Source organism: Camellia sinensis, chromosome 9 (assembly GCF_055761805.1).
Source record: "Camellia sinensis isolate YWXY chromosome 9, ASM5576180v1, whole genome shotgun sequence".
Lineage (NCBI taxonomy): Eukaryota > Viridiplantae > Streptophyta > Magnoliopsida > Ericales > Theaceae > Camellia > Camellia sinensis.
Window position 1 is genome coordinate 6013115 of NC_138969.1, and position 72089 is coordinate 6085203.

At 35.9% G+C, this 72089-nt stretch overlaps 4 protein-coding genes across 4 annotated transcripts; 1 reads left to right on the forward strand and 3 right to left on the reverse strand.

Annotated features, from left to right (window-relative positions):
• Positions 1 to 279: 279 nt before the first annotated feature.
• On the forward strand, positions 280 to 3566 carry LOC145798470 (small RNA-binding protein 11, chloroplastic-like). The gene is made up of 4 exons (XM_082886056.1): positions 280 to 636; positions 2790 to 2858; positions 2973 to 3079; positions 3173 to 3566. The coding sequence occupies exons 1-4, from the start codon at positions 483 to 485 to the stop codon at positions 3383 to 3385; spliced, it is 543 nt and encodes a 180-aa protein (XP_082742182.1). The 5' UTR covers positions 280 to 482; the 3' UTR covers positions 3386 to 3566.
• Positions 3567 to 4357: 791 nt separating this feature from the next.
• On the reverse strand, positions 4358 to 36032 carry LOC145799220 (polygalacturonase QRT3-like). Its single transcript, XM_082888754.1, has 4 exons — positions 35913 to 36032; positions 27795 to 28022; positions 9977 to 10204; positions 4358 to 5413 (listed from the first exon to the last, which is right to left on the reverse strand). The coding sequence occupies exons 1-4, from the start codon at positions 36030 to 36032 to the stop codon at positions 4358 to 4360; spliced, it is 1632 nt and encodes a 543-aa protein (XP_082744880.1).
• Positions 36033 to 39074: 3042 nt separating this feature from the next.
• Positions 39075 to 41326, reverse strand: LOC145799221 (protein FAR1-RELATED SEQUENCE 5-like). The gene is made up of 4 exons (XM_082888755.1): positions 40967 to 41326; positions 39538 to 40530; positions 39269 to 39409; positions 39075 to 39176 (listed from the first exon to the last, which is right to left on the reverse strand). The coding sequence occupies exons 1-4, from the start codon at positions 41324 to 41326 to the stop codon at positions 39075 to 39077; spliced, it is 1596 nt and encodes a 531-aa protein (XP_082744881.1).
• A 6593-nt stretch (positions 41327 to 47919) lies between these two features.
• Positions 47920 to 51478, reverse strand: QRT3 (Pectin lyase-like superfamily protein). The gene is made up of 3 exons (XM_028237574.2): positions 50958 to 51478; positions 50194 to 50430; positions 47920 to 49134 (listed from the first exon to the last, which is right to left on the reverse strand). Exons 1-3 carry the CDS (start codon positions 51174 to 51176, stop codon positions 48127 to 48129), a joined length of 1464 nt encoding a protein of 487 aa, XP_028093375.2. The 5' UTR covers positions 51177 to 51478; the 3' UTR covers positions 47920 to 48126.
• Positions 51479 to 72089: the final 20611 nt, after the last annotated feature.

Here is a 72089-nt window from a genome sequence, read left to right on the forward strand (position 1 = left end):
TATATGTACAACTACTCTTTTGCAAGTATTATGCAAAACCAAACAAATACAATTTCACAATGTCCTCAGATTTAATTTATAGGATAGAAAGATTACATATGTGTCTACAGGCTACTAGATTTCCCCTAATTCTACTAGAAAGAAGACTCAGAAATGGAGAAGTTTGGCTCTTTGACCATTAAGACTTTTCTATACCCAATAAAATCACAAATAACAATCCAATAATACAGCTTGACCAAAAAAAAAATTTAAAATCCCTGGGTGGATCCATACTTCTACAACCCAAATCTAGCAAAATTGAAAGTAACAAAACCACCCTTAACTACCCCCATTGCGGTTCTGTGTGCTTTTGACACTCATATCATATCATACCCCCATTGCAGCTAACCAAACGCGGCCTTAGGTTCTGTCTGCTTTTGACACTCATATAATACCCCCAAAAGCAGAACACACCGAGATAATTCACACATCAAAATTTCCTTATGTCTGTTACAGGAGTTTGGTTCGGTTCCTCTGTAACTCCCCAACCCAATATTGTCGCGTCTCTTAAATTTCGAACTAAACCCAAATCTTTAAAGCTTCATGCCTCCTCCTCACTCTTCGATTTCCCTCTCGCAAGCAAGATCATGGTTAAAAGTATGTTTTCTTCTTCCTTTTCTGCTTTATATATGTTTCTGTTATTTAGCTGGGTTGATTTATATTTTCTTCTTGGAATAATTGAGTTTCTGATTATCTTTCCAGTTTATAATTTAGTTATGTGAACACTAGCTGTTTGCTTGATGTGAAAAATTAAAACTTAGGAAATGGGTTCTGTTAAGAAGAAGAGTCATTTTGTCAATTCAATATTGTTTAGGTTAAATTGGATGTCTCTAATGTAGTTTTTGGTTTTCACAGAAAATAAATAAATAAAACCCTAATCAATTAAGTTGAATTATGGACTAGGCATGACTGCCTAAGATGTTTTGGAATAGAGCATTTCAAGCCTTTCTTATCATTTTCCTGTATAATAATGTCAAATAAAAAATTAAAAGATCTTTCCTTTATCCATAAATGATCATTCTGATTTTATTTTTTTCAATAAAGTTTAGAAATTTTACTTTAGTAAGCACTTCATGAACATACTTAACATCAAATTTTGGTCGCAATCAAACGCAATTAATTGGATTGATACGTTTGGATGTAGTATTGAGTAATTGGGTGGATTATTATTATTATTTTTTGCCTAATGCATTTGCATTAGGTTGCGCGGATTAGATGAGGAGAGAGAATGCCTAAGAAGGTACGGTTTTGTATTTAATAAAATGGAGAAAGATTCAAAAGAATAATGGACTCAAATCTAACTCCATTCACAAAGACTTCAAAATCTTCAAATCACTCAGGATTTCCATGGCAAAGGACCCAACCTGACAGTTGATTCAACAGCTAGGCACCAGTATTTTCTTTTTTTCACTTTATCGTTCATCTAATATCAACGTCGCAAGATTAATTTCCTGCAATATATGACTGATATATTTTCATGTTAGATGTTCATGATTGAGAAGTTGCATTGTAATGCATAATGTGGTACCATTAGCTTAGCTAAATGCATTAGGACATGGATGTCTAGTTCATAATATTCTAAGAAGGGGCAAGGCTCCAATTTTACATGGATTGCACTAGGACTTCTGTAATTAAGTGTGGGATCAACATGAGTGTTCATTTCATGTTTTTAATTAGTTCATGACTGTTTGACATGTTTATTTAGGCTTTATTTGGTTTAGTAGTTAAGAGCATCCACAGTAGAGCTGCTAACGTTAGTGTTAGTGTCAGTTGTTAAGATTTAGCTAGCAGTGTTTGTTGTTAGGTCGTGCAATGGAGCTGTTAAGGGTAGTATTAGTCCACTTTGTTAGTGTCAGTTGTTAGTGTTTTTGTTATCTGCAGCGAGTGTTCTAGCGAGGGAGGGGAAGTGAGTTTTTTGTCTTCTGGGTTGACCGGTCAACGGCAAATTTTTTTTTTAAAAACTTTTTGGGATTTTTTTTTTGGACTTGAAATTTAATTTTGGGCTTGAAATTTTTGATTAAACTAAATTATTTATTTATTTTATTTATTATATACACACATATATATATATATATATATCTATATATAACACACATCTTAACACACCTTAACACACCCCTTAACACATCCATTGCACCATCACTTACTCTCTAAAATTAACAAACTCTTAACACATCTTAACAAACATTTTTGGGCCCCACTTTTATCACTTTTTGTCATATAACACACTTTAATAAACAATTTTGGCTATCCCATTGTGGATGCCCTAAGGGTGGTTTTGTTACTTTCAATTTTGCTAGATTTGGGTTGTTGAAGTATGGATCCATCCAGGGATTTAAAATTTTTTTTTTTGGTCAAGCTGTATTATTGGATTGTTATTTGTGATTTTATTGGGTATAGAAAAGTCTTAATGGTCAAAGAGCCAAACTTCTCTATTTATGAGTCTTCTTTCTAGTAGAATTAGGGGAAATCTAGTAGCTTGTAGACACATATGTAATCTCTCTATCCTATAAATTAAATATGAGGACATTGTGAAATTGTATTTGTTTGGTTTTGCATAACACTTGCAAAAGAGTAGTTGTACATATATTCAAATGCTTTCAAAAGATGCAATGCACTCATCTCAACTTCTAAGTGAAGGACAATGGACTATTTAAGTATCTGTTGAATGCCCAAATTCTCTATTTCTCTTCAAGATGACATCAATTGTTGCCCGGACATAAGTTCTTCCCTTGCATCATGAATGACAGATTTATCATATTCCACCACTGAGACCTGTTTAAGGAAGGAATTTTCAAAATTTTGCCAGATAGCTGAAGGTACATTTCATATATTTTTTCCCTTGGCTCATTGAAAAAAAAAAAGTGTCCTGTCTACCTATTTGTTCCATTACATGCTTCAAGTTTGCTAATTCTATCTAGTTTCACTGACAGTTAAGCTTGTTATGGATGAAAAGGCGAAGAGGTCAAAGGGGTATGCTTTTATTCAGTACACTAGTCAAGACGATGCCCTGCTAGCTCTAGAAAGCATGGATCACAAGGTTTTACTAGCTATTCTTGTCTTGTTCTTGATTTTTGTCTATTTTTTTTCTTAAACTTTAAAAACTAATATAATGCCCTTTTTCTTGTATCAGTATTTTGATGGCAGGGTGATGTTTGTGAAACTTGCAAAGCCAGGGCACAATGCGTTTGGTGTATACTCAAAAACCACCGGACCACCACAAGAGCAGAACATTGCAAATCAAGATGAGGCAATGGAGGGAGCAGGAGTATCACTTTTCAGATTTCTGTTTGGCTTGCAAAGTCTGCAACAGGTTAGGCTTAGCCTAGTGTTTGTGCATTGCTGATTCAATCTTATATGAAAGATCCTTCAAAAAATGATTTTTTTGTCTATGTGATAGGCACGACATTGAATGTTTACTTGGAAGTAAATGAGTTGTTGAATTGCTAGCCATTTTTTGTTAAATGAATATACTGAATTACTGATAAGGTATTTTGTACAATAGAAGAAATCAATTGTGTGAACAAGGCATTGAATTTTTGTGTTTGTAGTAAAACTAGCAATCATAAACACGTGATAGCCCCCAAAAGGAAAACCAATGTGCCTACAAGAAGAATTGTGTGCATGATGAGTAGAATGTGGGAATTTGCAACATTTGTTTGCTTTTGCTAAGAACAAACAGACTTTGGACCTTTTGGCTTATTTTAGCCAAAAAAATAGTTTTTTTTAGCTTTACCCAAACAGGATGATCTGGGGAAGTTTGTTAGAAGATTTCTGTCAAACTAGTTAAATTTTAATATATTTTAGTTAAGAAATTACTTTTTCTATTTTGGCTCTATACACTTTTGACCAACAGAGGCAGTAGTGAAGAGATGCAATGTTGTAACGGTAGATGGAAGTGTTAGGGGACGGGGTAGGCCTAGATTAACGTTGACTAGCGTTATAAATAGAGATATGAATCTACTTAATTTGACTAATGAAATGGCCTTCGATAGGGCCGCGTGGAGAAGAAGGATTCATGTAGCCGACCCCATTTGATGGGACTTAAGGCTTGGTTTGGTTTGGGTACACTTTTTAAAAAAATAATAAAATAAAATATCTCCAAGAAACTCTCTATTCTTCTTCTATACTATTTAAATATTATTTCTATAGTGTATGAGTATGACAACACTCAAGTGTATTCCATTTTGTATAATCTTGAAAGCATTTGCTTCCTCTTCTTAAAACATTTACTTTCACTATGAAATTTGATGGAATTGTACATTTTCTTTTAACTTTCACTATGAAATTTGATGAAATTGTACATTTTCTATATGCATTACATGAGAAAATTTCTCTCTCCAACCATATTATTTTGATCAACCACCATAGAAACCACCCCAGTCACTGCCCTGTCACTCTCCACCACCACAACATTACTCGAAACATTGGTCATTGCATGTAATGGAAACCCTACAACATTAACCCCTGGAGCGTAGAATGAGTAATGAACATGATTAATCTTATTAGGAAACACTAACACAGATGAAAAATCGATCACCCACTTCTTCCCATTTCCTGACACCGCCAATTTCCCAACTGTTGATTTAAGGCTCATTCCATCTACATTGTTGTGATCGATCACCACTTGATCAACACTCGTGAATTGCCCGTCTAGCTTGACGATTGGCACCATATTTTTTAGTTCCCCACTAAGCATGTTATTAATTATGTTTAGCCCTGAGATTTTACCTTTAATAGACTTTAGCACAATGTTACCATCTTCAAGGAAAAACCCATTAGCAACCTGAACTTGAAATGGGTCTTCAATCACTATAGCATTATAATCCATGTAACAATTGTGTATTCTATTTTGTGCAGATTTAACTAGAAACCCGACACCACCAAAAACTGTTGCCTTATTGTAACAATGTACCCCTGTGAGCAAGTTAGCCTGACCCCTTAAGATGATTCCCGTGGCCGCTGAGAAAATGACAACGTCTGTTACTGCATTGTCATTGCTAGCAAGATCAATGGCAGTGCCCGAGAAATCTCTCTCCCCTTTATCACCACCGACTGTTGAGCGTTGTCCGAGGAAGCTGGTTGAGATGAAGGTCTCGTGTCCTTTCTGCACTAGTATTCCTTCGGAGGTGAAGTGGATGAAGAAGCAATCATGTATGCGGATCCTAGCTGAATCAATCACAAAAATTCCTCCACCACGATAGCTCGAGTCGAAGAGGATGTCGCGGAACGCGATGTCCTCATAGTAGATCGGGCTTTTTTGATCAAAGTAACCTTCAGAGTTCGTCAGTGGCTGAGAATTTGGTGCCCATAATTCAATAAGATGTCTATCACTAGGAAATGTGTCTGATGCTCTAAAACTACCTCCTTGTACCTAGAAAGCCCGGCCAACATTGCTTATTTTAGAATGAAAATGAATAGAGAGATGGAAAAACACTTGCAAATCGGTATTAGTTGCGGTGCAGTAGTTCAAGGATATCAACTGACATATATAATATATTTTTAAGACGAATATAATGTATCATGTGATTTCAATTAATAAATAAAAAAAATCCGTAATCTACACACTATGAGGTATTAAGAGATGAATAATGTAAATTATTGAAATGAGTGTGGTGGGCAAATTGCATGGATTCAATCCTCCCTTCAAAGAGAAGTCGGACAATATGAGCCTTATAATTAACCTTGTATCTAGCAAAAGTTATTCAAGTTTTCAGGTTTCACATGGCGTAGATTGTGTGTATCAAAGTATTGTGTTAGTAGATTCTGCCAATTTTATGATCGTATATGGAGTCATGAATGGTATGAAATATCATGTAACGTATGACATGTAATGCGACAAGAGGACTTTAATAATTTCTTTCCGTCTCTAAAATTGCTCAATTTAATATTAGGTGTTAAAGGTTGAGAATAAAGAGACATTAATGATGTGAATTAAAGAACTGTCTTTGGTTAATGCATTCATTCTCATGCATGAAACGCAGGACACATGCTGGCATGGCCACCTGGCAAAAACTCATATGTGCGATGTGAAAAAAAAACTTTAAAGGTCAGTCTTGATTTTCAGATTTTTTTTTGTATTTTTTTTTTTTAATTTGGTGGAAAAAATTGAAAAAATAACTTATTATTTTCAGATGATTTCACCCATTTGAGAACGGCAATAATTTTTAAACATTTCAAAATATCTATTTTATATTTGTTTTTATAAAAGTGTTTTATATTTTTTAGTAAATTATATTTACACCGTTAAGGTTTGGATTTAATACATGTTAGAATTTACCTTCACCTACTCCACTACACACTCCACTTCACCTACCTCCACTTCACCTAACCCACTATCACCTCCACTACACCTACTACCACATTTTCTTCTATATATAGATTGTATAGGAATTGTAATTAATCAATCTTGTAATACATCAATCAATAATAATACATCAGTTATTTTAACATGGTATCAGAGCAAGGTTAAGAACCTGGTCATTCTGCTTCCCCGGCGGGCGGCAGCCTCGCCTTGGCCGCCCGCCGGACCTTTACACATACCTGACTCCGCTGTAACTTCATCTTCCTCTCCTCACTATTGAAGAACTCTGTTATTAGCCCTCTTCTTTCTTTCTCCGTTCTCCTCGGCGACTCCATCTCCATGGTCATCGGCCTTCCTCCTCTGTTGATCTGCACATCCTCAGTTTTTTTTTTTTTTTTTGATTATATCTCAACAACAACCCCACATTCCAAGCAATCTTCACAAGAAACCCACACCTTTTTTTTTTTTGTTTTTCTCTTCTCTTCCCACAAACCCTAGCTCTGAACTTTCCCGGAAAATCAAACAACTCCGAGAAAGAAACATGTTGGAGCTGAGGCTTGTTCAGGGCAGTCTGCTGAAGAAGGTCATGGAGGCGATCAAGGATCTGGTCAACGACGCCAACTTCGACTGCTCCGCCACTGGATTCTCTCTCCAGGCCATGGATTCGAGCCACGTGGCCCTGGTGGCGCTACTCCTCAACTCTCCCTGATTTCATCCTCACTGCTCTCTCTCTTTTCCTCCTTGTTTCTTCCTCCAAACCCAACACCAATCTCCTTGTTTCTTCCTCCAAATCCACCGCTTCGCCACACCTCAGTCCCTCTCCGACTGGCTCAAGCCCCGATTGCCCTCCGACTCCTTCGCTTCTTGGGGTGTCAAGCCCGGCACCCAGCACGTCCACAATCTCTGGAGAAATGTTGGCAACCACAGGATTTTCTGCCCGATCCTGCTTCTGAGGGATTTGATGAGCAAGTCCGGGAACTAAGGGAAAGGGCAAAGGAGATTCCAGATGATTACTTTGTTATTTTGGTGGAGACAGAGAGCATCTGGGCTACAACACACTTAGCACACACACCCGACACACACGCACGGTTTTCCAAACAAAAAAAAAAAAAAAAAACAAAAAAAAAAACAAAAAAATAAAAAAAATAAAAAATAAAAAAAAGGCTCTCTCTCTCGGGTTGCATTTTGAAGGGGGGGCAGCTGGGCACCCATACACGAGGCGCACACACATCTCATCATCACATTTCACACTTTACACACCACCCTTCTCCACTCATATTTTTTTATATTTATTTTTATTCCATCTTTTGACCCGGACACACACTGTTTTGCACCCCCATCATCATCTTTTTCTCTGTTTTCTTTCTCTATTTTATTGTATTATTATTAAAAAAAAAAAAAAAAAAAACAGAAGAAGAAGAACTGCTACCATACTCATTTTATTCATGTTGGGGCTCACCCCGATCACCATTTTACAAAAAAAAAAAAAAAAAAAAAAAAAAAACAACAACAACAAAACACAAACCAAAACAAAACACCCACACTCACAGTGGGATTTTTCTTCTTTACTCTGCTGCCGGTCTCTTTTTTTTGCCTCCGTCCTGGGCGGTCCTTGACGGTGCTGCCTCGGAACTTCCTTGTCCACCAAGTACGTTCACTCCCCCATACTCTTCCCCTGCAGCATATGGCGGACCTCCAAATCGGAACATCACGGTGGCCTTCCGCTTCAGCTCCTTATTTTCTGCTTTCAGCACACTGATCTCTGCTCGCGCATCCTTATACATGCGTTGGAGCAGAGCCAGCTGGGAATTTAAATGCTGCACCTCATTTGTCCTACTCTGCAGCCGGTTCGACAAATTTGTGACCGCCGTCATGCTTTCCACACATGTCTTTAAAGTATACTGGTTGGCCTCCACATCTGACTGCACTGCCATTCTTTGCTCCACAGACCGCATCGGAAAGTTCAACGGAGCAAACTCCGGGGCGCTTGGTTGAGATTCCAGTGCCACCGCACCAGTTCTCTCTCTTGTTGACTCGTTGAGGTCGGGAAAGAGGGTGAGCAGTCCACGGGAAGACGAGGACGAGGCCATTTTCTGGGCAACAAAGTGTTACAGACTATTTTCTGGGCAACAGAGTATTACAGACTCTCTCTCAGCAAACGGAACTATCTTTCTCAGCAACACGAAGGATTTTTCAGAGGTTTCTCTCAGTTTTTTCTCTGCCTCAGCCTCAGCCTTCGTCTTGGTTATATAGCCAAGGCAGCCACGCGCATCGCGCGCCTCTTACCACCAGCCGACAAACGGGCACGCAAGCCAAGGCGCCCACGTGCCTCGCCATCATGTTCGGCACACCTTTTGATGAATTGGGCACGCCTTTTGATGGCATGCCTTTTGAAAAATTGGGCACACCTTTTGAGGGTGCAGCTTCTACAAGGGTCCGACAAGACTCTGTAAACTGTCCCGACATAGATTCCGGTTAGTTTCTACAAGGGTCCGACAAGACTCTGTAAACTGTCCCGACATTGATTCCGGTTAGCTCCTTTATGGGTCCGACAAGACTCTGTAAACTGTCCCGACATTGATTCCGGTTAGTTTCTACAAGGGTCCAGCAAGACTCCGTAAACTGTCACAACATTGTCTTCTACAACGGTCCGACATGACCCCATAAACTGTCTTCTACAACGGTCCGACATGACCCCATAAACTGTCTTCTACAACGGTCCGACATGACCCCATAAACTGTCTTCTACATCGGTCTGACACCACCATACAGTGTCCTCTACAACGTTATGACACCCCATACAGTGTCTTCACCAACGGTCTGACACGACCATACAGTGTCTCCTATCCTTTTTTATTTTTATGTATTTTCTTGTTTTGTAACTCTCTCCAAACTCAAGTTGGTTAGTTTCTATCCTCCTTGAGTTTGCGGGGGGCTGTTAGAATTTACCTTCACCTACTCCACTACACACTCCACTTCACCTACCTCCACTTCACCACACACTCCACTTCACCTAACCCACTATCACCTCCACTACACCTACTACCACATTTTCTTCTATATATAGATTGTATAGGAATTGTAATTAATCAATCTTGTAATACATCAATCAATAATAATACATCAGTTATTTTAACAATACATATCACCCCTGATGTTTGGAAAATTTTACTGACCCCCCTGTCATTGTAATTATTTAGACAAAATTAACGTTAGTATAAAAAAGACATTGAATTTATACACTTTATTTTTTCTTGTTTTGCTTTACTTTACTTCTTCTATTTTTTTATTTTTTTTCTTTTCTTTGCTTTACTTTTTTTTTTCCAATGTAATTTCCCCTATTTTTTTACTAGTTGTTTTTTTTTTTTTTAAGTAGGGATTTATGAAATGAGACTATTAATTATAATGGTGATAATGGGTTGAGACTTAATAGGACAAACCTTAGGGGTTTCAGTGTAATTTATCCTATACTTTTTCAACAATCAGAAATAAAATCAAACAGATCACCAAAACTCTTTAGATCAATCAGTGCAAAAATAAAATTAAAAAAGGTTTGAAACAAAAGCAAAACGTTTGCGCCATGCGACTCCCAGAGAGAGAGAGAGAGAGAGAGAGAGAGAGAGAGAGGGGTACCAAGAAATTGCCAATACCAGAAGGGAACCTTATGGGTTTAGAGATCAAGTAATTGCCACCTTGCAAATCAATGACAACACCACCCAAATCTTTGATTCCAGGCAACAATTCAATCCCATTTTGCACTTGTAAAGCATCCTCCAATACACTCTGTATTGCATCACTGCTATCTTGCGCCCCTGTTGGGTCTGCCCCATACACAATTGGATAGAATACTCTCTCCCTACTCTGTAAAAACAAAAAATGAATATTCTCTAATGAGCCATAAATGTAACCACCGTAAAATAAGGATTAAACAATCCTCTAAAGAGTTAGGCACAGTTTGGTCCATTTTTTGACATGTTTGAAAGGAAAACATTAAAATCATATTTAGGTCTAATGTAGAAATTTTGTTATTTTAGTTAATTTTTTTAATTATTTTAATCTGATTAAAAAAATTGTATTAAAAATGATAATTATTTATTTATTTTTGTAGTTAATTTGATAATTGTGAAAGAAAAAATAAAATAATTATTATTTGAATATGACATTTTATTTTTTTAACTGTTTTGTCTGTCAATTTAATGTTTCTAAAATTATTAAACAAAAATGCTAGAGATTCTAAAAATTTTGCCAAATGTTTCACATGGGATTCACATTGTGTGGGTCTCACACCTATGTGAGATATTTGATAAAAATTTTAATTAATTTTTTTAAATCTCTAACATTACTTAGTCTCAAAATGATGTTCCTTCTATAAATTGAATAAGTGTAAATGAGCTGGGTCCTCTCTCTAGTCCAGAGATTGCCTGAGGATAGTGAGGCTCACCACCATTCCTTCTATAAATTGAATAAGTGTAAATGAGCTGGGTCCTCTCTCTAGTCCAGAGATTGCCTGAGGATAGTGAGGCTCACCACCATTCCTTCTATAAATTGAATAAGTGTAAATGAGCTATAGCGATCCCAGTTTTCCCTTCATTGTTTAATTGTATTTCAGACTCGGTTCCGTGGATGTGTTGTTGTCTTTTTCTAGTTTCCATCCTTTACTCTTTGTATATGAGTCTTGGGTCGTGTTGGGTAGGTTTAAAACACGTTGGTTGTGTTTGGAAACCAAGGGTTAGTGTCCATTAAATTTTCATAATGGTTCATTTAATATCCTTATTAGTGGTTACAAACTTGTTCATTTAATATCCTTATTAGTAGTTTAGTTACTACCCTTATTAGTGGTCCATTCATATTCAAACTTGTCCATTCATATTTCTAACTAGTGTTCATTTAATTCTAGTTAGTGTTCATTTAATGCTAGTTAGTGTTCATTTAATTCTAACTTGTCCTTTCATTTTCCAATTAATGGGCTTTAATAACAACCTTTCAATATCACTTGTTCATCTCCCTTTTGATTTCAAAACCCTAGAACCATCTTCTCTCTCTCCCTACACACCTTCTCTCTAGGTTTTCATCTCCCTCTAGTGTAAATCTAGACTAAGTCCTTTGTAAGAAAGGTAGAGTGGGTTGAGGGCTTCATTTTAATCTTGAAGTTTGGCGATTTGGAGCACTTTGGTTTTTGGCCTTCATCTTCTCCATTTGAGGTAGGGATTTCTTTGTTCTTTTTCAATACTCCGTCTATAGATAGACATGTGGTAATTTTGTATTGCATGAAAATCAGATCCATGTTGGATTTGTTTGAAAATCATGAGGGGAACCTAGGGTTGGTTGTTTGAGAATGGTTTTGTTATCACTGACTGTGGTTTGGACTAATTAGAGAGTAAAATTAGTATGTTATTGTTGAAAGAAGAGAAAGCCCTAAATTATATTTTGATTTGATAAAATAAAAAGGATTTACAGTTGAACAATGTTAGTAAATTTCTATTGTTAATATGAGTTGTGTAGGAGGTGTTAACAGTTAAGGGATTAATTATGGTATTGGGGTTATTTTGAAATGAACATATTGAATCAAGTTGGGTTATGGCTTATTATCCATGGAATTGATTTTGTAAAATGAAGAGAATGTAATCGGTTTTGTGAAAAGGGAAAAGTGTTTTTGGAATAAGTGATGGAACATGTTGACTTAAGAAAATTATGAAGTTGATCTTGAAAATGGTAAATGAAATGTTAACTCTATGTGAGTCTCGGAAAATAAATTTGAGAATTAAACTATTGTATCATGAGTGTCGAATACACACATTTGGGGGTTTTATCCTTACCCATCGTACTAGTGTCGTTGTTGGGTTTAAGGTTTGCTTGAGAGTTGAGTCTCTTTTATTAGGTGTACTGAATACATGCATCTAGAGGTTTTGTCCTTGGTCATCGGTGGAGGATGACATTGGTGTGTTGAATTGTGATGTATGCGTTACACTTGTGTTGGTTAAACATTATTGAATAGTTTATGTGTATGTATTACACTTGTTATTGATGCTTTGTTGTATTGAGGAATTTGTATATGATAATTGTTTACATACATTGTTTTGTGTGGGAGGAGATAGGGGATGTACTCCACGGTTTAGGGAAAGATAGGGGATGGACCTCTAAACCGGAAACTGTTTGACATTGATACAGCACTACAATGTGTATCATTTGTGAAGTATAGAAGTGTTTTTGTTTGATATTGATACAACACCAAAATGTGTATTATTTGTGAAGTATGGAAGTGTTTTTGTCTGAGATTGATACAGGACTAAAATGTGTATCTATTATGAGGTATGAAATGTTTGAAATGAGTTATTATCTCGCTTATCACCTTGGCATATCCTTAGCTTACTGTGCATATAGCCGGCAAAGCAGAGTTTTAATTGTTATCGTTAGTGTGTCTAAGTATGTTATGGGTTGCAGTGGTTACAGTTTTGAAAGTCCGAGCTGCCTCATTTGTGGATTATATACATGTTGATGATTTGTTATTTCCCTTTTATTTAAGGCATGCATGTATTGATATGAATGTATTGGGAACAAACCAAAATGCCATTTTGAGATTTTGGAAAGTGTGAAGGAAAATGGGGTATTTGTGAACATGTTTTCAAAAAAGGTCATTTTGTTGTAAGTACGGAAAATGGGGGAAGAGTAATGGGCTTGGTGAAATTGTTTTTCTAAAACGGTTATAGTCATGAAAGTTTGGAAAAATAGGTAATAAAAAGGAAAGGGAAAAAGGTAAACCGCTTATAGCGTCGAATGAAATGGCTGTTTTCAAGAAAAGTTCATACTTATGTATATTTTGTATAAACTGCCACATTACTATTCTAGTATGAGAAAGAACATTCATGATCATAGCTATCTGTAAGTTGTTATTGTTGGAGATCATGTTGAGATCCCTACTGGACTATATGTTCATCCCACGTTGTTGAATCTTTTTCAGGTGATAGCCAGGATGTTCTACAAGGTTTTGGATCTTCTTATTTGTTGGCCACGGGGCCTCTTTTGTGTTGGCGGAATGTCATTTATGTAAAATGGTTATACCCTTCTTCTTGACTTTTAATGATGTAAGCCCAAGGGCAATTTATTTAGTGTTCTCATGTTGTATTTACTTGCATACGAATGAGAGCAATGTTATTCACTTCTACAAGTTGAATATACGAGTTTATTTCCGCATGTTATCTCTGAAATGGAATTAAGTAAATGAAATTAGTAATACTTCGAGTAATAAAAAGTGGGGCGTGACATGAGCTGGGTCCTCTCTCTAGTCCAGAGATTGCCTGAGGACGGTGAGGCTCACCACCCATGGTTGTATTTTGATAATTAATATTTCATTATTCGTTTCTTCTAGTGTGAAATAGAGTGGCTAGTCGATATCTTAACATAGGGGCATATCAATATATTACCAAAAAAAGAAAAAAAAAAAAAGAAGAAGAAGAAAAAAAAGAGAAGGGTTTATCAGATAATTGTAGTTTATATAATATATCATATTTGACTCAAAAAAGAAAAAAGAAAAAAAAAGAATATAAGTATGTTTTTAAAAATAGGTCATTCATTTTTTTTTTACGACAAACACAATAAATTAAATAGTCTACGAATATTAGATCAACCTAATTTTTTGTGTGGATTATATACACAAAGGACTCTACAAAATAAACGATTTGAATTATTGAAATAACAGTTGTGGTGAGCTTCACTAGTCTGGACAATACCCTTGAATCCAAATTATGCATTATTAAAAAATAAACAGTTTGAATTATCGAAATAAGATTCTTGGTGAATCTCACGAGCGTGAACAACACCCTTGAATTTGGATCATCTATCTTCTATATTAAGTGAAAGTTGGACTTGGTGTCAACCTTCACGTCATGCCACGTGACAGCTTTATCTAGTCTAAAATAAAAAAATAAATTAAATTGACACCCCCTGAGGTTTTTGTTTAATATGAATCTCTCCCTTACATTTGAAAAATTATACTTACCCCTTATTAGATTAAAATAACTATTTGCCCCTTCACCTTTATACATATAAAATAATGAAATAATACAGATATTTCGTTCATTTTAAGAAAAATAACAATCGTCTTTTTTGCTTTAACTCACACGAAAAAATTGAGTTTTTTATTTTTTATTTATTTTTACTAAATCATTTTTAATAGGGACACCTTTTCATAAATCTCTTTTCACCAACTTATGTTCCATTTAGTTCACATTATTTTCTTATATTCCAATAAGCCCTATGAGTGGCATAATTACTAAAATACCTTTAATAATATTCACATTTACAGTGTGAATATTCCGTGATGTGAATATTCATACCATTAATGTGAATGTTCACACCGTCAATGTGAATGTTAACATGTCAATGTGAATATTCACACTATTAATGTGAATATTCACATTGTAAAATATGAATGTTCACATTATCAAATTACTAACTGTTGAAAAAATATTTGTAAGGGTAGAAATGCTTATAAAAATACCTTAAATGTGAGAATTAGGATTTGATAGATCAAATGTTCAAATAATAGAACTTATTAGAATACAAGAATATCTTATGGACTAATCAGAATACAAATACTTGAAAAATGATTTTCTAATAAATATCATTTTTTAATATTTTAAGCAATTTTTTTTTTAGATACACTAAATTTAGATATACTTGAGAAATATAATATTTTGTATTTTTTTTAAAAAAAAATTCACCAAATACAAAAAAATATAAAAATTTAATACCTTATCTTATTTTGTTATATTCAATGGATTTTTTTTTTTAAAAAAAATTGTACAAATTTTATACTTTTTAAATATATATATAGATTAAATTGATCTAATCTAGATATAATGGTGGAAATAAAAATGAAAAATTATATTCAAATATAAAAATTTGTACAACAAATATCACCAAAATATTGTGATAGTGATATTATTGTAAATATAAATTATGTTTATAGGTGTTTTGTTTTAAAGTGAAAGGTCACTATTAAGTTATATTATCATTGTGTTTGAAAATTCAATATAAAATTTATAGTTGTATGTTATCACTTGATAAGAATATGTTCAGGTAGAATTTAATGATGGGGAGTTATAGAATATAGTCATGATGATAAGAAGAAGAAATGGTAGAAAAAAATGGCAAGATTGTCATTTAGAAAATTTTAGGACATGACATCAGCAATCTATGAAGCAATTTGTAATGAGATTACAAATCTCAGGGAGGGAAATGTAATTTTTCAAATGTGAGGAGGATCTGTATTAATAGAAATATCAGGAGGTGTCAATATAATTTACCCAATAAAAAATTATTATTAAAAAACGTGAACAAAATTTGAATCAAATATTTTGAGTTTCATTAAGAACACTCTTACTATTTAAGTAACATACATATTATTATGATATTAATTTATTTATTATTTATTCTTATTTTTACTTATGTAAATTGTATGCTCATCTCACTAATCCATTGGTACTTTGGTTGTGGATCCATTTATGTGGGTTAACTTAAATTAGGCTAGTAACCGATTACTTCAGAACTTGAGCTCACGAATGTAGTGATAATACTTGAGAACATCTTTTTTTTTTTTTTTTTGTTAAAAAAAAAAAAACCTACAAGGGAGGCCAATCCTAATGTAAATAACCCCATTTAGGTTTGCAAACCTTGTACAATCTCGGGGCACTGCGTTAGGGTCTATATGACCCGACCCAAGTGACCTTATCCAGATATGTCATACTCAGCAAATAACTTCACAATGTTTCTTTATGAGCTGGTGAACTTTGGTTTCATTTGGGCTTTATTTATGTTGAGGCCTTTGGGCCAATTAAACCGCTCCGTGGTAAGCATATATATTCGTGGTCCAAATTCAAATTTGCTGCTATGTGGGTCTCTTTTTTTTTTTTTCTTTCTTTTTTAGATAGGGTGTATCTGGGTCTCTTGTTAACATTGTTAATTTTAATAACAATTAGGACCCAGCAGAATAATAATAATAATAATAATAATAATAATAATAATAGTAACAATTAGGAAATAGGTTTTTGTTTTTGTAAACAGAAAATTTAATTGGTGGTGTACAAAATGTTTTTAAAAAAAATGAAAATAAAATAAAAAACCATATTTTGGTGAATTGATGGCGGTAGGAGTTGACAGTGGAGACTGGACGGATGTGATAACTATCGGTGGGAGGTGGCTACCAAAGTTGGTTGCTAAAAGTGAGTGGTGGTGGTTGATGGCCCATGGTGATGGTGGATAGAATATAGTCATGATGATAAAAGAATTACACAAGTATACTCTCAATTACCTAGCGAATCCACGCCTAATTGAACCAACCTTTATGTGCCTCTTCCAACCCCGTCTTCACCTCGAAATTGTCTTTAAAATGAGCCACTCCAGAATCCACCGAAGCTTCAGGCTCGAATTTTTCAGAATCCACCGAAGAACAACTCTCTCTTTCTTGTGTATAACAAACAAAACCTTTGATGTACTCTCTTTAAACCATGAGTTGAATACTCAATAAAACATCAAAGAAAACAAAATATCCCCAAATATAAACCTTAATATCCACAAAGAAGATCTGGAGGAATTAATCTAGTTTTGGAAGAAAACCAACTACTTATAGAAAACCAAAAGTAATCCTGGTGTTGGAAGAAAACCAACTTCTTAAAGAACTCCAAAGTAATCCTGGTTTTGGAAGAAAACCAACTTCTTATAGAAATCCTTCTCAAACGGGATTGCCAAGAATAAAACTTAACAATCTCCCCCTTTGGCAATGCCGTGACAAAACACACCTAACAAATAAAATCCAAAACACCCCAACCCATTACAGCAAACAAAAGCCAACTTCTTTCTCAAGGTCATGATCTGCAAAACAATTATTAGTGCCACAATCTCCAAAACAACTATTAGTCCCACAAGAGTATATGAAAAAGTAATAATCATATGACAAGATTATCTTGAAATATGAGACGGAAAACATGAATAGATGCGACTTGGAGATTTTAAGAACATGTAGCATGAAAACATGAATTAATAACCTGCGAGATGTAAGCAAAAAAACAAGTAGTGGATAGCAACACACAAACCAACTAATGCCAAACTCCCTTATAAAACAAATCAAAGTGATTATGCTAACAAACTCTTGTAATGATACACCAAACTCCCCCTCACTAAAAACAAAGAACAAGAAGAAAACGGCACACAATAATATGGTGGAGCAAGCAGGAAATTTCAGATTTGTACCTTAAAACACACAAGATTATCCAAGAAGCACAATTACTTGAAAACACAATGTGCACAGCCTCTAGAAAATTCTCATGAAAGAAAGTGATGCATTATGTGAAAAGCATAGATCCCATGATAAAAGTGTATGTGTGACTCTTGGAGTTTGACAAACACAAGATTCAAATCCTAGTAGTGATATAAAAGTTGGACCTCTGACAAGAGAATCTAAGCACAACTAAGGAAAGTCAAACCACTAGGAATCAAGGGGTATTTGGTGAGTAAAAGCGGAGGCTCCCCCTCAATCAATGAATCCTTTATCTTTTCCTCTATTTTTTTTTTCACATCTTTTTCTTTTCTTTCTTTTGCACATTTTTTTCTTTCTTTTGCACTTTTTTCTTTCTTTTGCGCATTTTTTCTTTCTTTTGCACACTCATTGGCGGCTGACACGCCCAAGAGTATGGAAACCGAACCAGAGAAGTATGGATATAATAAGGATGGCCTGGTTAGTGACTCTGAGGTAGCCTTTTCCTCATGGCTGGACTACAAACAATAGAGGGGAAAGCCATGGAGATGCAAAAAGATGGAAGGTGGTTAAAAGACTCAACATCACCCATGATATGTTAGTATAGGTCAATTCCTCTAGAAAAGCAAGAGATACAATGCCAGAAATCCATAGGAAAAAAAAAATCACTAAGTCAGAAGACTCCGATATTTGCTAATCCAAGAGTGTGTACAGAATGAGACATACTAATAAAAAAACACACACTCCAAAATGAGTAATGACCACAGAAAGCACACACATATTAACATGTAATGGATATTTCTTATCAATTCCAATATGCACCAAGGACTATTCAAAAAATTTCAAGTTAGCAAAATCATACTAGAAAATCTTTTTGGATTTTATTATTATTATTATTTTTTTCTTTTTCTAAACAAAGCAAAACAGAAAAGGAACATGCACACATTAAAAGACTCAAAAAGAAAAAAAACAAACAAATTAACACAAGTCAAGTTTTCACACCCAAACCGCTTTAGTATGAACAAAGTTGTGAGAATTGCGGTTTTTGGGTGGTGTCTTGACGTTATGGTTCCCTTCCCCTTCAATGAGAACCCGTCTTGACATGGTTTTTAACTTCCTATTCCTAGGTATAGGTAAACACAACCTCTGTTCATGTTTGGTCTCAAGCAAATCAAAATAGCAAGGTTTATTATGACCCTTAACCTCCTTATGACCAATGAAGTGTCTCCTACCCCTTGAGATATTAGAATTTCTTCCATCTTTATGAGACACTCTCCCATGCAATTTATAACAATAAGGGCGAATATGACCATGCATACCACAATGATGACAAATAAAAACAGGGTGTACCTTCTTTTCTTTTACCTTACTAACTCTAGGAAGTTTGAGAAGTCCATCCTCATGTTGAATTTTTTGTTCTCCCTTTCCTTGAGTTCTTGTATCATGAGATGTGGAAGCACTCTGTTTTTTATCTTTCTTATCACCAAAGCTAATGCCACTCTTGTCAGAACAAATTTGTTGAGACCCAATGATATTGTCCAAAGTCTTTGATCCTTTGTTCCAAAGACCTATGGTAGCCATAGCACACTTTAGCTCTTCATCTTTCTTGATCATTAGTTCTTCCAAAGCAACTTGAGACATCTCGAGAGATTCAATTTTTTCTTCATACATGACATGGGTTTCCTGTAACTCATTCCTCTCTCTCACAAGTCAACAGTTTTGCACAAAGAGCTTGTCGATCATCAGCTATCTTGAGGGCATTAATCCGAGTCTCGGAAATCTCCTCCTTAAGTTTGACATTCTCACTTTCACATGCTTTGAGTTTCTTTGTGAGTTTCTTATTCAATTTGAATAAGATAAGAGACTCCTTATACAATTTTTCATAAGCTTGCTTAAGCTCTTCATGATCACTCTTCGAGGATTCATCATTAGTGGTATTCTCAACTGACCTCTTCGAAGACTCTATTTGTCCTTCAGTTTCGGAAGCCGCCATGAAAGCAAGGAATTGTTTATGTCCCTCTTCGCCTTGATCTTCATTGTCACTATCATCTTCATCAAATTCTGATTCATCATCCCAAGTGATAGCGAGAGCTTTCTTCTTCTTCAAACGAGTGGGGCATTCTGAAGCAAAGTGACCAAATCCTTGGCATTCATAGCATTGGACACTTTCAAAGTTCCCTTGTATCTTTCCTTTCTCCTTCTTGGCTATAGAATTAATTTTGACTTTATCTTTGCCTTTGGATTTATGAGAATGAGTAGATTTCAAAAGATTAGGATTTTTATTCAAAAACGATTTTTTAAATTATTTAACAAAAGCAACCATAATCTTGGAATATATCTCACAATTCTTATCAGAATCCTCAACCACTTTATGAGCACTACTAAAAGCAATATCTTTTTGTTTCTTTTTGAAATTCCTATGTGCCTCATAAGTTTGGAGATTTCCAACCAAGTGATCCAGCTTAAAAGTGTCAACATCTTGAGCCTCCTCAATAGCCGTAACTTTTGGTTGGAACCGATCGGGTAAGGATCTCAAAATTTTTCCCACAACTTTGGATTCTGGTATTTTTTTCACCTAAATTGAAATTGGAATTAACAATGTCACTCAACTTCGCATAAAATTCATCAAAAGTCTCACTATCTTTCATTGAAAGGTTTTCGAAACTAGACGTGAGCCTTTAAAGTTTTGAGCGTTTAACAGAAGGAGTGCCCTCATGAATAGTTTGTAAGATATCCCAAGCCTCTTTTGCTACTTCACAATTACAAATTCGACTAAACTCTTCAGGTGTGACAACGCAAAAGAGAGAATTGATAGCTTTACTATTCCAGCTACTATTTCGGTAATCAGTTGTGTCCCACTTATCAGTTGGTTTGGGGAAAGTTACTCCATCAATAGTAATCGTTGGTTCAGTCCACCCATACATGACAGATTGCCAAACTTTTTCATCAATAGATTTTAAAAACGATCTCATCCGAGCTTTTCAAAAAGAATAATTGGATCCGTCAAGTAGGGATGGTCGAATCATAGAATTTTCCTCACGAATTGTATCCATTATCACAAATCAAACAAAATCTCGTTCTAAAAGAATTTGTTTTTTTTTTTTAAAAAATAGAGCGTTCTAAAAGATCTTTTTTTTAAAAAAAAATAGAACGACCTGCTCTGATACCAGTTGAAAAATCTAGAAATCCCCTAGATGTTGATTTGTGATTATGTATCAATTTTAAGCAGTATATAACAATCCTAATCAAACAATCAAGACAAATCAACACAATGATTTTACGTGGAAAAATCACAATTGGACACCTCCAATTGTGATAAAAAACCACGGGCAACAGCCACAAAACAATCCACTAAGAAGATATAAAGGAATTACACAGGTATACTCTCAATTACCTAGCGAATCCACGCCTAATTGAACCAACCTCTATGTGCCTCTTCCAACCACGTCTTCACCTCGGAATTGTCTTTACAATGAGTCACTCCAGAATCCACCGAAGCTTCAGGCTCGAATTCTTCAGAATCCACCGAAGAACAACTCTCTCTTTCTTGTGTATACCAAACAAAACTTTTGATGTACTCTCTTTAAACCATGAGTTGAATACTCAATAAAACATCAAAGAAAACAAAATATCTCCAGATATAAACCTTAATATTCACAAAGAAGATCTGGAGGAATTAATCTAGTTTTGAGAGAAAACCAACTACTTATAGAAAACCAAAAGTAATCCTGGTGTTGGAAGAAAACCAACTTCTCAAAGAATTCCAAAGTAATCCTGGTTTTGAAAGAAAACCAACTTCTTATAGAAATCCTTGTTAAACGGGATTGCCAAGAACAAAACCTAACAAATGAGACTTGAGAAAACTAATATACTCTCTCTATGTAAGGAATTAAATTACTTGGTTATGTTTTCAGTTGCCACTACAACAAAAATATACTTTAGTGGCACTACACTAGTGGTATATTTTTAGAAAATGTCACAAAAATGATATTTAGTGGCACGTTTTTGAAGAATGCCACAAAACGACAAACATAAAAGGCTCTAGTGACATTTCAATGAACAAGTGTCACAAAATTACAACAAAAACATACTTTAGTGGCACTACACTAGTGGCATATTTTTAGAAAATGCCACAAAAATGATATTTAGTGGCACGTTTTTTAAAAATGCCACAAAACGACAAACATAAAAGGCTCTAGTGACATTTTAATGAACAAGTGTCACAACACTACAACAAAAACATATTTTAGTGACACCATACTAGTGGCATGTTCTTAAAAAATGTTACAAAAAGAATATTTGGTGGCATTTTTTAGAAAAATGTCATAGAGCCACAAACATCCAAGACTCTAGTGGCATTTCAATTAAAAAAAGTGTCACTTCACTACAACAAAAATGTCACTACAACAAATTTACGTTTTAGTGACACTACACTAGTAGCATGTTTTTAGAAAATGCCACAAAAATAAAAATTGGCATTAAATGTTTTAGAAAAATACCATAGAACCACAAAACATATAAGGCTCTAGTGGCATTTCAATAAAGAAATGTCACATCAATTTTATGACATTTTATAAAATAATGACACAAAAAATTATGTTCGTGACATTTACCAACAGATGCCACTAAACTTTAGTTGCAATGGCATTTTTTTTTAAAATGTCAGGACACTAAGTAGGTGCAAATTACTTTTTATGGCATTTAGGTGAAAAGTGTCATAAACAAATATTTTATAGCATTTTGAGAAATGCCACTAAGCCAAAAACTTTCCAAGCTTATAATGACATTTTTGAAAAAACAAAAAATGCCAATATATTTTCTAAATTTTTAAAATGTAGTAAATGATTAAAAATAAATGAATTAAACTTAATATACACTACAGGAAAAAGCATATTCGGCGACTAAATTTTCTGACCAAAAAACATTTGGTCGCTGAAAGTATAGCTTTCAGCGACCAAAACAGCATTAGTTGCCAAAAGTAAAGCTTTTTGACGACTAAACAATTTTAGTAGCCAAAAGTCTATAATTGGCGACTAAAACTAAGTTTGGTCGTTGATTATATGGGTTTTAGTGACTAAAAAATTTTTAGTAGCCCAAAGTAAAGCTTTTTGGCGACTAAAAAAATTTAGTAGCCAAAAGTCTACAATTGGCGACTAAAAATAAGTTTGGTCGCTGATTATATGGGTTTTACCGACTAAAAACTTTTAGTAGCCAAAAGTAAAGCTTTTTGGTGCCAAAAAAAATTTTAGTAGCCAAAAGTTTACAATTGGCGACTAAAAAATAAGTTTAGTCGCCAAAAATGGTCATTTTTAGTGCGGGAGAACTAAAATCCTAAGGCGGGAATAAAATTTTTTGGTGAACAAAATTTTGGTAGTTGAAAGTGCATCTTCGGCGACCAAATCCGATTTTGGTCGACAAAAGTTAAGTTTTTAGCAACTAAAAAATAATTAGTCACCAGAAGTGGTCTTTTTTTTATTTTGGCAGTAAATAGTTTATTTTACATAAATTATGTTCAATAAAATAATTATGTTTATACATATACTTTTATATTAATATGGATGTATGTATTATATAAATAATATATGTTGCATATATAATCATGTGGTGGTATAGAGGTGTAGTGGGAAGAGTGTGGTGTATAAAGTTTATAGTGCGGAAGGTTGGCAGTTCGAGTCTCCACAAGAGCGAATTCTACAACGAATTATCATCATGAATGGCACTTAATAGCGTCACGAATGGTGCCTACCATGACATTAAAGTGTCACTGAAAGGTTTTAGTCTTGATGGTGTAATGACACTTACAAGTGTCACTAACTCTTTTTTTAATGGCGCTTGATAGTGCCACAAATAATATCTACTATGACATTAAAATGTTATTGAAAGTTTTTAGCCATGATGGTGCAGTGGCACTTGCAAGTATCTATCGTGGCACTCGTATCTACCGTGGCACCGATAGAAGTGGCACTTGTTCAAAATGCCACAAGACCAAAAAATGTCATTAGAAGAATAGTTTTGTGGCATTTTCAAATGTCACTAAACTAAGAAAATGTTGCAGTGCATGCTATTTTTAATATTTTCAAAAATAAAGATAATAAAAAGTTTGAAAACACTTGTTGCTTTATTTCTGTACAAAAATAAATTTTTTGTTTTGAAATTTTTTCCATTGATAAATATTAATTTTTATTTGTAGTTTTATTTATTTTTTAATTGTTTCTAATTAAACAAAAATTCTAATTCCCCCTATTCTTTTTCTGTTTTTGACTTTGGAAATGTTGTTGGCACACCTATATTTCATCTATATATAAATATCTAATGTCATTTTCTTATATGGAAACATGATTTTCTCAAAGAATGGCTTTCACCAGAAGATTTAGAGGTTGTCCTTACCATCCCCATTGCAGCAGTTCACAGAGATGATCTTTTAATTTGGCACCACAATCCATCGGGAGTTTACTCCGTTAAGTCCGGCTATGCCTTAGCAAAGCAGATATGCCACAACTCCAATGGCCCTTCTAAGCCCTCCGGATCTCTCATCCTTGGTACAGATTTTTGGAACTCCATTTGGGCTCTTGATATCCCTCCCAAAATCCGTCACTTTTGGTGGAGAGTCTGTCATAATTTGTTGGCAACAAAGCTGGGTCTGTTTCGACGTAAATGTGCAGCTTCGGGTGAATGTCCTATTTGCAGGAAAGACGATGAATCTGTGGAGCATCTCCTGTTCGAATGCCCATGGACAAAAGTTGTTTGGTTCGGTAGCTCTCTAAATATGTTAGCGAATCCCGGCTCGATTGCAAATGTGACAAGGTGGACCAATGACCTTTTGCAGGGAGGTAATTCGAAGATTGAATCCAAACGCATCATCAGCTCAGCTGCCACTATTGCCTGGTTCATCTGGAAATCTAGAAATGATTTTGTTTTTAATCATCAAGTGGTCGACCCTCATGTTACATTGCAAAAGATAACTCACTTCTGGCAGGAATATGACGCTCTAATTGGCTCTTTCAACCCTCACAATCAGGCCTCTGCCGTCCCCAACCGTCCTTCCCATTTAGGTTGGCAGTCACCTTCCCACACCAGCGTCAAATTCAATTGTGATGCAGCTTTTTGTCAGTCTTCCTCATCAGCTGCCTTGGCTGCAATCCTTTGAGATTCAAAGGGCAACCTTCTGACTGGTTCTACTCAAACTTGCAAGGCTTCGTCTGCAGCACAAGCTGAGGCACATTCAGTGCGTCTAGCGTGTCTCATGGCTAAAGCTCTTAATCTCTCGTGAGTGGAAATCGAAAGCGACAACAAATCGGTGATCTCCCTCTACGTATCTGAAACAGTGCCACCATGGGAGTATAGTGCCATTATTCTGGACATTCGAGGACTTGCTTCCACACACTCTTTATCTTTTTCCTGGACAAGCAGACTCAACAATGCAGCAGTGCACTGGGTTGCTAAGGCTTGTTTTTCTAAGACATTACCTATAACTTGGGCTGTATGCCCTCCTGCTCCTCTAGTTTCTTTTCTTACTTCTGATGTACCCAATTTGCCTCTTTAATTGAAAGCTTAGGTGTTCAAAAAAAAAGAAAAAGTGTTTAAGAAGGAGAGAAGAGAGAGAAAAAGTAATTGATTGATAGGTAAGAGAGATAAAGTGATTTTGGAAATTATTTTGGAAAATTTACAAACCAAACAAATTTTTTTAGAATTTTTTTCCCAAAATTACTCTACAAATCTAAACCAAATATATCTTATAATTTTTCAAATCTCAGAGAGTGTATTTGTAATTTATCCAAAATATTTAAAAAAAAGAATTAGGTCACCGATGTCTCTTAGGCTGAGCAACAATCCTCTTGATTGACACCCTGTCTGGATCCCATCTTCGAAAAAAAAAAAATCCTGTTTGGATAAATTATTATATTTTTACATTATCATATTTAGATGAATAAAAAAATAAAAATGTGACATAGAAAATAAAGGGGATTTTCTTCCTTTGCATTTTAATGGACCATTGTCATATTATGAAGAATTCATAATTAATCAAATTTATTTATCACCAAATTTTATCATTTTGCTGATAAATGAAACATATAAAATAATAGAATTATTTTTCTCATTCTTTTTCATATAACTTGTAAATTAAATATCGAAAAAAGAGTTATCTTTCTCTTTACTTTTATTTATTTATTATTATTTCTCTTCAAATCAATAACCTTATAATTTGATGGCTAATTCATTTACACTCCGTTTGGACGAGGTGATTTAGTCAAATCACTAGCCATCAAATTAATTCATTTTTTTTATCCAAACATTTTACATGATTAAGGATCTGTTTCATTTATCAGCAAAAGTGTTGAGATTTTGTGAAAAATAGATTTAATTAATTATGAATTTTTCATAATACAAAAATTGTCTATTAAATTGCAAAGGACGAAAATCCCCTTTATTTTCTGTGTCACATAATTTACTTTTTTATATTCATCTAAATATGATAATATAAAATACAATCAATTTATTTATTTATTTATTTTTTTCACGATCCAAACAGGATGTTAAATTCAGAGGATTGTGGCTCTGCCCAAGTGACATTGCGATCTAACTTTACCAATAATACTCAGGATATAAATTAAATAGACACAATTACAGAAAGTGACAATCATGAGGCCCCACAAATGATGAAATTTTCTGAAATGGTAAGAATGTGTGCGCATGGAGAAGGTTCAATTTCTCTGCTTAAAAAGGAACTAAAATAAAGAGCTGCTCTGGTTTGTTGTCCTCCAAGGAATACTTGAGGTTGACAAAAGGGGACATTTACCAAAACTTTTGAGAATTGTTTGAATATATAAAAACTTTGAGATTGTGTTTTGTATTAATTTATATTTGAAAAGAACAAAATTGGATTTCACAAATATGTCTTCAATTTATGTTGGATACGTTACATTTTAGATGTTTAATAATATGTCTTCAATTTATAATTGTAGTCAAATTTAGAGATTTTTTTTTTTTTTTGAAAATGGAAAATATTATATTAATAAAACAATAATAGTACATCAATATTTGACATAAATTTTTAAATTAGTTTCAAGAAAATTTGAGAAATGAAATATGGCATCCTTTGCTTAGCAAAAAAAACCTAAAACCACTTATCTACCCTTGAGGCTTATATGTTAAACATTTAAAATGTAACGTATCCAACATAAATTGAAGACATATGATTAAACATCTAAAATGTAACGTATCTAACATAAATTGAAGACATATTTGTTTGATAGTGAAATCCAATTCTGTCCTTTTGAAATATAAATTAATACAAAACACAATCTCAAAGCTTTTATATATTCAAACAATTCTCAAAAGTTTTGGTAAATGTCCCCTTTTGTCAACCTCAAGCATTCCTTGGAGGACAACAAACCAGAGCAACTCTTTATTTTAGTCCCTTTTTAAGCAGAGAAATTGAACATTCTCCCTGCGCACACATTCTTACCGTTTCAAAAAATTTCATCATTTGTGGGGCCTCATGATTGTCACTTTCTGTAATTGTGTCTATTTAATTTATATCCTGAGTATTATTGGTAATTTTTTTTCAATAATTAAGTATTTCCATCTCCGGATCAAATCCTCCATCATAATTTTCTTGTAATGATTTTGTTGTGATAATCTAATGATTTAAGTTTTTACCTATACATATGAGTTTATTTTAGGAAAATTTACTCATAAATCCTAGTTTTTGAAAAGTTGAATCATTTAGTCTTAAAAGTTTTCTTATGCTCCATTTAGTCCCATTTATACATCATCATGATGTTCATGATGTAAATGAATCTGATGTTTCATTCTATAATTTCAAAATTTATTGAAATCTGATGAACATTAGATGTGTGAAATCTAATGTTTGAAACATTCATCCTATAATTTCAAACATTATTGAAATCTGATGAACATTAGATGTTTGAAATCTAATGTTCGAAACATTAATATGTGTTTGAAACATTGTAATGGGACCTTTCAGTCTATAAGAAAACTTTTAGGACTAAACTGTGTATAAGTTATTAATTTGGGAGTTATTGGTGCATCCCCATTTTAAACAGATCACCAAAACTCTTTAGATCAATAAGTGCAAAAATAAAATTAAAAAAGGTTTGAAACAAAAGCAAAACGTTTGCGCCATGCGACTCCCAGAGAGAGAGAGAGAGAGAGAGAGAGAGAGAGAGAGAGGGGTACCAGGAAATTGCCAATACCAGAAGGGAACCTTATGGGTTTAGAGATCAAGTAATTGCCACCTTGCAAATCAATGACAACACCACCCAAATCTTTGATTCCAGGCAACAATTCAATCCCATTTTGCACTTGTAAAGCATCCTCCAATACACTCTGTATTGCATCACTGCTATCTTGCGCCCCTGTTGGGTCTGCCCCATACACAATTGGATAGAATACTCTCTCCCTACTCTGTAAAAACAAAAAATGAATATTCTCTAATGAGCCATAAATGTAACCACCGTAAAATAAGGATTAAACAATCCTCTAAAGAGTTAGGCACAGTTTGGTCCATTTTTTGACATGTTTGAAAGGAAAACATTAAAATCATATTTAGGTCTAATGTAGAAATTTTGTTATTTTAGTTAATTTTTTTAATTATTTTAATCTGATTAAAAAAATTGTATTAAAAATGATAATTATTTATTTATTTTTGTAGTTAATTTGATAATTGTGAAAGAAAAAATAAAATAATTATTATTTGAATATGACATTTTATTTTTTTTAACTGTTTTGTCTGTCAATTTAATGTTTCTAAAATTCTTAAACAAAAATGCTAGAGATTCTAAAAATTTTGCCAAATGTTTCACATGGGATCCACATTGTGTGGGTCTCACACCTACGTGAGATATTTGATAAAAATTTTAATAAATTTTTTTAAATCTCTAACATTACTTGGTCTCAAAATGATGTTCCTTTTATAAATTGAATAAGTGTAAATGAGCTGGGTCCTCTCTCTAGTCCAGAGATTGTGTTGGAGAAAATACCAGAAACTAAACTATATTATTGATGAATGATGGAAAGAAAATGAAATACAAATAGATCAGACTGAGGCACGGATATCTCGTTTTCTTTAAGGAGATCAAGCCCACTGCGGTAGGAAGAATCCAAATACCGATGCAGCAATCACAACACTATGACTTGTCCCCTCCAGGATACAACAGCCCGACCACTTATCGTCTGGTTCAGGCCAACTCTGCACAAGATGGTGAACCCAAAGCTCCACCAATAAAACACCCTTCTTTGCTAGTAATCTCTCTTGTATAGAAAATAGTTAATGTCTATAGATAGAAAAGAGTAGACTATATATAGGCCACCAAAAATAATGACCATTAAACAAGAAAATGGTTACACCAAAATAATGACCATTAACCAAGTTCATGAATTCTATTTAACCTCCATTTATGACCAAGAGGTTACCAAAGTAATAAAACCCCATTTATGAAAAAGATAAACCAATAAATAAATATAAGATATTAAAATGGTCCAACAATCCCCCACTCATTTTAATATCAACAAGGATAAAAGAGATTACCAAACAAAGATAGACTAGTATGCATCATGAAGGTGTGCTCTGCATTGAACCTTCATTAGTAAAACAGCAACCTCTACTCCAGAGTCAGTAGTGGTCTCAGACTTGAACTATGACTGCTTAGGGGAAATAAAGTATTACTGCTCACACATAATAATCCAGGTGTTGACATGAGCTTTAATAGCCAGCACATTACGGCCTTGTGCTAATCCCAGTTTTCATGAGCATATTTGAGAATAAGCCTTGTTCCCATAGAAAGCGGCCCCACTTTCATGCTCACATAGGTGAAATCTGTCAAGGATGTTCCTGTAATTTACACACCCCACTCAACAAGAGCTACAGAATTTCATTAAGAGTATAAAAACTCAACCCTCCAACATTACAGGACAAATGCACTTACATCATAGGGATGGATAACAAAATATTAAAGAGTGCATTTTTACAACCACTATATGATTCGTTCTTCCCATTAAACCTAGTTACAGGATCTCTGGTCCCTAGGTTGGGTATCCTCATACATGGTTTTTGATTTTATGGGCTTCAAACCCACCCCCCTCGATGTATTTAAGACCCTATCTCTCGCCAAGGCCTTGGTTAACGGATCTGCAAGATTATCACAAGATCTTACATAATTCATAGTTATGATGCCATTACTCAAATAGGATCTCACATTACTGTGTTTCCTTCTAATAGGTCTGGATTTACCATTATAAAAATGATTGTTCACTCTACCAATAACAACAGTGCTATCACAACGAATTAACACAGGAGGAATTGGTTTTTCCCAAAAAGGAATTTCATGTAACAAATCTCTCAACCAATTCGCTTCCTCACATGCTGAAACTAACGCTATAAGCTCAGCTTCCATTGTAGAATTAGCAATTATCGTCTGTTTTTTAGACTTCCAACACATAGCACCACCACCCAAGGTAAAAATAAAACCCAAGGTAAAGAGAGAATCACCTGACAAAGTGTTCCAATCGGCATCACTATATCCCTCAAGTATCGCAGGATACTTGTTATAAAACAAACCATAATTTTTTGTTCCAAATAAATATCTCATAATTCTTCCCATGGCTAGCCAATGATCTCGACTTGGTTTGCTAGTAAACCTGCTAAGTACTCCAACAGCATATGCAATGTCAGGTCTAGTACAGTCAGTAGTATATCTCAAACTACCAATCATGCTAGCATATTCCTTTTGATTAATCACTTCTTTTTCATTTGTTACAATAGATAATTGTATGCTTCCATCAAAAGGAGTAGCAACATGTTTACAGTCTAGAAAATTATATTTCTTTAAAATTTTCTCAACATAATGCGACTGATCAAGAAAAATGCCATCCTTAGTCTTGGTAATTTTAATTCCCAAAATAAAATTAGCTTCACCAAGATCTTTCATATCAAAGTGGCTATTAAGTATATTTTTAGTCTCATTTATAGAATGCAAATTAGAGCCAAAGATAAGTAGATCATCCACATATAGGCTAATAATCACATGTGCATTCTCACAAGTTTTATAATATATGCACTTATCACATTCATTAGTCTTATAGCTATTCTCAAGCATGAAGGAATCAAATTTCTCATGCCACTGTTTAGGAGCTTGTTTTAAACCATAAAGGGATTTAGTTAGCTTACACACTTTGCTTTCTTGGCCAGGCTCCACAAAGCCTTCAGGTTGGTCCATGTAAATCTCCTCATCTAGATCTCCATTTAAAAATGCTGTTTTTACATCCATTTGATGAATTTTTAAATCATGAATTGCAGCCACTGCAATCAACAGTCTAATGGATGTTACTCTAGTAACCGGAGAAAAAGTATCAAAGAAATCAAGATCAACTTGTTGCTTAAAACCTTTAGCGACAAGCCTCGCTTTATATTTATCTATAGTTCCATCCGGTTTAAGTTTTGTACGAAGGACCCATTTACACCCAATAGTGTTACAACCTGGAGGTAAATCCACTAACTTCCATGTTTTAGTTGAAAGTAGTGAGTCTATCTCATCATTTACAGCCTCTCTCCAGAAAATAGCATCAGGTGATGATAAAGCTTCTTGTACCGTATGAGGAATTTCTTCCACATTGTAAAGATAATAGTCAGGGCCAAAATCTTTTTCAACTCTAGCTCGTTTACTTCTTCTTGGTTGGATTTGAAAATTTTCTTTTTCTTGAAAAACTTGCGAAGGAGTAGAAGAGTTAGGCATAGATAAAATATTTTCAGATATTATTTGACCCCCACTATTTCTAGATTTGAAAGGAAATTTATTTTCATGAAAAATAGCATCACCTGATTCAAAAATAATATTATTTTCCATATCAAAAAATCTATAAGCTGTACTATGCAATGCATACCCAAGAAAAACACAAGTGGTAGCTCGTTCACCCAATTTAGGTCATTTAGGATCTGCAAGCCTCACAAAAGCTAAACAACCCTAAACCCTCAAATAACCTAGATTTGGTTTATGCCCCCGCCACAACTCATAAGGGACAATTTTAGTCTTTTTGTGTGGCACTCTATTTATCACATGGCAAGCTGTCAAAATAGCCTCACCCCAAAAATTTGAGGGAGCACCTAAATCAATAAGCATAGCATTCGTCAAGTCAATTAACGTTCTATTTTTTCTTTCAGCTACGCCATTTGATGAAGGTGAATATGGTGGAGTAGTCTCATGAATAATTCCCAATGACTGAACAAAAGAGTTGAATCCTAGAGATTCATACTCCCGGCCTCTATCACTTCTAATTCTTTTAATCTTTTTACTGAATTGATTTTCCACTTCAAGAAGGAATTCTTTAAATTTTTCAAAAGCATCACTTTTATTTTTTAATAAATATACGTTTGTATATTTTGAAAAATCATCAATAAAAGTGATAAAATATCGGTTACCACCCCGAGTTAAAATTCCTTCAAACTCACACAAATCAGTATGAAATAATTCTAGCAATTCGGTATTTTTTTCAACACTTTTATGAGGCCTCTTGGTAATTTTTGCTTTACTGCAAACTTCACATTTCTCAAAATTTTTTGTCACTTTAGGAATTAATTCTAAACTACTCATGATTCCCACATATTTACTATTTATATGACACAAGCGAGTATGCCAAAAATTAATAGAAGACAGCATGCAAGTGGTGTCATAGTAATAATCATAAAATTAATCAACAAGGCAATTTAAGAGATAAAATTTGGCATTTATACTTATCTGTATTGTAGGAAGTCACATTTGCTTCATGTGCCTCGTAGTCTTCATCATTCATCTCCTCGGTTGGGATTTTGTTTGGTTCCTTCTCAGTAAGAACATATGCAACTTTCAAAAGGCTAAGGTAAAAAAGAACTTTTCATTTCCACCTCTACAATGAACTCCTTTGAACTTAAAAGGCTTGTTGAGATCTCCAATTCCATTATTGATTTTTTCTGGTACTTGTTCCATGTTTGATCTCCTTAAAATTGTTGGAGAAAATACCAAAAACTAAACTATATTATTGATAAATGATGCAAAGAAAATGAGATACAAATAGATCAGGCTGAGGCACGGATATCTCGTTTTCTTTAAGGAGATCAAGCCCACTGCGGTAGGAAGAATCCAAATATCGATGCAGCAGTCACAAAACTATGACTTGTCCCCTCCAGGATACAACAGCCCGACCACTTGTCGTATGGTTCAGGCCAACTCTGCACAAGATGGTGAACCCAAAGCTCCACCAATAAAACACCCTTCTTTACTAGTAATCTCTCTTGTATAGAAAATAGTTGATGTCTATAGATAGAAAAGAGTAGACTATATATAGGCTATAAGGACCTTACAGTTACACCAAAAATAATGACCATTAAACAAGAAAATGGTTACACCAAAATAATGACCATTAACCAAGTTCATGAATTCTATTTAACCTCCATTTATGACCAAGAGGTTACCAAAGTAATAAAACCCAATTTATGAAAAAGATAAACCAATAAATAAATATAAGATATTAAAATGGTCCAACAGATTGCCTGAGGACAGTGAGGCTCACCACCATTCCTTCTATAAATTGAATAAGTGTAAATGAGCTGGGTCCTCTCTCTAGTCCAGAGATTGCCTGAGGACGGTGAGGCTCACCACCCATGGTCGTATTTTGATAATTAATATTTCATTATTCGTTTCTTCTAGTGTGAAATAGAGTGGCTAGTCGATATCTTAACATAGGGGCATATCAATATATTACCAAAAAAAAAAAAAAAAGAAGAAAAAGAAAAAAAAGAGAAGGGTTTATCAGATAATTGTAGTTTATATAATATATCATATTTGACTCAAAAAAGAAAAAAGAAAAAAAAAGAATATAAGTATGTTTTTAAAAATAGATCATTCATTTTTATTTTTTTTTACGACAAACACAATAAATTAAATAGTCTACGAATATTAGATCAACCTAATTTTTTGTGTGGATTATATACACAAAGGACTCTACAAAATAAACGATTTGAATTATTGAAATAACAGTTGTGGTGAGCCTCACGAGTCTGGACAATACCCTTGAATCCAAATTATGCATTATTAAAAAATAAACAGTTTGAATTATCGAAATAAAATTCTTGGTGAATCTCACGAGCGTGAACAACACCCTCGAATTTGGATCATCTATCTTCTATATTAAGTGAAAGTTGGACTTGGTGTCAACCTTCACGCCATGCCACGTGGCAGCTTTATCTAGTCCAAAATAAAAAAATAAATTACATTGACACCCCTTGAAGTTTTTGTTTAATATGAATCTCTCCCTTACATTTGAAAAATTACACTTACCCCTTATTAGATTAAAATGACTATTTGCCCCTTCACCTTTATGCATATAAAATAATAAAATAATGCAGATATTTCGTTCATTTTAAGAAAAATAATAATCGTCTTTTTTGCTTTAACTCACACAAAAAATTGAGTTTTTTATTTTTTATTTATTTTTACTAAATCGTTTTTAATAGGGACACCTTTTCATAAATCCCTTTTCACCTACTTATGTTCCATTTAGTTCACATTATTTTCTTATATTCCAGTAAGTCCTATGAGTGACATAATTACCAAAATACCTTTAATAATATTCACATTTGCAGTGTGAATATTCCGTGATGTGAATATTCACACCATTAATATGAATGTTCACCCCGTCAATGTGAATGTTAACATGTCAATGTGAATGTTCACACTACTAATGTGAATATTCACATTGTAAAATATGAATGTTCACATTATCAAATTACTAACTGTTCAAAAAATATTTGTAAGGGTAGAAATGCCTATAAAAATACCTTAAATATGAGAATTAGGATTTGATAGATCAAATGTTCAAATAATAGGACTTATTGGAATACAAGAATATCTTATGGACTAATTGGAGTACAAATACTTGAAAAATGATTTTCTAATAAATCTCATTTTTTAATATTTTAAGCAATTTTTTTTTTTAGATACACCTAATTTAGATATACTTGAGAAGTATAATATTTTGTGATTTTTTTAAAAAAAATCACCAAATACAAAAAAAAATATAAAAATTTAATACATTATCTTATTTTGTTGTATTCAATGGATTTTTTTTATAAAAAAAAAATTGTACAAATTTTATACTTTTTAAATATATATAGATTAAATTGATCTAATCTAGATATAATGGTGGAAATAAAAATGAAAAATTATATTCATATATAAAATTTTGTACAACAAATATCACCAAAATATTGTGGTAGTGATATTGTTGTAAATATAAATTATGTTTATAGGTGTTTTGTTTTAAAGTGAAAGGTCACTGTTAAGTTATATTATTGTGTTTGAAAATTCAATATAAAATTTATAGTTGTATGTTATCACTCAATAAAAATATGTTCAGGTAGAATTTAATGATGGGGGGTTATAGAATATAGTCATGATGATAAGAAGAAGAAATGGTAGAAAAAAATGGCAAGATTGTCATTTAGAAAATTTTAGGACATGACATCAGCAATCTATGAAGCAATTTGTAATGAGATTACAAATCTCAGGGAGGGAAATGTAATTTTTTAAATGTGAGGAGGATCTGTATTAATAGAAATATCAGGAGTTGTCAATGTAATTTACCCAATAAAAAATTATTATTAAAAAACGTGAACAAACTTTGAATCCAATACTTTGAGTTTTATTAAGAACACTCTTACTATTTAAGTAACATACATATTATTATGATATTAATTAATTAATTAATTAATTTTATTTTTACTTATGTAAATTGTATGCTCATCTCACTAATCCATTGGTACTTTGGTTGTGGATCCATTTATGTGGATTAGCTTAAATTAGGCTAGTAACCGATTACTTCAGAACTTGAGCTCATGAATGCAGTGATAATACTTGAGAGCATCTTTTTCTTCTTTTTTTTGTTAAAAAAAAAAAAAAAAAAACCTACAAGGGAGGCCAATCCTAATGTAAATAACCCCATTTAGGTTTGCAAACCTTGTACAATCTCGGGGCACTGCGTTAGGGTCTATATGACCCGACCTGAGTGACCTCATCTAGATATGTCATACTCAGCAAATAACTTCGTAATGTTTCTTCATGAGCTGGTGAACTTTGGGAGTCCGGATCCTCTCCTTGAGGAACGTCCTTGAGTTCTTGCAGGCAACGGCTCAGATGAGCCGTTGGTCATCCAACGGCTGATATTATAAAAAAAATAAATAAATAAAAAATGTTGTGTTTTCGACTTCCCGCCCAAACAAAACAACAACACAGCTCAAATGAGGGATTCACTTTCACTCTCACACACCACTCTCACTCTCATGCAGCACTCGCCTCCGTCGAACCCATCCTCATCCTCATCGGCGAACCCATCCTCACCGACGGCGAACTCCACCGCTCCAACCTCTACGCTTCGTGAACTCACCATCGGTTGAGCAAAGATCTTTTCTTCACGAACCAGGTTGGTCTTCGAACAAAGATCTTTTGTCTTCCAACGTCTGAGATTGAGATTGAGATTTGGGTTTGGAATTGATATGGACAAGTTAGGGCTTTCAGAATTAGGGATTTTATAATTTCAAAATTAGGGCTTTTTAAAAAAATTAGCGATTTGGGTTTTGAAAAATTAGGAATTTTGGTTTTTGACAAATTAGGGATTAGGGCTTTTAGAAAAATTAGGAATTTCAGAATTAGGAATTAAGGATTCGAATTTCTATTCGAACGGCTAAAAATTTAGGGCTTTTAACGTCTGAATTTTTTTTCAATTTGAGGATGATTTGGTAATATTTTTTGGAGATGATGAGGGTAAAGATGAACCCACAGTTCTAATGTTATGTAATATGAATGTAACCAACCCAGATAATTTAAAGGTAATATGAATCTGATTCTTTGTTGTTGTTGAAAATTTAGTTGTTCTGAGTTTGAATTTAAAGGTCTTTCCTTGCAATTACTGTGTAGGACTAATGTGATTTGCTGTTTCTTTTGTGATCTAGAGAATTTTCTGACCCATACATTTTTACAAATGCATACCTACAAAGTAGGCAGAAAGCAGGGAAAAAAAAAAAAAAAAGAGGGAAAATTGTAAGAAACTAGTAGAAGACAACTTTATTTCAAAAATCAGCTCAAAATCTGATGGAGTATACTATATTTCAAAATAATATATCATCCAACTAGTACTGATAAAACAAGAACATTTTATCTGTGTTACATAGACTCATTTGTGTATCTAAGTCTCAAATTTCATCTAATTCTCATGTCCAATATAACACAGCTGGAGTTCATATTTCTAAAATACTTCTTTTACTTTCTCAATGGTAAATTCACATTTACAAACTAAAATTAAGCATTTTATGTATTAAATGCATGGTTATATAGTAATCAAGAGTACTGATACATACTTGTTGAGTGCTTGTCCAACTAGGCATAACTCATATCTCACACTTAAAAGGTGAGTATCCAACATGTTCACAAATTTTGAAGTCCATGTTACCAAGATTGTAATGTACTGGAACAATGGGATTGGACAAATATTAGTAATAGTAGGTACATGAGTCCAGCCCCTCTATTACTGGAATAGGAGAATTTCCTACAAAATAGTTGGAATTAACTAGATACCTGTGGTATATGTGGTATACAAAGTGTAAAACTCTGTTGAAACTCACTGTTGGTGGCATTTTATTTAGGACCTCTTTTACTTCCCTCATTGTAGCTATGCTTATTGGAGATGATTAGGGTAAAGATGTGAGATATATGTTGGACAATTGCATCTGTTAATAACCATGTTTGCATCTGTTAACATCAGAACCAGTTTGCATCTGTAACAATGTCTTCAAGTTATTCCTATGGGACATATTATTAGAACCAACTTCCATTAGCACCAACTCCCATTAGCCTTCTCCTCATGTATGCAGATTTAAAAAATGACTTCTTCTTCTAACATTAGCGACATGAGATTGGTACCGAGGCTGTGCAATTGTGGAAGAACAGCTACTATACATATTGTAAGAACCAACGAGAACGGAAATGAAGGGCGTTTGTACTTTGTTTGCCCATCGAAATATGTAAGTTGGTAATTCTAGCTATTTTCTTCCTTTATTAGACACATTAATATTTGTCTTATTGAACTAATGTATTCGCATGCATTGCAGAGTAACCCTCCTACTCATCATTGCAATTACTTCAAGTTCGTGTCTGAAGATGATGAAGACGTTACGTCCAGAATCCGTTCCAACAGTACAGCTGCTGCTGGTATAACAATAGAAGACTTGAACGATGTAAGGATGAGGCTTCATGACATGGAAAATGACTATGGTCGAAGGCTGCAAAGGATGGAAAATAATATGAAAATGATAGTGTACTTCATTGTATTTTGTATCATTTTGTACTTTATGATGTAACTTTTCGACTTTATTGTATTTTTGGGAAACTTAATGGAAGTTTGTATCCTTTTAGATTTTATGTACTCCGACTTGTTATCTATTATCTGTTATGGAATGAATTTCGGGGAACATTAAACTTCTTATCTGTTATGGAATGAATGATGGAATTTTGGAATGTTGGAATGAATGATGGAATGTTATGTTATGTAACTATAATACATGATAACCAGCAGATTCTGTGATGATGAATGATGGAATGTTATGTTGCACAGGCAGATTCTGATGGAATTTTGGAATGAATGATGGAATGTTATGTTATGTAACTATAATACATGATAACCAGCAGATTTTGTGATGATGAATGATGGAATGTTATGGAATGTTATGTTGCACAGGCAGATTCTGTTCTTGTTGCACAGGCAGATTATGATTTATGTGGACAGATCAGGATACCCTTCTCCTCCTTGAAGCATTGGACTGTGATGTTGCTGAGCATGTTGCTACAAAAACCAAAGCTCAATCTAAAGGATGCTTTTATGGACTGTGATGATGAAAAGGATGCTACTGTCAAATAAAATGCAGATCTGAAGCATACCAGTTTCAAAACATCAGAACCAATTTCAGAACATGCAGATCAATTTCAGAACATGCAGATCCATTTCAAAACATCACAATTTCAGATCCATTGCAAATCCAGTTTCAACATCAGATCAATTTCAGAACCAATTTCAGAAGCAGTGTTCAACACAGCATGACTTATCAATAACATGAACCAGTTTTAAATGAACATGTTCAATAACATGTTCAACACGGAAACAGTTTTAAATGAACATGAACATAGAACCAGTTCAATAACATGTTCAACACAGAACATGAACACAGAACGAGTTCAATAACATGTTCAACATGAACATGAACATGAACATCAACCAACCAACACATAAATTAAAAAAGGATATTAACAATAACAGAATCAGTTCACTTGGGTTTAACATATAAATTAAAATCAACTATAACTGAACATCAACTAGTACAACTTTAACATCTAAATTAATACATTGGTCCTTAAAAATTGACACATTGGTACTTGAACATCACTTTCTAGCAACAGTTTGCTTCACAATTTCAGAGGCCATGTCTTCACGTTGCTGCCCAATTTCAGCATCAGTTTGGTTCTGTTGATGGTTGTCCATAGCCTAAAAAAAAAAGACAATTTTTAAGCAACTATAAATTCATGATATCACAGAATTTTCAGCCACTATAAACTACAAATACATCAAGGACGAACCTCACTACACATTGGAGTAGTTGATTCTTGAGAATATCGAAACCCAATGTCATATCCACATGAACCTTGTAGTAGTGACTGGAATGTTAGTTGAGTTGGCAAATAATTTGGCACCACATACATCTCCCGCAAATTGTTCGCCTACAAGAATGTCATATATGCTTTCAGTTATGGTTTTAGTCACATATTATATCCACACAAAAAATACAATGTTAAAGTAAGACTTACATGATATGTGGGATACACCAATGGCGGAGGAATGTAATTACCACCCATGGGCAAAGATCGAGGAAGAGGATAAAGGAGAGGAAGAGGTTGAAGCGGAGGAACATGTTCACGAACATATATATCTCCTCCAACAGATAATGGAGAAGGTGCAACCGTTGAACTTGCAATAGATTGTGACGAAGCCAAGCTATTAGCACGGGATTTTTTTTGGAGTTCGCTACCAACGCCGCTTCGAATCCACCTTTGACACTCCTTTTGCCCTTACTAGTTGCCACATTTTTCTTCAATCCTTTTGGTTGCACAACATGATTCACATCTTCGCATTCCACTTCAAAGCTTTGGGTATCATCATCATTACGTACTTCATTTCCAACACCAAAATGAGCACTTAACTTGCCTTCAACATCTACACCTAATGTAGCAAGGTGTGCAATACAAAAATCATATGTTTCTTCAGTTTCAGCAGCTCTACTTGCTACTGCTCTAAATGCAGTCATCAATGTCTTATACCGTGAAGCTTGTTGGAATTTCACATCTACTTGAATGTCATTTTCCTTAATGTGCTGCACAGTTTCGGCTCTTGCTTGTTTGGTCCACCTCTTCAGAATGTATTGTGGAGGAACCTCTTTCATCTTCAATATGTCTCTAATGACCTTCAATGAGTGAGAACACAAGATTCCTTCCTTTTCAAACTTTGTACAATTACAACCCAAAGAGCCATCCCTCTCCAACTTCACTTTCCTTGCATGTTTGTTACCAACATCAACAACTGTGTAAATGGTACTAGCCTCGCCATATTCAATTGCTTCTATGTCCGATTCAATGGATTGAAAGTACTCATTTTGAAATTCCTCAAAGATCTTTTTTGTGTAGACGTTACCCATTTGAATTAACATTCTTATTGTTGCTTTCACCTTTGGCAACCTTTGGTACAAAGCATAGCCCGCTTCTAACTCCTTGTATCGCTTCTCGTAAAGTACCCTTTCGAAATGCATGAAGAATTCATTTAAGTTGAAATCAGAACGAATGAAATCCTTCAAAAAAGCATTAAAAGATTTACTAAGTTGTGTGGTACTCATTCCCGCAGCCTATGTTGATCTAACATAAGGCCATCCCCATTTTTCTTTCACCGCAAAAGTCAATTTCAACCAATGGTTTTCATGCGCATCATATTTATCAAGCATTTCCGCCCACTCTAATTTCCATTGATTTGTATCTTCAATGTGAAAGAAGAATTTATTTAGTACACCCTTCACCCCCTTATCTTGGAACAAACAGTTAGCATGTTTTAATACATTTTGCATCAAATGCCAAGTACACAATCAGTTACTTGTGTTAGGCATAATGATGGGTATGGCTTTAGCCATTGCAGCATCTTGATCGGTGAACAAAGTTTTCGGTGCCTTCCTTGACATAGCCTCTAGAAAGTTTTCAAACAACCATACAAACGATTCGGCGGTCTCATCATACAACAATGCTGCACCAAATATAGCTGTTTCCCTGTGATGGTTGAATCCCACAAAAAGATGCGAACGGTCTATGTTCTTTGTTTAACTTGTAAATCGTATCAAATGTGACAACATCACCAAATTGGGCATAATCCATGATCATTTGTGCATCGGCCCAAAACATATTGGTTATTTGCTCCTCATTATCTAATTGAACAGCATAGAAGAATGAAGGATTCTGCAAAGATTTTTCTTTAAAGTATTGCAACACATTGCCTACTTCCCCATATGCTAAACTTTGTTGTCTTTTGGTTCTCAAATAATTTTTAGAATCTAATTTCGTAAAACCAAGACATTGCCTTCCACCAGCTTCCCTACCCATGAGTTCAAAAGACTGGCCCAAACGAAGACCAGATTGTGCTGCTAAATCTAACTGAATTGCTTAGGTAGCGGATATCTTTCTTTGTGACGGCAACATGTGGGCACACTCGGGTGATACAAGATCATGGTTGTGTTTTTTTTTGAAATCAGTCACAACATATTTTCCAGTACCCTCATGTAATTTAATATAAAGTCGAGCCTCACACCCAGTCCTAGTTTCAGCTCTAGAGTTTTTTTACAATGGGTCTCGCTTGTCAACCTTTCGAAATCCCTCCTTGTTGCAAACCAAAAGTCTATGAATAAGTTGATTAGTGAACTTGTCCTTCTTACAATAATCTCTTCTTATGCTAAACCCCAGTCTTCCTCCATATGTATTATAAAATTCATACGCACATTGTTTAGAATCAAATATCATTCCCAATTTTGGCTTCCAATCACAGTCATTCTCAGGTTCCATATCGATATCAAAATGCAACTGAAAACCCATATAAATAAAATCTTAAGTTAATGATAGTTGAGCTTCTTAACAAGATTGCAGGGTTGCTTAGGTTGTAGTGCTATGAAAATGAATTGAAATTGGTTTATAGATAACATGTATTTGGTTTATAGATAGGACCATATGTCATATAAGGAAAATTACTCGAATTAAGGAAATTGAATTATTCATAACTGGCTTATCTGGTTTATTCATAAGGAATTATCTGGTTTATTTATCTGGTTTATTCATAAGGAATTAAGGAAATTTATCTGGTTTATAGATAGGACCATATGTCATATAAGGAAAATTACTGTAATATAGATAGAAATAGCAATTAATAACACAAGCAATTCAGTTATTCATAACTGGCAGTCTCATGGGTCAAAAATTATTCATGAGATTCAATATAACATATCTAGACACCAGTTAATAATTACATGACCCATGAGACTGCCATGTCTACAAAAGGCCCATAACATTACCCTGTTCTATCCAATTTACAGTGTGTTCTATTAACTGGCAGTCTCATGGGTCAAAAACCAGTAATTTTAAGGTTAAAGAAATAGCAATTTATGTAAGGTTCCAATAATTTTCATAAACTGGCCTATCAATTTTAAGGTTCATGTTCTGAAATTGATAGACCAGTCTATCAATTTTAAGGTTCATGGTCTATCAATACGAGTTTATGTAAGGTTCAAGTAATTTTGATAAACTGGTCTATCATAACCTTAGAAATAGCAGTTTACATAAACTGGTCTATCAATTTTAAGCTCTTTACAAATTACAGTGTGTTATATTAACTGGCAGTCTCATGAGCAACCAATAATTTGCAGTGTGTTAACCAAATAGCAAAACCTTAGAGAAAAGTTAAAGAAATCATAAAGAGGTAAAACACACCAATTAATGAAAACTCGTATTCGATTTCTTACCTTACTGTCGATTGTAATTTGTAAAGAGCTTCAGTTGAAAGCTTTGGCGGCAGAAGAGTACTCTATAGAGGCTGGAGCGGTGGAGTTCGCCGTCGGTGATGATGGAGTTCACCGTCGGTGAGGATGGGTTCGCCGGTGAGGATGAGGATGGGTTCGACGGAGGCGAGTGCTGCGTGAGAGTGAGAGTGGTGTGTGAGAGTGAAAGTGAATCCCTCATCTGAGCTGTGTTGTTGTTTTGTTTGGGCGTGAAGTCGAAAACACAACATTTTTTATTTTTATTTATTTATTTTTTTTTATAATATCAGCCGTTGGATGACCAACGGCTCATCTGAGTCGTTGCCCGCAGGAACTCAAGGACCTTCCTCAAGGAGAGGATCCGGACTCGAACTTTGGTTTCATTTGGGCGTAATTTATGTTGAGGCCTTTGGGCCAATTAAACGGTCCGTGGTAAGCATATATATTCATGGGCCAAATTCAAATGTTTTAGTCAAATTTGCTGCTATCTGGGTCTCTTGTTAACATTGTTAATTTTAATAACAATTAGGACCCAGCAGAATAATAATAATAATAATAATAATAATAATAGTAACAATTAGGAAATAGGTTTTTGTTTTTGTAAACAGAAAATTTAATTGGTGGTGTACAAAATGTTTTTAAAAAAATGAAAATAAAATAAAAAAACATATTTTGGTGAGTTGATGGTGGTAGGAGTTGACAGTGGAGACTGGGCGGATGTGATAACTATCAGTGGGAGGTGGCTACCAAAGTTGGTTGCTAAAAGTGAGTGGTGGTGGTTGATGGCCCATGGTGATGGTGGATAGTGACTAGAGGTGATGAGCAGAGAGGAGCAATTGAGTGGGTCTTTAGTGAATTTTTTAAAAATAATTCAAAAAATTTTAAGCTTTTAGAGGGTTCGTTTGGCAATGAATTTTTTAATTGACTTTTTAACTTTTTTGACTTTTTTAGCCTGTGACTTTTTTAATTATTTGGTTTTCTTGTTTTGTTTTTTGCCTTGTGACAAACTTTTTCGTTGACTTTTTAATATTTTGACTTTTTTATTTTTTATTTTAATCTATATGTCATTATTTAGCCCGATGAGAAAACCAAATCGGGGCTAAGCTCAACGAGATGAATCCAAAATTTTAAAATAATTCCAAAAGTCCAAAAAAGACAAATAGGCAAGAAATAGTGGAATTTCTTTGGCTTATTTTGGATTTTTTTTTTTTTTGGAATTTTTCAATTTTTTTTTTAAAACTTTTTAGATTTGTCTACACAAGATGGACCAGATGAGTAAAAAAATTGGCATAATTTAAAAAAAAAAGTCACTAAAGACAAAAAAAAAAAGAAAAGAAAAAAAAAGATGGTGTTTTTGTGACATCCCAAACAGCCCCTCAGAAAACAAGTAAAAGCACACTTTTTCGTTTTCGAAAAATTTGATAACTTTGGAAATCAATTCATTTTTTTACGTTTGTTTTTTTTTAAAAAAAAAACAGTTTCTAGAAAAAATGAACAAAAAAAAAACTAACAAATAAGAAGGTTAGATCCCTAAATTAATTTTAATAAGTTTTCGTTTTCACTTGTGATATTCTAAATTAATTAGATCCCTAAATTACTTTTTAAAAAAGTAACATTTTAAAAAAAAAATTCACAATAAACTAAAAGCAAGTCTTATTTATCCATTTTTCATATATGATGAACAATTCTAAAAAGAATTCATTATTTATTTGTTTAAAATTGGACCTTTTAGACCCTTCTTGAATCTGTTCTCCTTTGTTTCTTTGCTTCTTTATTATTATTTTTTTCAGCTAACATAGACAACAATGGGACTTGAGAAAACTAATATACTCTCTCTAAGGAATTAAATTACTTGGTTGGTTTAACCGATGGGGTTGTAGCATTGTGGTAAGGTCTTGGGGTTTAAGCCCTAAGGTCACAAGTTCAATTTTTCCCTTGGGTCAATCTCCTGAGCGTAGCACTGTTGGTTAGGAGGTTGGATCTCAAGACCTCAAGTTGTCTAGTTAGCACTTGGTGTGGGTCCTGTGCGAGTCCTGACTTAAGCGGAGCTTGTCTTGAGAGGTCGGGACAAGTTCTCAGGTTATAATCTCCTCACTCGGAATGGCTAACAGGACACCTTGGTGATCTCTGCAAGGGGCGCTGCCTTAGACCTGAGGGAGGGTAGGGAGGCTTTTCCAGTAACAAAAATAAATAAATAAATAAATTACTTGGTTGTGTTTTCAGTTGCTATTTTTAATATTTTCAAAAATAAAGATAATAAAAAGTTTGAAAACACTTGTTGCTTTATTTTTGTACAAAAATAAATTTTTTGTTTTGAAATTTTTTCCATTGATAAATATTAATTTTTATTTGTAGTTTTATTTATTTTTTAATTGTTTCTAATTAAACAAAAATTCTAATTCCCCCTACTCTTTTCTGTTTTTGACTATGGAAATGTTGTTGGCACACCTATATTTCATCTATATATAAATATCTAATGTCATTTTCTTATATACCTTTTTTTTTTTTTTTGGTTTATTTAAATTTGATTAGGCTTACTAACTCTAACCATATGGATGATGACTCATACATGTAACCCACACTCACCTAAAATAATAAGATTAGTTATGTTATGGATGATGATTTGCATACATACCAAGCAACACTCTTCCTAAAATGATAAGATTAGTTATACTAGGGATGATGAGTTAGTTATATTTTCTCCACTATTATATATGAATAAATTTTGTATGAAGTGTTAGAGACTTTCAATTTTAATTCATAAATTCATTCACAGTGATGTAGCAAGGGTGATAGGTCTTACATAATTGAGTGTGTGACAAATCAAAAGTTAACATCTATCATGTTATATCATTGTGAGTCAAATTGTGAAAAGTATTTTAAGAGTCACAAGCATTTTTTTAAAAAAAGATTTATCTAAATTTCTTATAGCTAGAGACAAAAATAGTGAGGTCAACTTTAATAAACATTCGAGGAACTCAATTTTTATCTAATAGTAAAAAAAATTGTTTATATATAACATTTTCCATACTTTTTCACTTCCAAAAACCTCATTCACTGGACCATTTGCTAACCGTGATTAATATTAATATATGTACAAATGCTCCGCACTAAATCACAGGTTCTCATCAATCTCTCTCTCTCTCTCTCTCACAAATGTCAACATTGTTGTGTCTTTGGCCATCTAGTTGGTGATCAGAAACTAATAACGACTCCTTGACATTGTTCTGTTTTTGGCCATCTAATTGGTGATCAGAAACTAATGACAACTCCTTCACAAGGACTTTCAGTGTTGGACCTTCTAGATAAGACCTTTCAACTCCCTTGAATGAAATCTATTTATTTTCTTGTTAAATTACTCGAAAGTTTTTATGGTTTTTGTTACAACTAGAAGACAAATTTGGATATTGTTAGGTTGCCTGTATGTAGGATTGTGTAAAATACTGTTCAATCTGCTAAAATTACATTAATTTGCATCAATTCGTACTGCTTTATCTGTTAATCGCAGTTTAAACTTTAAAATTTATAATCAACTTTCGAAATTACTCAACTCTGCTATAGTTAATACATATATATTTTTAATTCATAATAGCAAAAATGAGTGTGAGAGATTTAATATGTGAAATTTATTACGAATTAATAGTTATATATATGAAAAATATTTTGTGAAATTAATTTGTGTTATATATATAAAAAATATTATTCAAATTAGTGTTATATATTATGTAAAAGCTTGATAATTGATTAGAATATTCTTTAATCTGCCAATCCGCTCAAAACCGCTCAAATTGCAATTTACCAATCCACCAATTCGCTAATTTACCATTTGGTTTATAATTTTACTTCCAAATTATCCGAATCGCACTGTGCACACCCCTACCTGTATGGATATAAATAGGGGATTTACGTGCAGGTCCTAATAGGTGCACTTACTATTCAATAGGTTCTATGAGAATTAATAACATTTTTCATTAAATATTATTAAAAAAAATCACCAATTGTTAATTTTCAGCAACAGTTTGAAAATTTTGTCACAAAAAATGTCGCTAATTATAAGTTTTAGTGATAGTTTAACAAAAAATTTCACAAAAAAATGTCACTAACTTTCAACTTTCAGCAATAGTTTGAAAAATCTGCCATAGAAAAACATCACTAATTGTAAGTTTAGCTACAATTTATAAAAATTGTTACAAAAAAAAAAAAACTAATTGTCAATTTTTAACGACATATATAAAAAATTGTCACAAAAAATTATTTTTACAACAATTTTAATATGACTTATTTTCAATAAAATTTCATAAAAATTAAATCTAAATATTGAGCGCTATTCATAATTTACGCATATAAATATTGGTGTAGCATTGCATGTGAAAGCTGAAATCCATCTCGTGATTTGGAGCTATCACAATTGGTGTTTTGAGTCCAATGCTAACATGGAACCTATTGTGGAGATATAAATTATACATAAACAATAGGAAGAATCAAACACACACAAAATAATAATAGGAAAATGTTTCGTAACTCAAATTTTGTAGTTTAAAAGTGGCTTAAATGGCCAAAACGACGTCGTTTTGGCCATTTGAGCCACTTTTGAGCCACAAAATTTGAGCTACGTAGCATTGTCGATAATAATAATAATAATACAATTACTTAGGATTTTAGTAAGATTGACTACGTATACGGCTCACACTAGTTCCACTATACTGAAACAAAAAGAAAAATATAATGAAATTGTGTTTGTAGACAACAATATATATGTTAGGATTTACATTATATGTAAATGTAAGCGTTTGCATTATATATAGTCAACAACCACACAAGTGGTGATATGTAGAGAATTAATTAGGCTCTACAAAAACAAAAATTAGTGAACTTGTTAGGTACGAAATACTAAAAATGATCCCAAATCAGATCCAATAGAAGTCGCCTCATTTAAAATATGCTCAAAACAAAGGTGGTCTTTCTCAATTTCTATGTCCAAATTTGATTTATGTACTATTTGAACATGTGCTCATTTTCTCCAGGAAAAAAAATAAAAATAAAATTCCACACTTAATGCAAAGTTCCAATGTTTTGTGGACTTTAAGAACTTCCAAATCCATTTGGTCTCCACAAGAAAATGTTTCCACTTGAAATTTGAAATTTTGTACCAGATACTTGACCACACTGTAATAATTTAATTCAAAATAATACACCTTGTACTTGAACTAAGATACTTTTCCACTTTTGTGGGTTACATTGACTTGATGTTGAATCTTTATTATCAACAATTTCTTAAAAGGAAAAAAAAATTCAAAAAAAAAAAAAAAAGTAATAAAATGTATCAATCTTCCACACTATGCATTTGCTCATTAAGATATCTTTAAAACTAGATTAGCTCTAGCTTGAAACTCCTTGATCCACCATAACAAACAAACTTGCTGGAATGGCCTTATCCGATTCAATTACAACACGGTTATTTGACGCATTACGCAAAGCATGATTAGGAAACGAGCTTCCGGTTGTGCTTAAGGTGTATTGGACACTCGTTATAAGGTTAGGAAATAATAAAGTTGGATTAAAGTCTACGGTCCATGTACTCCCAGTTCTTTGTAGGGATCTTCTTGCGACTGTTGCCTTAAGGTTCATCCCCTTCACGTTATTTCGATCAATGACAATTTGATCAACATTTTTGAAAGGTCCATTTGTTTGATCCAACTGAACAATTCCAATCCCTTTGCCAGAGCCACAAAACATGTTATCAACAACATTGACACCATTCATAATACCATTTATGGATTTAAAAAGAATAAATGCATCTCCAAGGAAAAAACTACTCGAGATGTGAAGTTGCACGGGGTCTTCTGCGACAATGCCAGTATAATCCATGTAAGAATTCACAATCCTTGTTTGTGTCAAACCTGGCAACTTAAGGTAAATTCCAGTACCGCCAAATCCATTTGCTTTATTGTAACAATGCACTCCAGAAAGTATATTGGCTTGACCTGATACCATTATCCCTATTACAGCTGAAAAGATAACCACATCCGTGATAGCATTGTCGTTACCCATTAAGTTTATTGCAGTGCCTGAGAAGTTCCTCTCACCAGGATCACCTCCAGCAGTGATGTGTTGACCTAAGAATGAGTTTCGAATGTATGTTTCATGACCACCCTGGACTAAGATACCATTGGTAGTGAAATGGGCAATGTAACAATTATCAATGCTAGTCCTTAGTGAGTTAATAACTTGAATACCTCCTCCCCTAAAATTGGAGTCCAACATGAGGTCTCTAAGTGTTAAATACTCGTAATTGTATTCCTCGTTGTTAGCAGAAGAAACTGATGTATCAATTAGATACCCATCAATTGGAAAATTGTCTGAAGCTTTTAGCGTTCCTCCATATATCTGTTTCATCAAAAATTACATTGAAAGAACTTGAGTTAGATGAGAACCAAAACTAGAGTTTAATAGTTTGATTGACTCCATAAATCAAGAGTTCAAAAATCTTATGATTTACAAAGCAAAATAATTATCCTCATTGTATATGTATAACATGGTAATAATTTCCTTTTTTTTTTATCAGCAAAGAAAAATTTCATTTAACAGCATGAAATTAAAGGTACAGGAACATGGTAATAATTTCAATGAAGCAATTTTTGGTTTTGGTAGCAAGAAAAGTATTTCCAAATTTCTAGAAGCCTTCAAATGAACAAAAGAAAAATGGAACCAACACATTATTGTCTTGCGACTTCTCACAAATTAGGCTAATTACCATTATGCTCTTATTATTAATTTCAGATGCTCAATAATTTTTTTTTTAATTCTTTTAATTTGGTTAAAAAATGAAGCTACACACCAAGGTGCCAAATGGTAAAGATTCTTGAATTTCCAAACCCCCCTAAAACTTACGGTGGTTAAAAAAATTGAATGTATTGCCATGACTAGGTGCCAATTGTAGGTTTAGATGAATGATACTTAATTAAAACCATGATGTATATAATATATATATATATATATATAGTCTAAGCTATAGGAGAATTAACAAATATTTCCTCATATGAAACCTTCTTGTGTCAACTTTATTTTTGCAATTGTCATCAATTTGAAAATTGATGTGAAAGTACCAACTTCTAAAGAAATCAACCCATAACTCAGTCTTAAATAATCAGATTTATAAATTTAAATTTTAATCAATTTTTAGGTTTTTTTTTTTTTTATGAATCATAATTTTTTTATTAGTTTTTTAATCAATTTTTAATAAATCAGGTTTTTTATTAGTTTAAGCTCTGTAATCAATATGTTTTTTAGATAGAAAAAGGGTTAATAAGTTTAAATTATTTTAAATATCGGCCATATGTATCTAAATTTTAAATTTCTTATACATTGATATATGATCATAGAGTAGTGCTACAGAGCATGGCAAAGATCACCCGTTAAGAATAGAATTAAAAGGCATATATATACCTTGAAGTTACCTCGGCCGCTGGTCGGAAACCGGACGGGGCGGCTGATCGTGTAGGTGCCGCCCTCCAAATTAATCTCTGCACCACCAAGGTTAACAATTCCAGCCATCAAGAACCCATCACTTGGTCCTTGAAATGCATCTGATATTGCTCCCAGAATTGCATCTATGCTGTCTGTTTTCCCAGTTGGGTCTCCTCCATATGATGTCACGTGATACACTCGTGGTCTTGGTGCTGCCTACATAATACATTATCATGGTTAATGAAAAATAAAATAAGAAATAAGATTATATTTTACTTTAATAAAATTAAACTTCGTTCTTGTCTATATAAATGGACTCCATTGTGTGTGTGGGACTTAAAACATGTCTCATTTTCAGGGATTTAAATTGTCATAGCTTTGGACATTGAGTGTAAATTATTTTTAAAAAAGACATTATTTTATTAGATTATCTTTAAAAAATAGATGGTAAATAAATTTTTAAAAATAGACGGTCTATTTTTATAAATTCAAATAAAAAAAATATTATTATACTTATTTGATTAACTTGAACTTTTTTATAAATATGTAGTGAGTTCACATTCTAACTGTGCGTTACAGTCTGCTTATACAAATTACAGAGAAAAATCTAATCCTAGGTAATAATTACATACACTTTCAAGATTTAACAAAGATTAAATGTAAAAAGGAAAATGAAAGATTAATGAAGAAGCAACAATGATAAATTGCTGATAATGAAAGATTAATTAAACAACAATGCTCACCGATGGTGACGGAGATGGAGACACAGAGCTCGGAGGGAGAGAGATCAAATCTCGCCGGAGAAATGAGGCCTTAAAAGATTGCAATTTTCGCATTTGGTCACGGTGGTGGTGACTGCCTGAAAACTGACCCACCGGCGATGAACTTTCACCATAGACATGAATTGGGATGAAACTAGCCAAACCCATTATTATGGACACTATTATAGCTCTTCCTCCCATTGTTGTTTCTATTTCTCTCTCTCTCCTGTGCTTTGTAGATGAATGGTTGATTATGAAAACACCCCACTAGTTATATAACTTATGTCATGAGAGAGAGAGAGAGAGAGAGAGAGCATGGAAAGAGAAGGGGCTAACTAAGATTTGTAAAGAAAATAGTAGTGTCATATGATATTGGATCACGCATATGGTTCTTTCTTGATGTTTTGTTTTATTTTATGTGTGTATATATATTTAGATGTGTATGATGTAGATGTACGTGTAGATGCGTAAGCATTTTTGAATGTTTCTTCTTTCTCTTCTATGAAAGAAAAGTAAGCAAGTGACCAACTTCTTACTTTAAGGATCCTAACAAGTTTGACATTTGTGTAAAGAAAAGGTATATATTTTTACTCTCCAAGATAAAGTTTATATCTTAGGCAACTGTTGTGTGTTTTGGGGTCTATTCCCACCTAAGTCATTTCAACTGTTAGTGTATATTAGTGTATCATTATGTAGTGCATTATCATGTTAGTGTAGCATTATGTTAGTGCATTATGTTAGTGTAGCATTATCATGTTAGTGTAGCATTATGTTAGTGCATTATGTTAGTGTAGCATTATGTTAGTGCATTATGTTAGTGTAGCATTATGTTATTGTTCATAGGCATCCAAGGCATCCTCTATAAATAGAGTGCCTTCTTTGTGTAATAGACATGTACAATTCATAGAAACAATTGTGCCTCTCTCTCTCTCTCTCTCTCTATTCGCTCATCTCTATCTTCTCTCACTTTCTCCAATTATTATTTCATGGTATCAGAGCACAGTGTTACATTTCTGGCAATTTGCGATTTTGGTGTTTAGTCCCATCCACAGCGGCACTACATCAAACCACTCGGAATTTCCTCACGATTCCAACGGCACCAAGCCCGGCCTCAAAAAACCTTTCACGCGCCCACACGCGCCGCCAGTGTCCACTGCGCGTCATCATTTCCGCCACCACTCTCACACGCGCCCGCACGCGCCATCCGTTGTTTCTCCCTTCCGACACGTGCCTACACGCGCCCACACGACCCGCGGCTGACGTCAGCCCTGCCTCTCCCGTACGCCGCGCCTGCTACTGTGCGCCTCTCGTGCGCCGTTTCACTACTGTGCACCCGCGTGCGCCGAATCCGCTACCGTGCACCGCGTCTGCGCCTGCCGCTACCGTGCACCGCCGCTTCCTGCTAACGTGTTCCTTCCTGCACTCTGCTAACGTGCGCCGCTGACATATTTGCTGACATCATCTCTGTCCAGCATACCTTTCCTGGCTATTTTCGACCTTCCGGACTCACTGGTACACTCTGTTTTACCTAATTTTGCTCCTACAGGTCTATCATATTACTTTAAACCCTATTCAACTAGTATTATGGATCGTCATGATGCCTCCCATCCTATTTCCGTTATTTTGAATGGTTCAAACTATGTTCTGTGGGCCCAAGCCATGTCCTCCTTCCTAAAAGGGAAGAAGCTCTGGCGAATTGTTACCGGGGATGTGACTAAACCGGTGAAAGACAGTGACACTAATGAAACCACTGTTCCTACTGCTACATTTGAAGACCGACTTGAGGAATGGGACAGTAAGAATTACCAAATCATTACCTGGTTTCGTAATACCTCTGTTACATCTATCAGTCTTCAGTTTGGTCGCTTTCAGCTTGACTCTGTAACTACTCCTGCAAAAGACATCTGGGATTTCTTGAAAGAACGATACCAGACTACTGGTCTTGCCCACCAATATCAACTTCAGAACCAACTTCATCGCATGCGCCAAGAATCCACTCAGTCCATTAATGACTTCATTTCTCAAATGTACTCTGTTTGGGATCAGCTTGCTCTTTCAGAACCAACTTGGCATACCCCTGAAGATGCTGTTTTATTTACTATCTATCGCAACCAGCAAAGGTTGGTGCATTTTCTTATGGCTCTTACTTCCTCCTTTGAGCCCGTACGTGCCTCTCTGCTTCATCGCCATCCATTGCCCACTCTTGAACAAGCAATTTCTGAGTTGCTATCAGAGGAGACGCGTCTCGGTACTCTTCAAACTCATCATGTGGACTCTGTTCTGGCCACTCCTCCGTACCGGCCATCATTTACCCAACGGACCACTGCTTGCCTCTATTGTCAGAATCGGGGTCTTCCTTCAACCCATCTCCTGGTCAATTGCCCCGTCAGATCCTGCCGCTACTGCAACAAACTTGGTCCTGGTCATCTGCAACAGGATTGTTTTCGCAATCCATCCCGATCATCGTCCAATAGCCACTCCTCTCGCGGTGGCTCTGCCCGGGGAAGCTTTCATCGTTCCGGGAATCAGTCTCATCACACTGCTACTACTGCTTCTAGGAATCAGCCTCATCCCACTGCTGCTGCTGCTTCCGGGAATCATTCTCCCCACACTGATGCTGTCACCTCTGCGGGGTTCTCTGAGTCGTCTGCTCCGTCTACCCCTCGCTTTTCTCCAACGGATGTAGAGGCCATGCTCAAACAACTTCTCTCCCCATCTGGTACACCTCCTCCTACTGCTTTGTCTGTAATCCCAGGTAACTCTTCTTGGTATTTTGACTCTGCTTGTTGTAATCATATGACCTCCAGTTCTACTATCTTTTCTTCCTTCTCTTCATCTCCTCATATTCCCTCAATACATACTGCTGATGGTTCCCTCATGTCTGTCCGTCATGTTGGTACTGTTTCCACCTCTTCTTTATCTATCCCTCAAGTTTATCATATCCCTGCTCTTACCTTAAACCTTATTTCCATTGGTCAATTATGTGAACTTGGTCTAACTGTCACATTTTCTGCTACTGATTGTTTGGTACAGGACCCTCAGACGGGGCAGACTATTGGGATCGGCCGTAAGCATGGACGTCTCTATGAACTCATTCACCTTCATGTTCCTGCCTCTCCTCCGATTGCTGCTCCTACATCTACTTCCTCATTATCTCCCTTTCATCTTTGGCATTGTCGTTTAGGGCATATTTCTGTTAATCGCTTACGGTCTTTGGTTTCTAGTGGACAGTTGGGTCATGTAATTCCGGATAATTTCGATTGTATCCCCTGTCAACTTGCCAAACAACCTGCTTTATCATTTAATAAAAGTACTTCAGTTTCCCTTGCACCTTTTGATCTTATCCATTCCGATATTTGGGGGCCCTCCCCTACTACTACTATGGGGGGATCCCGCTATTTTGTTGTCTTTATTGATGATTTTTCCCGGTTTACTTGGCTTTTTCTCATGAAAACTAGGTCTGAACTTAAACACATTTATTATAGATTTGCCCAAATGGTCCACACCCAATTTTCCAAAACCATCAAAATTTTTCGCTCTGACAATGCTATGGAATATCGGGATTCTGATTTCCTTTCCTTTCTTCAGCATCATGGTACACTGCCTCATCGTTCTTGTGCTGGCACGTCCCAGCAAAATGGCCGTGCTGAACGGAAACATAGGCATATTCTTGACACTACTCGCGCCCTTCTTCTCTCTTCTTCCTGCCCTGAAAACTTTTGGGGGGAAGCTGCCCTCACTGCTGTTTACACTATCAACTGTGCTCCTTCTCCTGTCATCCATAATCAAACTCCCTTTGAACGTCTGCATGGCACTCCCCCTCCTTACGCTAATCTCCGGGTTTTTGGCTCTGCCTGCTTTGTTCTACTTCAATCCCATGAACACACCAAGCTTGAACCTCGTTCTCGTCTTTGTTGCTTTCTTGGGTATGGAATTGAACATAAAGGCTTTCGCTGTTGGGATCCTCTCTCTAAACGTCTTCGTATCTCCCGCCATGTCGTTTTCTGGGAGCACCAAATGTTTTCCTCGCTATCCTCTTTTCACTTACCCGCACTCTCCACTACTGTCCTGTTTACTAATCCTTCTGTCGATCTTTTCTCTGCTGATTTTGATACAGGTTCCTCCTCCATCGAGACGCCCTTGCTCACTCCTGATCCTGTCCAGCCTGCTCTCCCTGAAGGTCTACCTCTTATTGCCACACCTCCTTCTCCACCGGTTCTTCCTCCCACCGATCCTCCTACGGGTCGACCACGCCGGGTCACTCAACCTCCTATCCATCTTCGTGATTATATTGTTGGATCTGCTGCCTTCTCTACTTATGAACCTACCTCCTATCGTGAGGCTTGTACTAATCCTCTTTGGCAGCAAGCTATGACCGATGAACTACAGGCCTTGGACAAAGCTCATACTTGGGATCTTGTTGATCTTCCTCCTGGCAAGACTGCCATTGGCTGCAAATGGGTTTACAAAATCAAAACACATTCTGATGGCTCTATTGAACGCTACAAAGCTCGTCTTGTTGCCAAGGGTTTCAACCAGGAATATGGTATTGATTATGAGGAGACATTCTCTCCTGTTGCTCGGCTAACCTCTGTTCGCAGTTTACTTGCTGTTGCCGCTGCTCGCCACTGGGGGCTCTTTCAGATGGATGTCAAAAATGCTTTCCTCAATGGTCATCTTATTGAGGAGGTCTACATGCAACCTCCACCTGGGTCCACTTTTCCCCCTCATCAGGTTTGCAAACTACAGCGTGCTCTCTATGGCCTCAAGCAAGCACCTCGTGCTTGGTTTGCTACGTTCAGTTCTACCATTCATGATTTTGGGTTCACCTCTAGCTCCTATGACTCTGCTCTTTTTATCCGGACTACTTCTCATGGTACCACTCTTCTTCTTCTGTATGTGGATGATATGATTATCACTGGTAATGATGAAGCTGGTATTCTCCACCTCAAACAGTTTCTCCACCACCAGTTTGAGATGAAGGACCTTGGTACTCTTAACTACTTCTTAGGCCTTGAAGTCTCTCATGATTCTACTGGTTCCTATTTGTCCCAGGCCAAATATGCATCCGATCTTCTGGCTCGTGCTGGTCTGACTGATTGCAAAACTACCTCTACTCCAGTTGATCCTCAGATTCGTCTCACTCCTCTCGATGGGACTCTTCTCTCTGATGCTACTCTTTATCGCCAACTCGTCGGCAGCCTTGTCTATCTCACAGTAACTCGTCCTGACATTGCCTATGCTGTTCACATTGTCAGTCAGTACATGTCGGCTCCTCGCACTCCCCACTATACTGCTCTACTCCGCATCCTTCGCTACCTCAAAGGCACTCTGTTCCATGGTCTTCACTTCTCTGCTTCCTCCTCTCTTGAACTGCGTGCCTTTTCCGATGCTGATTGGGCTGGGGATCCTACGGATCGACGCTCCACCACGGGATTCTGCTTCTTCTTAGGGGACTCTCTTCTTGCTTGGCGTAGCAAAAAACAATCCCTCACTGCCCGCTCTAGCACCGAAGCTGAATACCGAGCTCTTGCTGATACTACTCAGGAACTTCTCTGGCTTCGCTGGCTCCTTGCTGATATGGGTGTTTCTTCTTCTGATCCTACCCCTCTCTATTGTGACAATCAGAGTGCCATTCAGATTGCTCACAATGATGTTTTTCATGATCGCACCAAACATATTGAGATTGATTGTCATTTCATTCGCCAGCATGTTACCTGTGGTACTGTTCGTCTTCTCCCTATCGCTTCCGTCGATCAACCCGCTGATATCTTCACTAAGGCTCATCCTCCTGGCCGCTTCAATGATCTTGTTTCCAAACTCAACTTGGTTGATGCTTCCCCTCCTTGAGTTTGCGGGGGGATGTTAGTGTATATTAGTGTATCATTATGTAGTGCATTATCATGTTAGTGTAGCATTATGTTAGTGCATTATGTTAGTGTAGCATTATCATGTTAGTGTAGCATTATGTTAGTGCATTATGTTAGTGTAGCATTATGTTAGTGCATTATGTTAGTGTAGCATTATGTTATTGTTCATAGGCATCCAAGGCATCCTCTATAAATAGAGTGCCTTCTTTGTGTAATAGACATGTACAATTCATAGAAACAATTGTGCCTCTCTCTCTCTCTCTCTCTCTATTCGCTCATCTCTATCTTCTCTCACTTTCTCCAATTATTATTTCATCAACACCTCAAGTTTATTAATTAAACAATAATACTGCTAACTCAGAAAATTTATTATTCTATCACAAGTTTCAATATGTGGTTTAGAAAATATTCAAATAATCTCCCCTATATATTACTAGTATGGACAATATTTAGACACTTAAATTTGAGTTCCTAGACTTTTTGTTAATTAAAATGATATCTTATTCCACTTAATTTTAAAAAGTTTAGAACTTATGGTAAGATTTATTGGCATTTTCTCATTTGCCTAAAATTGATTAAACTTAAAATTGGAGATGACAATTTTCCCGCATCTCCTATTTCCCCGGCATGACTTTTTCCCATCATTCCTTGTCCTACCCTCACATCCCTCCTTCCGCCTTACATGAATTTTCTTGCTCTCTTTAATTTACATTTTACAATTTAACTTTTATTATTATCTGTAACATTCTATATCAATTTCTTATTTTTGTTGATACAATTATTATCTACTACCTCCCTAATATATAATAGCAGTCTAAGATTTTTTAAAATTTTAGATTAAAAATCAAAATGAAACATTCTCTTATTGAGTCTTTAATTGAGACTTCTAGTAATAAATTCTTTTTAAAAGTCTTAGGTGACAAACGAAACTACAAATTTGCCATATTTGTTCTGTTATCATCCCTACTAGAAACAATCACCAAAATAAAGTAAATGGGTCGGGTCTATATAATTTGCTTGTGATTCTTTTCTTCTTCTTTTTTTTTTGGTATTGATTTGCTTGTGTTTTCTATATAATTTGCTTGTGATTCAATTTCGACCTTTCAATTGGTGGGGCCATATATATATATATATATATATATTGTACTTATTGACACTGACATCACCTAACATTGGCTCATGTGTTCGGTTGGTATTTTGCAGACGTCCTAACCTCTCAATACAGCACCTTTCAACTTTTTCATTATTTCTTTTTTTATTTTTTATTTTTTATTTTTTATCAAAACCTCTCTGCACAACCTTGGTGTGTGTGTGTGTGTGTTTGCTGGGGGAAGTCATTTGAAAGAACTTTTGGCTTTGTTTGGTTTGCGTTTCTTAAAAAATTTTAGAAAAATTTTTTATAAATAAGTTTTCAAAAGTAATCAACTTAAACAAATTTTTTCAAATTTTTTTTTAAAAACTTGTTTAGTTTACAAGTTTTCCAAACAAATCTCTCTCTCATACACATCAAATCAATCATTTTTTTCAAAACTCTTTCTCAAAATAATTTTTCAAAACATCTTTTGAAAAAAAACCAAACCAAATAAATTTTCGTGTTTTTTATCTCAAAACATGTTTCTCAAATACAAACCAAACAAGCCTTTTGTTTTTTTTTGGGTGAATAAAAGAACTTTTGTTTCTATCTGTCAAACAGAGATTTAAAGGTCATGTAATTTGTGTAATTTATCAATTGGAGAAAAGGTGAAATGATCAGGGAAAGGAATTTGTGCTTGGGCTTGCATTGATGTGTTTGTTGGGTTGCTGCAACTGCTTCTTCACTTTGAAGCAAAGAAACCAATAAAAAGAAATAAAACTTTCTGTGTTTTTTGTAATTGGAATGCAACTTATCCCAGCCACAGCAATTATAAATTTTGGAATTGTTATTCATTTGTCTATATTTATAGTTTCTTTATTTTATTTTAAAAGTTTGTGTCAAACTAATTGATATAACTCATGTTCAAAGTTTATTATGCATAAATAGTGTGGGTGCTAATTTTTTACCACACAACCAAACAGGCATACTCAGCAGGAGAATACCGGCAGAATAGATTGAGCCTGAACAACCTGTTACAGAAAGATAAGAATCCGGTGGTGGTTCGTCCACCGGGGGGCACTCCGACGATCAAGTCAATAATTATCTCTCAAAGATAGCCAATAGTGCTTAACTCACTAGATAAAGTATAAAAAGCATACCTTAGTGTCACGACCCAAACCCGGCCCTATGGGTTTAGCACCGTAACCGGCCAGTAATCCGAGATTACCGAAGGCCTGCTGAACAGTAATACAGTGAAACAGAGTACAGGGCCTGGCGGAAGCCAATACAGTAAATAAATAGTGTCCATTGAGCTGTGACAGTCTGTATGCAAAAAGGCTTTTCATACATTATACAAAAACAGTACAGAACAGTATACACAATATTCACATCCACTTAACTAGGGACTCAACCCCACATAACAGTACAGAAAACATTCCGTCTGTACAACACAGTATACAAAAATTAACAGTCACACAGTACAGGGACCTAATCCCTGTATAACAGTACAGTAAACAGTCAGTCTATACAAAACAGTGAAACAGTACAAAAAGGGGGAAATTCTAAAACACCCCTAAGCCTTAACAGTAGGCTCGGAACCTCGCAGTGAGGCACAAAGGCTGGCTTGACAAAACTGGAGTAACCCTGACGCCTCTAGCTGCGGTCTGGTGCCTGTACACCTACATATATATATGAGCAGTGAGCTAAAGCCCAGTGAATAACATAAAGCGTAAAGGGGTTTAGAATGAATGTCCTTACAGTAATGAAAACAGTTCATTTCAATCAGTAATTCAGTTGTTCAGTACAGTAAACAGTCATATGTGGTACATCCATTAGCATAACAGTAACAGTAGGTCTTAAAAGACCGAACAGTAATGATGGCCATCAGTCAGTAAACAGTAGTGGTTCCACAAGGAAACCGACAGAGATCTCTGTGACAGTAACAGTAACAGTAAACCGTAGATACTAAGGATGCCACAGTACAGTTCAGAAATAAAGGACATACATTCATTCAGTAAATAATACCAGTTCAGTAAACAGTTCAGTTCAGTATTCAGAAGATAATCAGTTGAACATATCTTTACACAATTGTTACTCACAGAGTTCTGGGCTACAGTATGCTAGAGCGTGTCTCCCCAGTTGCCAACCCTACACAGTTCACAGGTTGAACACACTAAGCTACACAGTTGGGAAATCTCATAACTTAATCCCTAATTTGCCTTGGTGTGTTCTACAATGATATCCTCATCAAGGTGCCTTAAACTAGGCCTAAGAATGCCTAGGATGGGATGAGGATGCAAAAATACACTTAGAAAACATTTCGCAAAGTTTGCTGAAAATAGGAGCCTCGCTCGAGCGAGACCTTCTACGCTCGAGCGTAAGTCCAAAATCAAAGGCTTCGCTCGAGCGAGAAATCCTTCGCTCGAGCGGTCTGCAAAACAGTAAAAGTACTGGATGCTGAAATTTTACGCGCGATGGTCGCTCGATGGTCGCTCGAGCGGAGCCCTGGACAAAGGTGCTCGCTCGAGCGGGGAATCCTTCGCTCGAGCGAGGAAGCCAAATCTGGAATTTCCAGATTTGCCTCCCAAGCTCAAACCAAGCATTCAACCACTCCAAACTCGACCTCTTGGGCCCAAATTCTGGAAAACATCATTAAATTCAATGTATAACAAGTTTCAAAGCTCAATTTATGAATTCAAGCCCCAAAGGTGAGTCAATTAGAACCATATTCCAACCCATTTTCAAGAATATGAAGAACATGCAAACATGCAAGGATTTAAACCAAATCAAAGCTTCAAAGCTTGTTCAAATGAGCTCATTCTTTTCAAAACAAGATGAAAACATGGTCTACTCTTACAACATGGACATGCATGTAACCATTTACCATGAATTCAACTCAAAACTCAATAATTCAACTATGCATGCAAGAAATGAGCTTCAATTCACCATTAATGACCCAAATCATGACTTAGTTCTACAATGAAGCATGAACCATGCAAGAACTAGTTCAATAGCATCAATAAGAAGATAAGATCCTTACCTAGAGCTTGAATTAGAAGACTAGGAGCTCAAATATGCAATCTATACTTCAATTCCTTCAATTCTCCAAGCAAAACCCAAGGTAGAATTCAATTCCTCTCACTCTCTCTCCTCTCTTCCCTCTTGGTCGGCAATGAGAAGGAAAATGGCTGAGGAAATGTTGTTCTTGGCTCAAGTATGTGTGTGAGATAGTGGCCCACTCAATGGCAAAACGGTAATTAAGTCCAACTCTTCAATTGGCTTATTTTAATCTAATTTAATCATACCTAATCAATTTTCAGATACTTATACCATAAAATCACATTAAATATGAGGGTCACGTAACATCAATCGGTTTCTAGTTCGGCCGCCGATAAGGCCTTCAAATAGCAGTTTAAACATATAAACATGAACAGATAATCAGACAATCAAACAGATAGAATGCAATTAACTAACATATACTCAGTCAATTCAGTTTCAACTTCAGTCAGTCGGTTCAGTATTTCATTCAGTTCGATTATCAGTTAGTTATCAGTCATTATCAGCTTCGTTTAACAGTAATCGGTGATTAACGGTAATCAATCGGTCATAAATCAGTAAACAGTACGAGGGTCGTTACAGTCTCCCCTCCTTATAAAGAGTTTAGTCCTCTAAACTCGAGTTACCTTCATTCTGGAAGAAAACAGGATTCAGTGGAAACAGTTCAGGATATCGTTTAGCCATGTCATCTTCCCTTTCCCAAGTGGCATACACGCCACCATGGTTCTGCCAGTCAACTTTCACTAACGGGATCTCTTTGTTCCTCAGTTTCTTGATCCGTCGGTTTACAATCTGTATAGGCCGTTCCTCGTAAGTGTAGTCATCACTCAACACTACGTGGGTAGGCTCTATTACATGGAAGGGATCCCGGAGATAGTCTCTCAACATAGAAATGTGGAAGACGTTATGCATGTGTTCCATTTCAGGAGGGAGCGCAACTTGATACGCCACCGGATTAATTTTCTCAATAATCTCATAAGGTCCGACGTATCTCGGTGCTAACTTGCCTTTGACTCCAAAACGAGTCTGGCCTTTCATTGGTGTCACTTTCACAAAAACGTGATCACCCATTTCATACTCTCTGTCCCGTCTTCTGACATCTGCATAACTTTTCTGTCTACTCTGTGCAGTTTTCAATCTTTGCTGTATCAGTTTCACTTTTTCAGTTGTTTCATATACAATCTCGGGCCCAAGCAAAGGCCCATCTCCAACTTCTGCCCAGCAAATTGGAGATCTACATTTTCTGCCATACAATGCCTCAAAAGGCGCCATACCAATACTCGAATGGTAGCTGTTGTTGTAGGCGAATTCAGCTAAGGGCAAATGGCTTTCCCAGTCTCCCTGAAAATCAAGGACACACATTCTCAGTAGATCCTCCAGAGTTTGGATGGTCCTTTCAGATTGGCCATCTGTCTGAGGATGATAGGCACTACTCAGCCTCAATTCAGTACCCAATGCAGTCTGTAGGCTTTGCCAAAACCTCGATGTAAACTTCGAATCCCTGTCAGAAACAATAGACACAGGCACTCCATGCAGTCTAACGATTTCATCAATATAGATAACAGCCAATTTGTCCGCATTATAAATCGTCTTGACAGGTAGGAAGTGAGCAGATTTGGTTAGTCTATCAACAATGACCCAAATTGAATCCATACCTTTTCTGGAGCGAGGTAACCCAACGATAAAATCCATCGTGATGTGCTCCCATTTCCATTCCGGTATGGGTAAGGGTTGCAGTAATCCGACAGGTCGTTGATGTTCAGCTTTGACCTGTTGGCAATGAAGACATTTGGATACAAAATCAGCAATTTCTTTCTTCATTCCCGGCCACCAGAAATTCTGTTTCAGATCTTGGTACATTTTCGTATTCCCCGGATGGATAGACAATTTCGAATTGTGGCCTTCTTGCAGAACTCTTCTTTTCAGTTCAGTATCATTCGGTACACACAGTCTTTCTTGAAATTTCAGTACATTATTCTCAAATTTGAATCCCGGTCTCGGTTTAGATTCTCTTTCCTCGATGATCTTCTTCAAGAAATCGTCCAGTTGCTGTTTCTCTTTAACTTCCTCAGTCAGTGCCGGTTGAGCAGAAATAGCAGCTAAGGTTCCACCTTGTTCCCGTAAAACAATTTCAATTTCAGATTTTTCAAGGTCACAAAGCAACTCTTTCCGTCCTGTAAGTAAACATGCTAAGTTTCCAATCGATTTCCGGCTCAATGCATCGGCAACGGTATTGGCTTTTCCTGGGTGGTACAAGATCTGTAGGTCGTAATCCTTTATCAGTTCTAGCCATCTCCGCTGTCTCATATTCAGTTCTTTCTGTGTGAAGAAATACTTCAAGCTCTTGTGGTCGGTATATACTTCACATGTTACCCCGTACAGGTAGTGACGCCAAATTTTCAGTGCAAATACTACTGCAGCAAGTTCCAGATCATGGGTCGGGTAATTCTTTTCATGTGGTCTCAGTTGTCGGGAAGCATAAGCTATAACCTTCCCATTCTGCATTAAAACACATCCCAAACCCTTATGAGAAGCATCACTAAATACAGTATAACCATCCGTACCTGAGGGTAAAGTCAAGTCGAGTTTTCAACTCCTGGAAAGCAGATTCTCTTTGGTCGGTCCAGTCAAATGATGTCCCCTTTTGAGTTAACTGAGTCAATGGTAGGGCAATTTTGGAGAAATCTTTGACAAATCTTCTGTAATATCCAGCCAATCCCAAAAAGCTTCGGACTTCAGTCACATTTGTTGGTCTAGGCCAGTTCACCACAGCTTCAATTTTCTGCGGATCAACAGAAATTCCATCTTTGCTAACAACATGCCCCAAAAACATAACATGGTCAAGCCAAAATTCACATTTAGACAGTTTAGCATACAGTTTCTGTTCCCTTAAGGTTTGTAGGGCAAGTCTCAGATGATGTTCATGCTGTTCTATACTTTTGGAGTAAATCAATATGTCATCGATAAATACAACAATAAAGTCATCAAGGTATGGTTTAAAAACTCTGTTCATGAGGTCCATAAAAGCAGCTGGTGCGTTCGTGACTCCAAAAGGCATAACTAGAAATTCATAATGTCCATACCTTGTTCTAAAAGCAGTTTTATCAATGTCTTCCGGTTTAACCTTCAGTTGATGATACCCCGATCTGAGATCAATCTTAGAAAACACTTGTGCACCCTGTAACTGATCGAATAAATCATCAATGCGTGGCAATGGGTATTTGTTCTTTACAGTTACCTTATTCAGTTCACGGTAGTCGATGCACAGTCTCAGTGAGCCATCTTTCTTCTTGACAAACAAAACAGGAGCACCCCATGGCGAAGTGCTAGGTCTGATGAACTTTTTATCTAACAGTTCTTGCAATTGCACTTTCAGTTCCTTCAGTTCAGTTGGAGCCATTCTGTAAGGAGCTTTAGAAACTGGTTGTGTTCCGGGAATCATATCAACGGTAAATTCAATCTCCCTATCAGTCAAATCTCCTGGAAGATTATCTGGAAAAACATCTGGAAATTCCCTGACTATAGGAATACAATTCACATCAGTTTTAACACTATCATCAGTAGACACAGTCAGTACAGAACACAGATATCCTTTACATCCCTTTCTAATCAGTTTAACAGCCTTCACAGATGAAATCAAATACGGAGGAGGTACTACTCCACTCCCATTAAACACAAATTCAGGCAGACTAGGTGGACGGAAAACAACTTGCTTGGTCACACAGTCAATAGCGGCATGATATTTTTGTAACCAATCCATCCCCAATATTACGTCAAAATGATCAATGTTCAATGGCAGTAAATCAATAAACAGATGCATATCCCCAACAATGATTTCACATGCGGGGTACATATAAGCACATGTCATGGATCCCCCTACGGGTGATGATACGGCTAGCAGATAGTTCATGGGTTCTAAGGGTCTATCCAATTTCCGTGAAAAAGCATATGATACATAAGAATGCGTAGACCCCGAATCAATCAGTACATATGCATTTTGAGTACAGATAGAGAGAATACCTGACACAACGGTCTCGGTATTCTGCACATCTCCCGGTACTAGTGCGAACACTCGGCCTTGCCTCATAGGCTCTTTCCCGGTAGCTTTAGGGTTAGGCTTTGGTGGAGCATTTGATACTGCTGCGCTTGGTGCAGCTTTACCACTGGCTTGTGGAGCAGAGGGGCAGTCTTTAACCATGTGGCCCACCTTGCCACACCTGCAACAGGCTCCAGATATTCTGTAGCAAACCCCTTTGTGCTTCTTGCCACATTCAGAACAGGGTGGTATGAAACCACTCCCTTGGCTGGGGCTAGTTGTCAACCCCGTATTCTGTTTCTTGTTGGCTGGGTTGTGCTTGCCTTTCTTAAATTTGAAACTCTGCCTTTTTCCATGCCATTCAGTCGTTGGTGTTTCAGATTGTTTCACTGCTGCAATGTTCGACTCGGCCATCAATGCCCGGTCGAGAACACCCACAAAAGTCGGTAATTTCAAAACATTTATCCGGTCAAGTATTGCCACATTAAGGCCACCTTCAAATTTTCTGGCCTTCTTATATTCAGTATCCACCATGTGCGGTGCATAACGGGCAAGTTCAGTAAACTTGGTTTCATATTCTGCAACGGACATTGTGCCCTGCTTCAGCTGTTCAAATTCGGTCACTTTTCTATCCCTGACACACTGAGGGAAGTACTTTTCAAAGAAGGACTCCTTGAACTGAGCCCAAGTCATAACAGTGTTTGTTTCACGGATTAACATCCACCACCTTCTAGCTTCTTCTTGTAAGGTGAAGGTAGCTAACAGTACTTTATTCGCTTCAGAGCACGGGAACACCTCAAATAATTTCTCTGTCTCAAGCACCCACGCTTCAGCTTTTAACGGTTCAAGGCCTCCCTGGAAGGATGGCGGTTTCATCTTACTGAATTTATGGGTAAGAGCAATAATATCCCCATCATCCGCATTCGCATTAGGTTCCGGCTGTACCGGAGGAGGAGGAGGTGGGGGCGGTTGGTTCTGTTGTTGTTCAAGTCTAGCAGTTATCAGTTCTATCATTCTTTCCATTCTTTCCATTCTTGCCTCAGTAGATGAGGACTCAGGTTCATTTGCATTGTCCATTTCACTATAAGCAGTTATAACAGTTTTAAACATAAGCAATCATTTGTTTCATAGTTTAACACATTAACAGATATTCAGTCATAACATAGCCACACACTTTTCAAGTTCATGAGATGTCCTAATTACTTTTTCTAGGACCCCCTATAGCTCATTTGGACACGTGTGTGCGGTATAACTCGTGGTAAGTATCGCTCTGATACCACTCTGTCACGACCTAAACCCGGCCCTATGGGTTTAGCACCGTAACCGGCCAGTAATCCGAGATTACCGAAGGCCTGCTGAACAGTAATACAGTGAAACAGAGTACAGGGCCTGGCGGAAGCCAATACAGTAAATAAATAGTGTCCATTGAGCTGTGACAGTCTGTATGCAAAAAGGCTTTTCATACATTATACAAAAACAGTACAGAACAGTATACACAATATTCACATCCACTTAACTAGGGACTCAACCCCACATAACAGTACAGAAAACATTCCGTCTGTACAACACAGTATACAAAAATTAACAGTCACACAGTACAGGGACCTAATCCCTGTATAACAGTACAGTAAACAGTCAGTCTATACAAAACAGTGAAACAGTACAAAAAGGGGGAAATTCTAAAACACCCCTAAGCCTTAACAGTAGGCTCGGAACCTCGCAGTGAGGCACAAAGGCTGGCTTGACAAAACTGGAGTAACCCTGACGCCTCTAGCTGCGGTCTGGTGCCTGTACACCTACATATATATATGAGCAGTGAGCTAAAGCCCAGTGAATAACATAAAGCGTAAAGGGGTTTAGAATGAATGTCCTTACAGTAATGAAAACAGTTCATTTCAATCAGTAATTCAGTTGTTCAGTACAGTAAACAGTCATATGTGGTACATCCATTAGCATAACAGTAACAGTAGGTCTTAAAAGACCGAACAGTAATGATGGCCATCAGTCAGTAAACAGTAGTGGTTCCACAAGGAAACCGACAGAGATCTCTGTGACAGTAACAGTAACAGTAAACCGTAGATACTAAGGATGCCACAGTACAGTTCAGAAATAAAGGACATACATTCATTCAGTAAATAATACCAGTTCAGTAAACAGTTCAGTTCAGTATTCAGAAGATAATCAGTTGAACATATCTTTACACAATTGTTACTCACAGAGTTCTGGGCTATAGTATGCTAGAGCGTGTCTCCCCAGTTGCCAACCCTACACAGTTCACAGGTTGAACACACTAAGCTACACAGTTGGGAAATCTCATAACTTAATCCCTAATTTGCCTTGGTGTGTTCTACAATGATATCCTCATCAAGGTGCCTTAAACTAGGCCTAAGAATGCCTAGGATGGGATGAGGATGCAAAAATACACTTAGAAAACATTTCGCAAAGTTTGCTGAAAATAGGAGCCTCGCTCGAGCGAGACCTTCTACGCTCGAGCGTAAGTCCAAAATCAAAGGCTTCGCTCGAGCGAGAAATCCTTCGCTCGAGCGGTCTGCAAAACAGTAAAAGTACTGGATGCTGAAATTTTACGCGCGATGGTCGCTCGATGGTCGCTCGAGCGGAGCCCTGGACAAAGGTGCTCGCTCGAGCGGGGAATCCTTCGCTCGAGCGAGGAAGCCAAATCTGGAATTTCCAGATTTGCCTCCCAAGCTCAAACCAAGCATTCAACCACTCCAAACTCGACCTCTTGGGACCAAATTCTGGAAAACATCATTAAATTCAATGTATAACAAGTTTCAAAGCTCAATTTATGAATTCAAGCCCCAAAGGTGAGTCAATTAGAACCATATTCCAACCCATTTTCAAGAATATGAAGAACATGCAAACATGCAAGGATTTAAACCAAATCAAAGCTTCAAAGCTTGTTCAAATGAGCTCATTCTTTTCAAAACAAGATGAAAACATGGTCTACTCTTACAACATGGACATGCATGTAACCATTTACCATGAATTCAACTCAAAACTCAATAATTCAACTATGCATGCAAGAAATGAGCTTCAATTCACCATTAATGACCCAAATCATGACTTAGTTCTACAATGAAGCATGAACCATGCAAGAACTAGTTCAATAGCATCAATAAGAAGATAAGATCCTTACCTAGAGCTTGAATTAGAAGACTAGGAGCTCAAATATGCAATCTATACTTCAATTCCTTCAATTCTCCAAGCAAAACCCAAGGTAGAATTCAATTCCTCTCACTCTCTCTCCTCTCTTCCCTCTTGGTCGGCAATGAGAAGGAAAATGGCTGAGGAAATGTTGTTCTTGGCTCAAGTATGTGTGTGAGATAGTGGCCCACTCAATGGCAAAACGGTAATTAAGTCCAACTCTTCAATTGGCTTATTTTAATCTAATTTAATCATACCTAATCAATTTTCAGATACTTATACCATAAAATCACATTAAATATGAGGGTCACGTAACATCAATCGGTTTCTAGTTCGGCCGCCGATAAGGCCTTCAAATAGCAGTTTAAACATATAAACATGAACAGATAATCAGACAATCAAACAGATAGAATGCAATTAACTAACATATACTCAGTCAATTCAGTTTCAACTTCAGTCAGTCGGTTCAGTATTTCATTCAGTTCGATTATCAGTTAGTTATCAGTCATTATCAGCTTCGTTTAACAGTAATCGGTGATTAACGGTAATCAATCGGTCATAAATCAGTAAACAGTACGAGGGTCGTTACAGTCTCCCCTCCTTATAAAGAGTTTAGTCCTCTAAACTCGAGTTACCTTCATTCTGGAAGAAAACAGGATTCAGTGGAAACAGTTCAGGATATCGTTTAGCCATGTCATCTTCCCTTTCCCAAGTGGCATACACGCCACCATGGTTCTGCCAGTCAACTTTCACTAACGGGATCTCTTTGTTCCTCAGTTTCTTGATCCGTCGGTTTACAATCTGTATAGGCCGTTCCTCGTAAGTGTAGTCATCACTCAACACTACGTGGGTAGGCTCTATTACATGGAAGGGATCCCGGAGATAGTCTCTCAACATAGAAATGTGGAAGACGTTATGCATGTGTTCCATTTCAGGAGGGAGCGCAACTTGATACGCCACCGGATTAATTTTCTCAATAATCTCATAAGGTCCGACGTATCTCGGTGCTAACTTGCCTTTGACTCCAAAACGAGTCTGGCCTTTCATTGGTGTCACTTTCACAAAAACGTGATCACCCATTTCATACTCTCTGTCCCGTCTTCTGACATCTGCATAACTTTTCTGTCTACTCTGTGCAGTTTTCAATCTTTGCTGTATCAGTTTCACTTTTTCAGTTGTTTCATATACAATCTCGGGCCCAAGCAAAGGCCCATCTCCAACTTCTGCCCAGCAAATTGGAGATCTACATTTTCTGCCATACAATGCCTCAAAAGGCGCCATACCAATACTCGAATGGTAGCTGTTGTTGTAGGCGAATTCAGCTAAGGGCAAATGGCTTTCCCAGTCTCCCTGAAAATCAAGGACACACATTCTCAGTAGATCCTCCAGAGTTTGGATGGTCCTTTCAGATTGGCCATCTGTCTGAGGATGATAGGCACTACTCAGCCTCAATTCAGTACCCAATGCAGTCTGTAGGCTTTGCCAAAACCTCGATGTAAACTTCGAATCCCTGTCAGAAACAATAGACACAGGCACTCCATGCAGTCTAACGATTTCATCAATATAGATAACAGCCAATTTGTCCGCATTATAAATCGTCTTGACAGGTAGGAAGTGAGCAGATTTGGTTAGTCTATCAACAATGACCCAAATTGAATCCATACCTTTTCTGGAGCGAGGTAACCCAACGATAAAATCCATCGTGATGTGCTCCCATTTCCATTCCGGTATGGGTAAGGGTTGCAGTAATCCGACAGGTCGTTGATGTTCAGCTTTGACCTGTTGGCAATGAAGACATTTGGATACAAAATCAGCAATTTCTTTCTTCATTCCCGGCCACCAGAAATTCTGTTTCAGATCTTGGTACATTTTCGTATTCCCCGGATGGATAGACAATTTCGAATTGTGGCCTTCTTGCAGAACTCTTCTTTTCAGTTCAGTATCATTCGGTACACACAGTCTTTCTTGAAATTTCAGTACATTATTCTCAAATTTGAATCCCGGTCTCGGTTTAGATTCTCTTTCCTCGATGATCTTCTTCAAGAAATCGTCCAGTTGCTGTTTCTCTTTAACTTCCTCAGTCAGTGCCGGTTGAGCAGAAATAGCAGCTAAGGTTCCACCTTGTTCCCGTAAAACAATTTCAATTTCAGATTTTTCAAGGTCACAAAGCAACTCTTTCCGTCCTGTAAGTAAACATGCTAAGTTTCCAATCGATTTCCGGCTCAATGCATCGGCAACGGTATTGGCTTTTCCTGGGTGGTACAAGATCTGTAGGTCGTAATCCTTTATCAGTTCTAGCCATCTCCGCTGTCTCATATTCAGTTCTTTCTGTGTGAAGAAATACTTCAAGCTCTTGTGGTCGGTATATACTTCACATGTTACCCCGTACAGGTAGTGACGCCAAATTTTCAGTGCAAATACTACTGCAGCAAGTTCCAGATCATGGGTCGGGTAATTCTTTTCATGTGGTCTCAGTTGTCGGGAAGCATAAGCTATAACCTTCCCATTCTGCATTAAAACACATCCCAAACCCTTATGAGAAGCATCACTAAATACAGTATAACCATCCGTACCTGAGGGTAAAGTCAAGTCGAGTTTTCAACTCCTGGAAAGCAGATTCTCTTTGGTCGGTCCAGTCAAATGATGTCCCCTTTTGAGTTAACTGAGTCAATGGTAGGGCAATTTTGGAGAAATCTTTGACAAATCTTCTGTAATATCCAGCCAATCCCAAAAAGCTTCGGACTTCAGTCACATTTGTTGGTCTAGGCCAGTTCACCACAGCTTCAATTTTCTGCGGATCAACAGAAATTCCATCTTTGCTAACAACATGCCCCAAAAACATAACATGGTCAAGCCAAAATTCACATTTAGACAGTTTAGCATACAGTTTCTGTTCCCTTAAGGTTTGTAGGGCAAGTCTCAGATGATGTTCATGCTGTTCTATACTTTTGGAGTAAATCAATATGTCATCGATAAATACAACAATAAAGTCATCAAGGTATGGTTTAAAAACTCTGTTCATGAGGTCCATAAAAGCAGCTGGTGCGTTCGTGACTCCAAAAGGCATAACTAGAAATTCATAATGTCCATACCTTGTTCTAAAAGCAGTTTTATCAATGTCTTCCGGTTTAACCTTCAGTTGATGATACCCCGATCTGAGATCAATCTTAGAAAACACTTGTGCACCCTGTAACTGATCGAATAAATCATCAATGCGTGGCAATGGGTATTTGTTCTTTACAGTTACCTTATTCAGTTCACGGTAGTCGATGCACAGTCTCAGTGAGCCATCTTTCTTCTTGACAAACAAAACAGGAGCACCCCATGGCGAAGTGCTAGGTCTGATGAACTTTTTATCTAACAGTTCTTGCAATTGCACTTTCAGTTCCTTCAGTTCAGTTGGAGCCATTCTGTAAGGAGCTTTAGAAACTGGTTGTGTTCCGGGAATCATATCAACGGTAAATTCAATCTCCCTATCAGTCAAATCTCCTGGAAGATTATCTGGAAAAACATCTGGAAATTCCCTGACTATAGGAATACAATTCACATCAGTTTTAACACTATCATCAGTAAACACAGTCAGTACAGAACACAGATATCCTTTACATCCCTTTCTAATCAGTTTAACAGCCTTCACAGATGAAATCAAATACGGAGGAGGTACTACTCCACTCCCATTAAACACAAATTCAGGCAGACTAGGTGGACGGAAAACAACTTGCTTGGTCACACAGTCAATAGTGGCATGATATTTTTGTAACCAATCCATCCCCAATATTACGTCAAAATGATCAATGTTCAATGGCAGTAAATCAATAAACAGATGCATATCCCCAACAATGATTTCACATGCGGGGTACATATAAGCACATGTCATGGATCCCCCTACGGGTGATGATACGGCTAGCAGATAG

What these genes read in the sequence shown, in the direction of transcription:
- LOC145799221 (XM_082888755.1), bottom strand. Translation starts at nt 41,326, where the DNA reads ATGGGTAGGGAAGCTGGTGGAAGGCAATGTCTTGGTTTTACGAAATTA. An exon ending in ATATTTGGTGCAGCATTGTT is followed by an intron (nt 40,531 to 40,966) that starts GTATGATGAGAC and finishes GCTTTTTTGAAG; the next exon opens with GATTTCATTCGTTCTGATTT. An exon ending in TCGATCTTTGCCCATGGGTG is followed by an intron (nt 39,410 to 39,537) that starts GTAATTACATTC and finishes ACATTCTTGTAG; the next exon opens with GCGAACAATTTGCGGGAGAT.
- QRT3 (XM_028237574.2), bottom strand. Translation starts at nt 51,176, where the DNA reads ATGGGAGGAAGAGCTATAATAGTGTCCATAATAATGGGTTTGGCTAGT. An exon ending in CTCCATCTCCGTCACCATCG is followed by an intron (nt 50,431 to 50,957) that starts GTGAGCATTGTT and finishes TGTATTATGTAG; the next exon opens with GCAGCACCAAGACCACGAGT. An exon ending in GCGGCCGAGGTAACTTCAAG is followed by an intron (nt 49,135 to 50,193) that starts GTATATATATGC and finishes TTGATGAAACAG; the next exon opens with ATATATGGAGGAACGCTAAA.
- LOC145799220 (XM_082888754.1), bottom strand. Translation starts at nt 36,032, where the DNA reads ATGGTGAGTTCACGAAGCGTAGAGGTTGGAGCGGTGGAGTTCGCCGTC. An exon ending in CTGGTATTGGCAATTTCCTG is followed by an intron (nt 10,205 to 27,794) that starts GTACCCCTCTCT and finishes TTGTTTTTACAG; the next exon opens with AGTAGGGAGAGAGTATTCTA. An exon ending in CTGGTATTGGCAATTTCTTG is followed by an intron (nt 5,414 to 9,976) that starts GTACCCCTCTCT and finishes CGGGCTTTCTAG; the next exon opens with GTACAAGGAGGTAGTTTTAG.
- LOC145798470 (XM_082886056.1), top strand. Translation starts at nt 483, where the DNA reads ATGTCTGTTACAGGAGTTTGGTTCGGTTCCTCTGTAACTCCCCAACCC. An exon ending in ATTTTGCCAGATAGCTGAAG is followed by an intron (nt 2,859 to 2,972) that starts GTACATTTCATA and finishes TTTCACTGACAG; the next exon opens with TTAAGCTTGTTATGGATGAA. An exon ending in TAGAAAGCATGGATCACAAG is followed by an intron (nt 3,080 to 3,172) that starts GTTTTACTAGCT and finishes TTCTTGTATCAG; the next exon opens with TATTTTGATGGCAGGGTGAT.